At 32.8% G+C, this 72,089-nt stretch overlaps 1 pseudogene; it reads left to right on the forward strand.

Moving 5' to 3' along the window:
• Positions 1-2,597: 2,597 nt before the first annotated feature.
• LOC149531756 (protein TOPLESS-RELATED PROTEIN 2-like) lies at positions 2,598-39,712 on the forward strand (annotated as a pseudogene).
• The last annotated feature ends 32,377 nt before the right edge of the window (positions 39,713-72,089 follow it).

Here is a 72,089-nt window from a genome sequence, read left to right on the forward strand (position 1 = left end):
AAGTGCCATTGGTGAAAACCTGGAAACAAGCATCATGGTAGCAAAAAAAGATAAATTTCTACGAAGAAGGCAAAAACTTGCTAAACAGGCAGCTCTTGTTCCCAATGCTCCATCCTACAACAAACCTTCAGGCTTTCTATATAGTCACATTTCATGCTTTTGCTTTCCTGCTTTTCCTACTTTTCGCTCATGTATCCATGGATTGAGTCTTGTCACATCTTAGAATCTCCTCAGTGTCACTCTTTTCGAGATTCTCCTCATAGAATCTCCTTTGCGATAGTCACCAGTGGTCCTCACTGCATCTGCCTACTGTTGCTAGTGTCACTCTTTTTGAGATTCTCCTCATAGAATCTCCTTCGCAATAGTCACCAGCGGTCCTCACTGCATCTTCCTACTATTGCTGGTGTCACTCTTTTCAAGATTCTCCTCATAGAATCTCCTCTGCGATAGTCACTAGTGGTCCTCACTGTGTCTGCCTACTGTTGCTAGTGTCACTCTTTTTGAGATTCTCCTCATAGAATCTCCTTCGCGATAGTCACCAGTGATCCTCACTGCATCTGCCTACTATCGTTGATGTCACTCTTTTCAAAGATTCTCCTCATAGAATCTCTTTTGCAATAGTCACCAGTTGTTTCAGCTGTGTTTGCCTACTATTGCTAAGGTCATGTCTCCAGATTCCTTTATGGAAAATCTCTCCTGTGTTGGTCACTAGTCATCCTGGCTGTGTTTGTCTATTGTTGCTTAGTCCTTCTTAGGTTCTTGATCGTGAAGATTCCTCTTTGACCTCAGTCACCAGTCGTTCTGACTATGTCTACCTACTGTCGTCACCTTACTGAAGAGATTTCTTTCAAACATGTTTTGGACACTGAAACATGATATCAATCCCGAAAACATTGAACTCAAAAAAAGACATACTTGTTTGGATATACTGAGCATTTTCTTTATTTGCTTTGTTTGCTTTGTTTTTCTTTATCATATCTCCTCGAGCAACTCAATGATGTCATCTTCGACTAGAGAAGTAATGACTGGGGGCATGATCTTTTCTTTGCCTTTTGTCTGTGGTTTAGTTCCAATAGGTTGATCTATTCCTATAAAAGGGGTGTCCACTATAAGATCCTCCATCTCGTATTAAATGGCCATGTGTACCTAGACTCCTTTTATATGAGTACATCAATAATGTTGGTTCTTCTCCATGTTTGTTGGAGTGAAATCTTCATGCTACAGTAAATACTGATACTCATCCTACTAAATGAACATATGGGTCACTGCGAGTATATATAGCACACTTTTGTCTCAGGTTATGAATGCAAGGGTCATTGCGGATAGAATAAATACTGAATACTTAGCATAAGATGGATCTCCCGTGTGTTTGGTGTGTCTGCTATGCAAGCAACATTCAGGTCATCCTAGCATTTATGCTTTGATGCTTATGTTAACTTGCTATATTAAAAGAGACAAATGTTTTGGTCATTCTGGCTTCATGTGCCTCGAATGCTTACATTCAATCTCGACAAACCAATCACATATGTTATATTCATATTTCCATGATTGCAGTGTCAGTGGGAGTTGTATGACCTACGAGCTTTGTTCTATATCTGGTGATGATTAAATATTGAGGCTTGGTAACCAGACCTAGGGTTGCATTTAACATAGTCTTGCATTACGCCCTTCACTTGCATAACCATGCAATTCAATGGTCATTTTATTCATACCCTTTCTGATGAAGGATCAGGGGCATTTCCACATGTTAGGTTTCTGCATGGTTGCACAAGCATTTGGTTTGTCGATTCACGCTCCTTAATAGAATCCCTATCACTGTCAAACAAAAATATGCAACACTATGTGAGATTTCAGCCCATACATATGCATTCTATCCAAGTACAACATACATCTCGTGTACATCAAAGTAAAAATAGATAATGACATGTACACAAGAATACTCAGTTCAAGATCTCATATATATATATATATATATATATATATATATATATATATATATATATATATATATATATATATATATATCAAAAGAATGGATCAGTACAAAAAATGGGCACTACTTGAATGCAATCAATCAAAAAAGTGATACATGTGGTGCTGGCACACCAATTGATACATAGCTAGAGATCAAAATCATAGTCAACCATAGAGTGTCTAACTCTATCTCATACCCTCACCTCCAAGAGGAGCAGGAGCAGTAGGTGGCAGAGGTGGCGGTGGCATATCTGGTCTCACAGGAGGTCGTGCGCCTCTAGACTCTCAATCATACTGAGAAAAGTGTTGAACCTGAAGTGTCTCATCAGGTACTGCACTCATATACGCAACATAATAGTACACTATCCAACCTGATTGGAAGCGGACCTCATCCTGCACTAGCTCTAATCTCTACTCTGTAGTCTCTGCATGCTCTCTCCATCGGTTTGTCTCCCGCTGTCTCTCCACCAACTACGCATCCTGAACTGCCACTAAAATCTATAGGTCCCCCAATTGCTAGGAGGCCTGGCGGATCTACTCTTGGTACCATCCTACCATGTCCTACACCCCAGTTGCCGGCTGATCTGGCATATCCTCATCTAGCATCTCTAGTGCCTGCCGCTATGGAGGTGCTTGCGGCTGTGGTAGCACTTGCTACTATGGAGCCTCCTGCTATGGGGCCTCCTCCTTTGTCCTCTCCCTGTGGTGTCGACTCTGTCCAGTCCCACTACCCCCAGCACCTGGGTCTAATCCCATCTGACGTGGGAGAATCAGCATCTGCTATACCCACTGCCAGACCCATGGATGCTACTATCGTTGACCTACCAGCTATGGTTGTACCTGCTACTGCTGGGGCACCTACCTCTATCCTTACCCTACCATCCCCAATGGATCTGTAAAATGTGAGAATGGATGGCTGATCAAAAATGCCTGATATGCAAGCGTCATCTTGACATCTACTACCTTTGGTAGGTAGTCCCATTGAACTATAGCTAGTCTATGAATGTCTATCATGGATCATCCTGGATCCATCTGTGGCATCCTTCTACAACATGGCATAGGCGCAGTACTCAAAAAAAATGTCTTGGGGTTGGCCATACTGTCGCCACACTCATGAGATCACAAATCTCTCTATCACTGATGTCATCCTGCTCGCGAGAGGTCAAGAACTGAACATCCATGGTAGCTCTCTGCAGGCATCATCCCAATCCTCTGTCTCTCTCTAGGGTCGGCATACAACAGAGACTAGGTCATTAAGTTGTGTTCGCCAATGCTCAGTCTTACCCAGGTGGACCTGGGTAATGTGCCCTCTATATCTACATATATACGGCTCCATGGGCTCTCTGGCATCCTCAAAATTTGGCCTACTTATGGGAAGATGCTCCTAGGCCCAGATCTGCAATACATATACTCCCACTTCCATGGTCTTCTTCTTATGGAAGATGACCTCGTGCATCTCATGAAAAATGTGAGCCAACATGCACTGACCCCACCCAAAGATCTTAGGTGCCTCCAACATCCTGCAAAGCATGGCACCCCACCCACACTCCAAACCATGTTGTCCTCTGTCAAGACATAAGAAGCAACTCAAAAATATAGCCAACATCGATGCTAGCCTGTGCATGGGTCCATAAGTGTGCATCAGCTCATCCCAGCTGATAGCCCTGCCTCTCGGTAGCTCTCTCCCAAACACAATAGATAGTGCCTTTGTCCCTGCTCGGGGCACTATATCATAGATGACCCAGGCACCATGAAAGGGAATCTGCAAGATCCTTCAGATGTCCTCCAGAGTGATAGTCATCTTGCCCATTGAAAAATGAAATGTGTTCATCTTCGAATGGAAATTCTCTACCAAAGTAGTCAATAAGTCATGATTCACCATCACAACTAGAATCTGACACAAAGAAGACAAACCCAATTGAGCAATGTGTGCCTGATCAACGTCATTGAGACTCTACAATAGCTCCCCATATGGTGGGTAATGAGACCTGAATGCGACATCACCAAAAACCTCCTGCATGCACAACAAGAAGCAACACACGAAACAATCAGTATCAAGTCGACACGATGCATCAAAATAAATTAAAATGCAATTTTTGAGTACAAAAATCAAATTTTTAAACATGACGCAAAATTTGTGAAATCTTGCATGAAGTTCTCCCAATTTTGCATGAAAACATTCTTTCTTCGCATGAAGAATCATGTCATCGTGCGAAAAAAGAGTTGTTCATGCAAGAAGAGAGCTGGTCACGCGAAGAATCTCATTCTTCACACAAAACCTAATGCTTCTTGCATGAAGATCCTCTCGCCACGCGCAAAGAAATAGTGCACTCTGTTTCTTTGTGTGAAGAAAGAATATCTTCACGCAAAAAGAGATAGGTCTCATGTGAAGACCGATTGAACAATCCTAAAACATGCTAAAAAGTGCAATAAATGACATCAAAATATGTGAATGTGAAAGTACAAAGGAAGGGACTCGATGACTCATCGATGGTCCATAGTCTGATGGCTGGCTGTGACGTCTAGAGTGCTCAAATCGATGATATCTCACATTCACTGACATGTATCTCTCAGAGCTCAAATCAATAGAAGACAAAAAGCACAAATGAATTGAAAATGACCCCTCCAGCCCTTATATAGCTGTTGACCCAAATTTTTCAAAGTGCTCAAATTTGCAAAAAAATCACACCCCTGGCTAATTTGATGGTTCTGAATTCATTTTCAGGATCGAATTCAAAATTTGACACACCTAAGAGCCTCAAAAATGTGTTTTAAAATTTTGGAGACCAACGCGATTGAATGCTTGTGTAGCCCAAATCTTTCTGATACTTTGTGATTCTTGGAATCCTTTCAACTTTACATTCTCTATATTTTCAAAATCCATTTTGGAAATAGTCAACTCAAGTCAACTACAGCTAAATTTGGTCAACTTTTGGTCAAACTTGGTCTTTGCGACCTTGCAATCATTTCATAACAACTCTAAATTTTCTTTAGATCATTCTGATCTCTTTTCTTTTCTTCAGATCATTTTGATCTCTTTTACATTCTGCTACATCTCAGATTTCTTTTGTATCTATTGTTATATTGCTTCACATCTATTTCTAGTGTGTCATCTTTCAATTTCACTCCTGAGGGGGTAGGATGATTACATCATTGAATACCGATTGCTTGGGGGATCTGGTTCCCATCTTATGTCCTTATCACTTGGGGCATCTCATCACTCGAGGCATCTTATTCCCTTCTATCTGGCATCTTTGTTATTTATCTTATCTTTTCATCAATTGATCAACCTTATAATAGCTCTTATCAGAGTTTGATGGATAGGTATTGGGATAGTCTAAACCCTGACTCTTGAGGATCAAGCCTCATTCTAGGGATGATTCTATGACTCATGATTAGACCTTGTTATCTTTTCTTTCAATCTTAGGTATCTAGGTGTTCTATCTAGATCCTTGAAGGTTATGCTCCATTCTAGAGATAATCTTCTAAATGCTTTCAATCTTGGGTTTCTAGGTGTTCTATTTGGATCCTTGAAGGTTACGCTCCGTTCTAGAGATAATCTTCTAAATGCTTTCAATCTTGGGTATCTAGGTTTTCTATCTAGATCCTTGATGCTATGTTGAATAGGTTCAACATGAAAAATTGTAGATGATTGTGTGTTCCTATTTCTATGGGAACAAAGTTATCAGTAGATGATTGTCCACAATCTCCTAGTGAGGTGGAGGACATGCGTATAGTACCTTATGCTAATGCAGTTGGTAGTCTTATTTATGCTATGATCTATAGTAGATCAAACATTGCCCAAGTAGTGGGAGTTCTAAGCCAGCTTATGGCTAATCCTGGATGGGTACATTGGGATGCAGTTAAGCCATTATTCAAATATTTGAGGGGTACATCAGATTACTCCATTTTTTATCATGGTAACTCTTCTAGAACTCTGCATTCCATTTTTATTTGTGGGTTTTTGGATTCAAATTGGGTAGGTGATATTGACAACATGAGATCCACCAGTGCTTAGGTGTTCACTATGTTTGGCGGTGCCATCAATTGGATGAGTAAGCAACAACTTGTGGTTGCTTTGTCCACTATAGAAGTTGAGTACATGGCTACTACTCATGCTTGTAAGGAAACCATTTGGCTTAGGAGATTGTGTTTTGATGTTGGTGTTGATGTAGGATAGATTACTATTTGGTGTGATAGTCAGAGTGTTATTTTCCTTGCAAAGAATCCAACTTTCCATTCCAGAATGAAGCACATTGACATGTAGATTCACTTTGTGAGAGATATGGTGGAAGATGGAAAGGTAAATTTGGAGAAGGTGGATACTATAAATAATTTTGCATACCAATGGACACAAAGAAATTTAGATGTTGTTTAAAGCCTATGGGCCTTTTGGCCTTTAGCAGTTAGTTCTTGTTATGTTCATGTTGCTCTTACAAGGTGTTCGACAAGTAGAAGAATGCTAGGAATAAGGTGTCTCAACCTTGGATAATTCCTATTCTTTTTTCCTTTTTTCGTAAATGTAGTTTTTGCAAATAATGTAATTAATTGTGACTTTACATGTCTAGTTGACATGTTGATGTGTCACTCCACTTGTATGTTTCGGCATCTTGAATTGTGTGCAAGCAAATCATAGTTGAAATGGTTATGATAGATTCCTATGACATGTAAGAGCTATCTCTAGAAGATTTGATAATGCGTGAAGACATGAATACATGTGGAAAATTGATCATTGAGTATTGTATACTTGAGTCTCCAACTTACCCATGTGGCAATATGGTTGTTCTTTGGAAGTTGCCCTAAAAGGGAAAGCACATGATATAAGAATTTTTAGGGTTGTAGTTTGGAGAGTGAGAAAGTACATTGTTGGTATGGTATGTTTCTAATAGACTGGTCTTCTATGTCATTGTTCTCTTAAAAGAACTTGCATTGGAAGTGTGTTGTAACCTTCTGTGTTGAAGATAATACATTGTGCAAGTTTTGGAGGGGTGGTGTTGTTTTACCGAAAGGTTTTTCCCCACCAGCATATCTTTGTGTTTATGTGTTTTCTTTCTCTATTTGTTTTTTATATCTATGGTTGACTACAGTATTATTGTTTACATAATATCAAATCTAAAATCATAAGGATTTAGTAGGAATTTGCACAATACTTTCTTTAAGGGATTAATGTAGGAAGTTGTTTCTGCACCTAAGTTTCCTTATATAAATCTTCTCCATTTATTTTTTTGGGTATGATGATAGTACTAAAGATTGTAGAATTTACAATCCTCTAACAAAACAAGTGCAACTTGCAAGAGATATTTATATTGTCGATAATGAAGTACATGATTGTTCCAAGGGTCCAAATGATGAATTTAGTGCAACTAAAATTTTGGTAGTGGAGAACAACCTCTTTCTCTAAACCCTACTCCTTCTATAAATCCTACTCCTCAAGTATCTTCTTTTATTCCTCCTATTTCTCCTAATAAGGGTAATGATTATAATGTTGATACTAATGATGCATTAATAGATCATGACTCTTCTTCTAGTGATCACTCTATTACTACTAAGAGAAAACCTTCAAGGTTTACTTAATGAAAATGATGATTATCTTACTAGAATGGGTGTACTTAAACCTAGGAGAATTAATTATTGCAATTATGGTTTGATATCTTCTCTTATGAATTCTAATGATCCTAAAACTTTTGAACAAGCAAAGATTCAACCTCATTAGCAAAAGACTATGCAAGAAGAATATGACACTTTAATTTCTAATCAAACTTGAGGTTTAGTTCCTTTGCCTCATGGTAAGAACTTTTTTTTTAAAGACAAAAGCAGACAAGCCACCATATATATTATTAATAAATTGATTCAAAGGGCTCCCTCATGGAAGAACTAGAAAGAAACCCCAGGATTGTAGCCCTATACATACAATACTATAGAAAATATTTTTACATATCTAGGAGTCTTTGAAAGGTTTTGGATAAAAACCTTGAAAACCCAAAGACCCAGTAGTAAGATAAATACAATCATGCTTCAAGTTCAATGCTAAGCCATCTAAATCTCCCTTAAAAAAGTTAGAAAAGTATTAATTGTCATATTTCCAACCATATCTTCAAAAGACACCCAACCATCATTGTCAAATTACCACTGGTGGGATACTTGACGCAAAACATCTGCAGACTAATTATGGACATTTGTAGATTGGATACACACTAAAGTAGGAAAGTTTAGATCTAGTAATGGTACAAGGGTTACACCATGTGGTGCCTCCAGAGCATTGTGAGAACTTTTTTGAACCCTTGGAAGAGGATTAGGTGTATCATGTGCTTCAAGAAAATTGAATAGGACATTCATTAAGCTCTAGAAGGAAGCTTCAAGCTTACGACCGAGGACTAGTGACACCATTTGCAAAGTATTTTTTAATAATCTCATAATTGTGACGTTCAAGGGCTTTTTTGGTAGAATTGTATATGAGCATGTGTTTTTGGTAAGCCATCAACAGATTACTAGAAAACAAAACACCCACAAAAGCTTCACCATTTCACAAATCATAATTTTGAATGGCCCTCATGAGTTTATCTTCTCCTATAAATTGTGGACAGATTACCCTATTTGCTAGTAATATTAATTCAGTTTCATTCAAATAGTTATATAAAACCAAACTCAATGAAAATAATTAAATTAGTAAGTTTAAAGCTAGAATAATTGCAAGAGGATTTTCTCAAATTAAAGGTTTAGATTATAATGAAACTTTTGCACATATTTCTAAGTTGTCTACTAGAAATATTGTTCTTGTTTTAGCTTCTAAGATGAATTGGCCTATTATCAAATGGATGTTAAAAGTGCATTTTTAAATGGTGTTTTACATAAAGAAATTTATATGGTTCAACCACCTAGTTTTATCAAAGAAGTTAGTGAGCATTTAGTATGTAAACTAAAGATTTATCTATTTATGGTCTAAAGCAGTCTCCTAGAGAGTGGTATTCCAAAATTAATGCTTTCTTTGTTTCTCAAGGTTTTGATAGAAGTAAAAATTAGATAGAAGTAAAAATTATTCTAACTTATACATTGAAAATAATCAAGATAATATTTTTATTATCATTCTATATGTTAATTATTTGATTCTTACTTCAAGTTCTAACACTTTAATTTATGATATTAAGTTTCAACTTAATCAAAAAATTAAAACAACTGATTTAGGGATTTTACATTACTTCTTAGGCATGCAAATATGTCAAACACCTAAGGGTATTTTTCTTTCTCAAAGAAAGTATCTTGAGATCTTTTAGGTAAGTTTCAAATAAATTATTATAACCATGTTTCTATTCCATGTGATTTAGGAAATAAGTTAATGGTTGATACAAACACTCATTTTGTTGATGCTACTTCTTAAAGACAACTTATAGGAAGCATGAATTATCTCACTCTTACTAGACTTGATATTGTATATTGTTGAACTTATGGTTAAATAATTTTTCTATTAGTGACTTAACACTTAGTCAATTGGTTTCATTACTACCAAGCTCTATAGTTACTACCAAGCTTACCATAATTATAGCAGTGTTAACCAAGTCTTTTAGTTGCTACCAAGGTAATCAATCAGACTATAGTTCATGACGAGCTTCATAGTATCCACCAAGCATTTGAGATAGGGTATAGTGTTAATCGAGCTTTGTAGTGTCTACTGAGCTCGCGGTGTTAACAAAGTGAATTCAGTGTTGATCAAGCCATGTAGTGTTAACTAAGTAATTCAATATCTACCAAGTTTCTTAGTGTTCACTGAGTCATATAGTGTTGACCGAGTTCCTACTACTTGAAGTGATCAGTATGGACTGAGCTTCAATGTCAACTGAGTGCCAAAGTATGTCAAGTGTTGTCAGTGTTTATCGAATGTCAAAACATCACCAAGTTGTCTTTAGAACTCGAGTTACAACAATGGGCTAACTTAGTGAATTACAATGAGTTTGGTATTGTAGCTGACTCCATAAGGTAATTAAATGGATTGGTATATATGTAATGTATTATATCATATCCAAAAAAAGTATGTAAACAAGTAAGAAGAAAATGAGTCTAAACCGAATAAGGCTACAAGCAGTATAAGGAAAAGCAGAGACTTATCTATCATAGTTAGGTGATCATTGTTATTCAAAGTAATCTCACTTAGTAACCCAAGTTGCAGATCAAAGATCAATCACTAATTCATCCTAACAAGTACATCAGTCAAATCCTTTAACAAGGTGGACTTAACAGTCTAATTCCAAATCTCCTAATCGAGTGCATACTTCATTGTATGTTGTAAATCCTTTCACAACGTGGACCTAATTGTCCTTATTGCTCCTAATACGACAGATCACTAGAAGTGGTAAATTGTAAGCTTTAATAGGATAACTTTATACTATAATAATAAAGCTTGTGGGTATTGTAATACCCCAAAATTAGCTCATTGCCATGATACCAATTATGGTCTGTTTCTGATCCATCTTAAGTCCTATTTCACTAGGCAAATTCTTATTTTGCTACTCGCTACTTGACTTAATTGTCAGATGCAAAAAACCCTAATCTACATTCATCATGCTTATTATCTAATTCCTATAGTATTTACTCATATTAGTCACATTAAACCTATTGATTAATATTTAATTTAATTGTTAAGTATTTATACTTTAATTAAATTAAATTATATCCTAAGGCTAATTGTACTATGGAATTAAATTTATTTAATTTAATAAATATGCCTATTTTAATTAATTGAATGAAATTATTTAATTAAATGAAAAAGGTAATTATGAGAGCATATCTCATTTTATTAAATTAAATATCTCTCCAAAATCTCTCTTCAGTTTAGAAAGGAAATTCCCAGTTCACTACTGATCAAATTAGAAATGACTCAAATCACTTACTCTGACACTGAAGTCTATCTGAGTTGACTAAATCTTACACTCAGATCTGAGCCAATTATCTCCCTTTGGATTTGGGAATCTTCCTTTATGACTGAACTTCATCTTCAATCCTGACCGTTGATTGAAATCAATTTCAACCGTTGATGGATTTTAGGAAAGTCTATTTAAGAGACCCTCATTTCCTCATTATAGAGGTTGAATTTTCATGCTATCAAATTGTTGTCACATTTTGCACTCACCTTGCTTTAGCATATTCTTACATCTTTTCATTGTTATCTTAATTGTCATTTAGATTTAATCTTGCATACATTTAGATTAATTTACTTTACATATTCCTAGATTAGAATGCATCTTTCATTCTATAATACTTTGCATGATCATCTAGATTAATTGCATTCAAATCCTTCATTCTTAGAAGGTTTGGTTGCCTACACCTCAAATCTAAGGACATTAATTAGGAAAATCCTTCTAGATAGAAGGTGACAAGTCACTCTGTTGGTTCATTTTAGATGAACTATTCCATGTTTATCCCAGGATGATACTACAGGTAATGACCACGTTGAAGTGTCTGTGAGGTTCAGAGGCCCACATTTCACAAGTACAGGTATCATCCCCACCCCAATTTTACTTTCTATTTGGAAGGTTTCTTGGTTACCAAATATTGTGTCAAAGTGTTATGAATGTATTATTTCTTTCAATCTTTAATACATGATATTAGATCATATTACATGGTGAATATTTAATTGGTGACTTAAAGTATAAGTTCTATTGATTCTTGATTCACCACCCCCCCCCCCCCCCCAACTCTCAATCACCTAGTCTATACTACATTTCCCACAACTGATATCAGGGCATTGGTTCTCCCATTAGAAGTTTAGCAACTTGACAAAATATTAGAGATAATGGAAGTCTATAGACTAGAGAAAGTTATTGAAAATGACAAACTGGATCTACAACTGGCCATTGATCAAATCAAAAAAGTGAAGGAGCAGCTCTCTCAATCCCTAAAAAGAAGAAAAGATCTTGCAACACAAATGAATGATAATCTCTACATTGAAGAAAGAATTGTAGACATTTGTCAAGAAAGAAGTTTAGATGAAGTTGATGTAGCAATCACATATCTACTTACTCTTCATGACGAAGTCATAAAGTGGAAAAGAAAACAAGAATTTTAATCAGTTATGTGAAGTCATGGAACAAAAGGACAAATCCAAAGAAGAAATAGAAGAAAAGGACAATGAATTAATCAACTATCTCTTCAAAAAAAAAATCTAATTGATCAAATCAATGATAAAAATCAAAAGCTTGTCAACTTTAGAATATAAAATGAAAGACTAAAGAATGATCTTAGCATAGAGAAGTAGACCTATGAGAGGATAATGAGTTCACAAGGAAGCAAGAATCAACTAGATAAGCAAACTCAATTCAGACACAAAGGTAAAGCTAGATTAGGATATACAAAAGAAGGTGAATCTTCTTAGCAAGGAGATCAAAAGAACAAAAGGCCTACATGTAGTCATCATGGAAAAATAGGTCATACATCAAATAAGTGTCAGAGAAATGGTAAATCAAAGTTCAACAAAAAGTGTTACAGTTTCAACAAACTGGTACATAGAGCAAGTGAATGCATAGAGAAACCCAAGTTTGAAGTAAAGTGTCACAATTGCAAAAAACAAGGACACAAATCTTTAGAGTGCAAGACCAAGAAATGAAACCTAGTAGAACAAATTGTCAAAGCTATATTTTCTTGGGATTACAATACATGGTGTAGATGTCACTATTGTGGTGAGTTTGGGCACATTGGAGAAACCAGCATAAAACATCACACAAGTAAGAGAGACACTACAAAGAGATATTCTGTAAATATAGAATTTGGACATCTTGCCAAGAACTGTATGAATAGAGGAAGAGTTGAAGATGAAAAGAAACATAATGTTGATAATAGCAGAAAAAAAATGATGTAGTAGTGGGCAAGGAAAAATCCTAAGAATGCAAATCAAAGTAATGAAAATATTGACACCCAAGTCAATGAGTTGGGTGACTCAACCATTTCGACCTAGTTTTGTAGGAGATTACTGGAACTGCGATTCTTAGAGGACATCTAACATTAGTTCCAATTAGCAAGAAAAAGGTTCATATCAGCATTCAAGATGCACAAGGATCACTGAGTGAAGATGGAAGCTGAAGACCTTACCGATAAAGGTCAGGTTGCATAATCTTACCAAGTTTTGGATGCAAATACCAAGTTGGTGACTCTATTGAGTACCAAGTCAAGACCGAGTGGTGGTAACTCTATTGAGTTCGATGTTATTTCTTAGTAGTTCCTACTAAGTCAAGAGATATTTTAAAGATGAAGGTATCTTCCAAGTATTAAAATCCAAACCTAAAGAGGAGGAGCCTCCTAAGAAGAAAGGAAAGGTCATTATAACCAAACCTACAAAAACATCCCCTATTGTGTTCACCATAAGAGAAACAAAATCTAGGAAGAAACTAAAACTTGGAGATGATGAAGATGAAGCATAACATATTATATTTAAGAGGTATTCCCCTACCTTCAAAGAAAATTTATCTAGACTACAAAATGGAGTAGTTATGGGAGATCTTAAATTCCTTAAGTATGAGACAAGGAATAAAGAATAGCATAAACAGATTGAGGAAGCACTAGTGGCTAAAATAGAAAAATAGAAATACTTCCTAGAGGAACTATCAAAGAAAATTCCTGATACTCCATTTAAGTCAATATCACATCATTGGGAGAATGCATTAAGTGTTTCCAAGGACATCAGAGAGCAAACTCTTAGATAGCTTATACTAAGTCTCACTAATAAGGAAGTGAAGAAATCATTGAAGGAGAATGAAAAAAATATAACTCCCACATTCAATGCATTTCTAATCCTATCTAAATTTATTGAGTTAGTTGTGAAGTCCAACACTATAGCATGGAAGAATATTTATGGGTTGCACAAGCCTAGTGATCAAGTTGTGCAAATTAATGATGATGGAGGTGATGAAAAAGAGGGTGTAGAAATAAATGATGAGTAAATAGAAGATGTAGAAGAAGATGATGTTGAAGAGGAAGAGGCTCAAGAAACTATAGGAGGAGATCTTCTTGAGATTCAGAGTATTCAAGAATCTAATGTAGAGAAGATAGCAATAGAGGTTATGGACTCTCTTTCTCATTCTCTAAGAAAGCCTTAGTGCAACCTAGCTCAAAGAAAGCTTATATTGAGTTGGTTGAGGTAAAAATTACATCACCAAGCACCCAACCAATCTTTAAAGAAACATTACCGAGTGCCACATAAAATTGAGTGAATTTTCTATCACTTCATCTACCGAGCAAAAGGCTCCAATCATTCCAACATCAAGCTTCACCGAGCTACAACAGGGTATTTGAAGCATTCTTGTTGTTAGTATTGTTACCCCTACATTTTTTTTTGACTATTTCAACTATTATTTCTATACCAAGTGTATCCATAGCAAGTGCAATGACAATTAAGGTTAAGCCTCCACCGAGCATAGAAATTAAGAGCAAAGGAAAAGAAATTGTTCCTTCTACTATTCTAATAGGAAAGGGTAAAGAAGAAGAAATTGATTTGGATGAGGAAGTTCTTATTCCAAATTGGGATACCTCTGACCTCACTCCTCAAGAAATGGATACCCTAGGTGAGCTATGGAAAAAGAGAGCTAAATAGAAAAAGCTCAGAGAAGAAAGGAAAAAGCAAAATCAAGTGCTTGAGGATATAAAAGGAATATTTATTGATGCACTAAGTATTAAGGTTGATGAGAAGCAACCAATTTTGGATCAACTTGTTGAAGTTGTTGACAAGTATAAAGAGGAGCTTAATGGGCAAGATAAACTTTTGTAGAGGGTAGAAAGAAATTTTAAAAACAAATTTTGGGAGAAGGCATCACAGAAGATAACTATTGACCAAGTAGAATTATCTACTATTCTTGCTACATTTGAAACATATGTAAATAATTTTGTTTCTTTGTTTGTAAAGCTAAATGATGTTTATAACTTTTCTAAGGAAATAGAGGATAAACTATCCAAGATAGATGAGGACATGAAGGTAAGTGCATAACAATTGTCAATTGATCCTAGTTGTAGCTTTGTACATTTTGTAAAGATCAGGTATTTGAGAGATCTTTAGGCATAATTATTAAGGGAAGAAGCTAGAATAAGGGCCACACTTGCAAGAATTCAAGGCATGATCCTTCCCAGCATGGATGCAATGCAAAAACAAAGGCATTGGTCCATGATAATAATTTCTCCATTGTTGATCATATGATGGAACTTTTAGTAGAAGTGTAGATAGCTTTGCATGCATCAAAGGTATTACAAGAAAATTGGGACAAGACAATGACAATCATTTTGAAGGTACACAGTGATTTCTTGTCACATTTTGGTATTAACTTGTAAATATTTTGCACCTTTGGCGTTTATGTCAAAAAGGGGGAGAATATTATCATACTCCAAAAATATGTATTAAGGAGATATTTATGTATGGGGGGGGATTGTAATAAGAAAGAAAACACATGTACAGATAGCTGAAAATATGTTTACAAAAGAAATTTTGAAAAATTAAAAAAATATAGTAAGAGGTTACCAAGAAGCAATAGCAGATAGTAGTCAAAACTGAGTTGAAGACCCAGATTGTGGACAATAGTAGACAGTAGTCAAAACCAAGTTGAAGACCCAGATTGTGGATAGAGGTAGTTTTGAACTGTATTTTGAGCATTCAAATTTTTGGTATGATAAGTGTTTTTGTCACTAATGCAAAAGGGGGAGATTGTTGACCTTATGAACAAACCATTTGTCTATTAGTGACTTAACACTTAGTCAATTGATTTCATTACTACTAAGCTCTACACTAAATGAGTTTTATGATGTAAATAAAATCAATGAAATATCAAATGTTAATTTATGAAGCGCTCTACACTATGTAATTTGTATCTCTTGCTTGTATTTAAGGTTACAACCTAATTATATTATTTGGTACTTGTTATTTATCTAAATTCAAATAGACTACACAGTGAAACCAAAATAATTATTATTAATAAGAAGACTAGACTTGCTTCTATCCTACTCTAGCCCTCAATGCCCCTACTTGTGTGTGTATGCTTGATGCCCCAATTTTTATTCTAGATATTAGTAGATCAAATATGAGGTACCTAACCATAGTTCATTCCACATATTTCATATTTATAGTACATAAAACAATGTGCAAAATAGAAGGGTCTATTAATATTAACTGACTGACTTTATGTAGTCTAAGGTTGTAACAATGAGTATTAATTACCTAACAATGTGTAGAATAGGAGGGTCTATTAATAGTTATTTATCTCTTTCTTGTATTTAAGGTTGTAACCTAATTATATTAGTTAGTACTTATTATATATTTAAATTCAAATAGAATACACAATGAAACAATGAAAATTCTCATTTACCAGAAGACTAGCCTTGCTTCTATCCTACTCTAGCCCTCAATGCCCCTACTTGTGTGTATGTTCAAAGCTCTAGTTGATAGAAACAAATTTTAATGTTATAAATATTCACACCATAAATTTTATTAATTAGTCTAATGGTAAGTAAATAGTTATGTTCAGTAAATATAAACTTTTCTATAAGTACAACTTAGAACTTCAAAATTAGCATCTAAATAAGTATAATCAATTATAATTTCTCTAACTATTAATTAAAGTAAAATTAAATTCCACACAATTCTTTGTTGATTTTCTGATGCATTTCAAATATTATGGTTTCTTGGGCTGGTCAAGAGTATTTGTGAGGTATGATGATAGAGGTTCCACATCATCCACTTTTTAGTTTGACTATAATAGTAAAATAACTAGTAAGTTTAATATATAATTAGTGAAAAAGTTAAAATACATGAAATTAAATAGGTTAGAAATATGAATAAATAATTTATACTAGTTAATAGAAAATTAGCATGTACTATTTATGATGCTTCTTGTATTGACTAAGAACGCCATATCACAGATGAACCAACTAAAATATCTTGATGAATAAGGATAATAATATAAGATAGTACACACATATACTCATTATAAATTTCAAATTAATATCAAAATCTCTTTAATCAATTATAAGTTGTGTAAGTTAACAATTAAAGAAAAAATAGTTTAATTACCTTGAGTTTGTGTTGTCATTTCTTGACTATACTTGAAAATTTTAACATCAAAATATAAATGAATATACAATCACTTGCATAATTGAAATGCATGTAATTAAAAAGGTTAGATACATAGAGAAATGCATATCATCAATTCTAGGGAAAATTGAATGGTAGAAAGAATACTATGATGAAATTTTAAAAGATCCTCTTATATATAATTGATTATCATCCCATTTAAATAAATTAGAATTAATCATTGATCATCTTAAATCCAAAAATAATACACAATGAAATAACACAAACTATCCTTGAAAGATAAGTTTTCCTTGTTCTTGCTCTAATCTACCCCCCGGTGTGCTATCTTTTGGCGTATATTTGATGTTTCAACTTTTGCTTTAGATATTACAACCTCAACTACAAAAGATGATATATGGAAGACATCATTTACATTAATGTCAAAGGTGGCTTGCTCTCTCTCCAAGAGGACTTGATCATGGTTCATTGCACATAATGTAATTATGACACATAAAAACATATGCACAAAGGGGTGTCTATTAACAATTTGTTACAACCATAAATATCATATGGTGGTGCTATTTGAGAATTATGTGTAATCACTATTTGAATGAAATAATTTATGAAAATAAGATCTAATATGTCACAACCGTAATAATGGATCAAAGCTAAATTGGAGGTGGACAAAGCATAGGAGGATGGAAAAAATGGACCCTTCACCTATCACACTACCATAAGTGTATTTTGAAGTATTTCTTAAACTACTATAAAAAAATATCTAAAACCAAAATACAACACATTGTGACCTAATATAAATTCTACAATATAAAAAAATCCAACAATGGTCACAAAAATTAATGTAGTATGACCTTTATGCACACATGTCATTTGATTGAAAAGCTAGGCTTAAGTAAATCAATATATAGTCTAATTTTAGAGTTGACGATTTTGTTAAACTATCTTTGGCAATATCTAAATATTTCAAATGGTCATATGATAACACAATAGAACAATATACCCTCTCTATTTCTTACCATTCCCAAAATGTCACATGTTTGTACTAATAATACCAATATTTTTAAAGTTAATTAGAATGATAAAAAAATCATTGAATAAGAACGAAAATTCATTTTAATTTTAAACTTTCTTCTCTATATAAATATATAAATTTAAAATTTAAAAAAAAAATCTTAGATTATATATTATTAAATTTAAATATTTAATACCAATAATAATTCTCATACATCATACACTTTCCATGTTCTAATGGCCAGACTAACCATTTTCCCAAATCATTATGTTGATTGAAAGGTATTTTTATCTCTAATTCTAGAAGTATGAACATAGAAAGATATGTTGGATACAATTGTCTAATTGTGTGTTGTCTTTGATGTTACACAAATGTCATATCAATTGGTAGGCATTGCTTACCAAGTTCAGTTGATCAGCAAGACAATTTTTAATGTCTACTGAGCATTTTTGGACATTACTCTGCGTAGACAGTGTCTACCAAGCTCACTCAGGCATTGAAGGAAAATTTGGCAAAAAGCAGTGTTAACTGAGCTCACATGGTTAATGAAGGAAAGTTAGTGTCTATCGAGTTCACTCAGTCTCCAAAGGATTTTTGTAGGGTTTGCAGTGTTAACCAAGCTTCTGTTGGTTAACACAGGAAATCTTTTTAGGATCAGTGTTTACTGAGCAGGGTCGGTTAATGAAGGATTTTGTTAATTTGAGAAAATAAAGTTTAATTGTTTTAAGTATTAATTCCAACCGACTGAGGTTATGATTATTGATAATTGTAAGTTGTAAATGAGCTGACTTGATAACCTGAATGGTATATATGAGAGGTCAAGTTGAGAATTCTAAAAGCATGAGCAAGTATGCAAGTGTATTGATTGTTTAGAGAAGGAAAGTGTGAGTGAACTTGAAGGATGGTCAGATATCCTTGAGGAGCAGCAAAGTTATATTTGATCAAGAAGGATCTAGTGAAGCAGAATAGAGATCTCTAATCAGTAATTTAGTTGCATCTCATTCAGGTCATTTCATTGTTACTTTCTTACCATTGTAGTAGTGATTCCAAAATTCTTAGCAGAGTTGGTTTAATAGCCATTTGTAAATCCTCTAAGAAGGTGACAGTTCTATTAAATTGTTCTAAAGACCTCTTGCAAAGCCACTCCTAACAAGGTGATTAAATCCTTTAACAAGGTCACACCTAACAGTTTGTTTTTTAACCTTAACCAAGTTGGTTCCTAATAGGGCTCACTTCAGAAGAGTGAAAATCAGTAGCTAGTTACTTGGTGGTTTTTCCCATTTTGGGTTTCCACGTTAAATTTGATGTCTCATGTGTTCATGTTATTTCTTTTATCCTTGCACGTTAATCACTATGAATTTTTAAGATCAATTAAAGTTAACATACATTGCATTTACCGAGTTACAGCAAAATTTTTTATGTTTATCGACTGATAGTAATAAATAGTTTTATTGGAAAACTAAGGGATCTATGGATTTGTTTTTGTGGTAACTGATTCACCCCCCCTCTCAGTTACTCCATCTATATTTCCAACAATTGGTATCAGAACTTTTGGTGCTTGCAGGAAAGGTTTCAAGGACCTAAGCTAAAGATCAGGATGTCTTACAAGAGAGAAATTCCAAGGCTTAACAGAGATAACTTTTTAGCATCGCAGGGACTAATGAGACTTCAACTAGCTTCCATTTGTGATTCAAGATTAAAATACCTTGATGAAGAATATGCAACTCCTTCTAGTACATTATATGTTGATGACATTGCTGAGAAAAAGACTCATAACACCATGATGATAGACATTTTATTTGCTCTAAGCTATGAAGAATTTGATGATGTTAAGGACTACAAAATTGCCTTTGAAATGTGGAACAAGCTAAAGGATATCTACGGTGGTGATGACAATGTGAGGAGAGCCAAAGTAGAAATCCTAAGAGGATAATTTGATCATATGAGAATGAGAGAGGATGAAAACATTGCCAAATATTTTGAAAGGATCAAACCAAGTGTCAATGCTATCAAAATTTCTAGAGGAGATATCAAGGAAGAAACTAGTGTAAGTAAAGTTCTTAGAACATTGCTTCCCATTTATGCAATTAGATTATCTATAATTCAAGAAAGAAGATGTGAAGCAAATCTTAAGATAACTTTGGATGCCATAATAGGAAGATTGACAACCTTTGAGCTAGATAACTATGACAATTATGTTCCATATTCCAAGAATATTGAATTAGCATTTGAGGCCAAGCTTTCACTTAAAGAAAAAGGCAAGAAAATAAAGGACACTTAGTCAAAAAGTGAAGAAGAATCAGAGGAAAGTTCTAACAGTGATCTTGAATTTGTTGAAGCTCTACTTGCAAGGAAATATTCTAGAGGCAGAGGAAAATACAAAGGTAAAGTTACCCTAATCTATTTTTCATGTGAAAAAATTGGTCATATTGTAGCCAAGTGCCCAAACAAAGAAAGCAAGGATGAGAAGTAAGGTCACAAGTGCAATGGCAAGAAAGATTTCAAATCATTCAAGGACAAAGGTAAGAAGACATGTTTTATGGCTAAGGATTCTGATAATAGTGAAGAGGAAATAGTTTACATTGCTGTGAAAGATGAATTTGATAATGATGAAGAAGATAAGATGGAACTTAACTCTCATGTGAGAAAAAATGATACATGGATCATAGACAGTCGATGTTTACATCATATGATTGGTGACAAGACAAAGTTTGAACACTTTGAAGACTATGATGGTGGTAGTGTAAGGTTTGGAAATAATGAACCTTGTTGCATAAAAGGAAGAGGTCAAATCTCTTTAACCAAAGAACTTGTATGTGATAATGCCTGTTGGGTTGAAGGACTAAAACATAATTTGTTGAGTGTAGCATAGTTAATCAACATTGGATTCAAGGTGGAATTCATGCATGGCAAGGCAAGACTACTGGATGACAAAGGAAAACTGATTGGATTAGGCAAACAAACAAAAGGTAAATTGGTTTATCTTGATCTTGGTGAGTGCTCATATTTCATTGCTCAAGTTAAAGAAATTTGGTTATGGCACAGAAGGTTATGTCATGTAAATTTTGATAACATGGTGAAAATAAGAAAATTTAGGAAAGTAACAGGCATTCCTAGTTTGAAGAAACCTGATGTTGGTCTATGCAAGAATTGTCAGATTAGTAAAATGGGAAAGACTAGCTTTAAAAGAAAAATATATCAGTCTAAAGATATTTTAGAAATTGTGCATACTGATTTGTGTGAACCTATTAGAATTGAGAGCTACACTGGAGAAAATTTTTTTATTTTTTTTGTTGATGACTACTCTAGAATGATGATTCTTATGTATCTAAGAGAGAAGTCAAAAGCATTTGAGAAGTTCAAATGATATTTGGCAAGAGTAGAAAAGGAAACATGAAAAAGATTGAAATGCTTGAGATCAGACAAAGGTGGTGAATTCATCTCCCATGAATTCAATAACTTTTGCATTGAAAGAGGAATCAAAAGATAGATGTCAGCTCCTAGAACTCTCGAGCATAATAGAATAACTGAAAGGAGGAATAGATCTATCATGGATTGTGCAAGGACTCTAATGATTGAAAAGAAAATTGCTATCAAATACTAGAAGGAAGTTATCAACACTGCAGTTCATACCTTAAACTAAGTATAGTTGAAGAAAGACTCATTCAAAACCCCCTATGAGTTATGGTATGGCTATAAACCCAATTTAAGTTACCTAAAAGAATTTGGAAGTAAATGTTACATCTTGAAAGAATCTAGAAAAGGAAAATTTGATGTGAAAGGTGATGAAGGTATATTTTTGGGATATTCTTGCAGGAGTAAGGCATATAGATGTTTGAATTTGTCTACTCAAAAAATCATAGAAAGTGCACATGTGAAATTTGATGAGTTTACAGAAAGGACTGAAGAAGAAAGCAAAAAGGAACCAAAAGATTACAAAAGAATTATTTTTATTGAACCTATTACATTGCTAGACACATCTGTTAATCAGGAGACTTCTACTCTCGAGTCTGCCTTAGTCACCGAGTTGCAAGAAGTTCAAACCGAGTCATAGTCTAAAGCTACTGAACCAATGCCTATTGAGTCTAAAGGACCCAAGCTACAGACAGAACAACCAAAGCCAAAAGTTGAAACTCAAAATGAAGATAGTGGAACTCAGTCAAAAGGCAAAGAACTTGTATTGGCCAAGTATGTCAAAAGGCTTCATGCTCCAGATCAGATTATTGGAGATAAATCAGAAGGTACCATGACAAGAAGTAAGCTAAAAGGTACATGTTTACTTACTGATTTTGAACCTAGAAATATCAAAGATGCATTGGAAAATGAAAGTTAGATTGAGGCTATGACTAAAGAGATGGAGAAAATAGAGAAGAACAAAACTTGGACTCTTGTACCTAGGCCTAAAGATAAAGATGTGATTGGAACAAAATGAGTATTCAGGAATAAGTTGAACGAAGATGGTAATGTATCAAGAAACAATGCTTGATTGGTATCTAAAGGCTACTCTCAAGAAGAAGGAATTGATTATGGTGAGACTTTTGCTCCTATTACAAGATTGGTAGGTGTCAGGACCTTACTTGCATATGCAGCACGTAAAGGATTTAAGGTATATCAAATGGATGTTAAATCTACATTTCTCAATGGTATTCTTGATGAAGAAGTCTACATTAAAGAACCTAAAGGTTTTGTTGATCCAGACAAAAGGGACATGGTCTGCAAATTACACAAAGCATTGTATGGTCTAAAACAAGCCCCTAGAGCATGGTTTGAGAGATTGCATTACCTTATTCAGATTGGTTTCCATAGAACTAATGATAATAGTAGCTTATACATTAAGGAAGGACCAGATAACAAGATTGTTTTGGAAAAAATATTTGTGGATGACACTTTATTTATAGGGAATGATGATCAATGCAAGAATTTTCAGAGAAAATGAAAAAAGAATTCGAAATGTCTATGTTTGGTGAGATTGAATTCTTTGTTGGTCTTTAGATACAACAAAGCAAGAATGGTATCTACATCACTCTGTCTAAGTGTACTGGACTAAAGCTTACCTTACATGTGTACTGGACTAAAGCTTACCAAAGACAATGATTCAAAAGAGGTAGATCAGACTTTATATAGATCAATGATTGGAAAATTATAGTATGTAGTTCATACAAGACCTGATATTGCTCTTGTAGTTGGTATAGTGGCAAGATTCTTGGCAAAACCCAAAGAAAATCATATGATGGCAATCAAAAGAATCTTGAGATACTTGAAAGGAACTAAAGATTATGGCTTGTGGTATAAACTTGGAGGAAATTTGGACTTAAAAGTGTTTACTGATGCTAATTGGATAGGAAACATTGATGATAGAAAGAGTAAAAGTGCTGGAGCATTCTTTCTTGGAAAAAGGTTGGTATCTTGGACAAGTAAAAAGAAAAATTGCACATCCCAATCTACAGCAAAAGCAGAGTATGTTGCAGCAACAGTGAACTATTCTAATATTGTTTGGTTTTTTCAATTATTGGAAGGCATGAAGGTTAAGATCAAAGAACCAATTGTTATGTTTTTTGATAATACAAGTGCAATTAACATATCAAAAAATCCAATAATGCATTCCAAAACCAAGCATATTTCTATAAAATACCACTTTGTCAGAGAATTGGTGCAAAACAAGAAAATCAAATTGAAATATGTCCATACAAAAAAATAGATTGCAAACATATTTACCAAGCCATTACCTAAGGATTCATTCTTGTATCTAAGAGGTAATTTAGGGGTCATTCTTGTATTTGAAGCTCACTAAAGTAAATTTTTAGTGATGCATCAATGGGAACCAAGTTGAAGATCTATCAGTTGATGCAACATAGTCAAGGGAACATTGCATATGAATCAATACTCAAGGTACATTAATACTCATTTGGTATGTGTTGTCTTTGGCATGTGTTTTCAAAGAGGGAGAGTTTAATGTCATATCTTTCTTAAAAAAAAATTGAAGTTTACTGTTTCAAGAAGAAGCTATGGAATTCCTTCATAAAGGGAGATTACTACATTAGAGAAGTTTGAGGCATAAAATCTAAGAGGGAGAAAATTTTCTGTAGAGAAAGACTTGTTTTCAAATTTCATTGTGCTATGACGTGTTGTGTTTCCATCAATGTCAAAGAGGGAGATTGTTGGATACAATTGTCTAATTGTGTGTGGTCTTTGATGTTACACAAATGTCATATTAGTTGAAAAATAGTGCTTACCAAGCTCAGTTGGTCAATAAGGCAATTTTTAGTGTCTACCAAGCATTCCTAGACATTACTTTGCGTAGACAGTGTCTACTGAGCTCACTCTAGCATTGAAGGAAAATATGGTAGAAAGTAGTGTTAACCAAGGTCACATGGTTAACAAAGGAAAGTTAGTGTCTATCAAGTTCACTTGATCTCCAAAGGATTTCTACAGGGTTTGCAGTGTTAACTGAGCTTTTCTTGGTTAACATAGGAAATCTTTTCACTATTAGTGTATACCGAGTAGGGTCGACTAGTGAAAGATTTTGTTTATTTGAGAAATAAAGTTTAATTATTTTAAGTATTAATTCCATCTAACTGAGGTTATGATTATTGATGATTGTAAGTTGTAAATGAGCCAACTTGATAACCTAAATGGTATATATGAAAGATCAAGTTGAGAATTCTAAAAGCATGAGTGAATATGCAAGTGTATTGATTGTTTGGAGAAGGAAAGTGTGAGAAAACTTGAAGGATGGTAAGATATCCTTCAGGAGCAGTAAAGTTATATTTGATTAGGAAGGATCTAGTGAAGCAAAATAGAGATTTGTAATCAGAAATTTAGTTGCATCTCATTCAAGTCATTTCATTCTTACTTTCTTACCATTGTAGTAGTGATTCCAAAATCTCTTAGCAGAGTTGGTTTAATAGCCATTTGTAAATCCTCTAACAAGGTGAAAATTATATTGAATTGTTCTAAAGACCTCTTGCAAGGCCACTCTTAACAGGGTGATTAAATCCTCTAACAAGGTCACACCTAATAGTGTGTTTTGTAACCTTTAACCAGGTTGGCTCCTAATAGGGCTCACTTCAGAAGAGTGAAAATTAGTAGCTAGTTACTTGGTGGTTTTTCCTATATTGAGTTTCCACATTAAATCTAGTGTCTCATGTGTTCATATTATTTCTTTTATGCTTGTATGTTAATCACTGTGAATGTTTAAGATTAGTTAAAGTTAACATACACTACATTTACTGAGTTATAGCAAATTTCTATATGTTTATCGAGTGACAACAGTAAATAGTTTTATCAGGCATCTAAGGGATCTGTGGATTTGTTTTTGTGGTAATTGATTCCGTGCCCCCCCCCCCCCCCATCAATTACTCCATCTATATTTCCAACAAGGTATTTATATTTTATATAGCTAAAAACCTAATGATCTTGATTGAAAAGTAATTTTATCTCTAATTCGTGTATCTAAAAATTTGCATTCAATTTTGAAGGTACCTGAAATTTGAAAATTTTGAAAATTTTCCAAACAAGAAAAATGGATAGTTGTTTCGAGAAAAATGCCTAAATTTCTACAATATGAATGTTGGGGTGAGAAACTTCCTATTTAATAGGAATTCCAAGAAAATTAAATGACCCTGGAAGAGCTATGGTCAGACTTTTCTTTGCTTTCTTCTTTTATTTCTCTTTAGATTTTTGTTTTTTTGTTAGGGTTTTGTACAATGTGCATGCTAGATTATCTATGATTTCTTAATTTTTTTCTTTGATTTCTCTTATGGTCTTTTCATCAATGATTTCTTCTTTTTGTAGTTTGTTCTTTCATTTTGGTTAATTTGTCTATGATTTTCTCGTTCTTGGTTTTTGTTCTTGTTTTTTTTGTGATTTCTTTTTTTTGGTCTACGATTTGGCTGAGCAAAAGTAGAGGTAGAGAAGATGGAGAGCAGATGAAGTGGAAATTGATGGAATGTTCTTTTTGTAGGTAATTTTTCTTTCAAGCATCTATTACATAAATTAACAGGTTGTGTACTTTGTTGAAATGTTAAAATATTAGTGATTATTAGGTTAATTACACTAAGAAAGATAACAAGCTAAAAAAGAGTGTTGTAAACCCTGGTTTATCTTTTTTCTTTCAGTTGTATATTTTTGATGTACAATGATGTCATCGTATCTATTGATGTAAGATGATTTTATTAGATGTACTCATGTTATTTGTTGTAAGATGATACACCTGGAAGTAATATTAGGCCTCTTTCATCATGATCATTCATGGTATTGAAAATTTTAAGCCCTTACTAATTCTCAATTTGGGAATTTATTTTGAGGAATATTTTAATTTATGTTTCTTGTGTTGTGGGAGTCCTTGCTTTGTGTGTTCCCATTTTAGCAGTCAGTTTAGTGTGATTATTCTATTTTATCTATTTGCAGATTATGCTACTATATTTATTAGCCAATGTGTTCAGTAGATGATGCATATTCCAACTTCCAACAACTCATGTTGGACTTACGAGTGTCAATGATGTGCTCAAATTTATGCAATGTAATTGTTACCAATCTTTTGATTTTTTTTCTTGAGGGGAATTTTTATTTTCCTAGGAACATTTACCTATCATTTTTTAGCCAAAATTGACCTAGAAGTTGCATATGCTACTATTGGGTCTATCTCCATTAACAACAGGGACTATACCTATGCATTTATTTTCCTCTATCACAAGTGGATCATGGCTCAGGTTTTATCTAGCAAATCTAGTTGTTTGTTTGTTGTATTTGCCCATGCTAGATCTCAATTCTACCCTTTTTATGAAGGAAGGGAAAGTGGTCTCATAATTGTGTGTGATTGTTTACCCATCTTTTATTTTGAAGGGCAATCTACTTGATAGTATGTGGTTGTTTACCCATCTTTTGGATTTTTCTCAAGGGGTGTCTATTTTATCATTAGAAGCTCTAATGGTTTTTTATTTAACCAAAATTGACCTAGGATTTTCATGGGTTGTTGTTGTGATCTAGCCTCCATCAGCAACAAAAATTAAACCTATCTATTTATCATTATAGAGCTCTATTTCATAATTAGAACATCTAATGCATTTTTATGTAGCCAAAATTGACCTAGAATTTTCATGTGTTGCTATTGGGGTCTAGCCTCCGTTGGCAATATAAATTATACCTATCCATTTATATTATAGAGCTCTATTCCATCATTAGAACATTAGATGCCTTTTTACTTGGCCAAAATTGACCTAGGATTTTCATGGGCTATTTCTCTAAAAATTCAGGTCTTTCTATGCACATCCATGCATCATTTAACATACTTCTAGTTAGAATACCTGATACCCCTTTTTTTGTCCCAAATCCTCAACTAACCAAGAAATGTCATACACTTTTGATTGCCTTAAAGATTGATTGATTCAATCCAATACATTTTCTTGTTCTTGGCTCCATCTTATCCTTAGATCTTGCCTTAATGTGGTATTATGCTTAATTTTTTTATTATTGATTTTTCTTAAGAGGTGGGAATGGGGCATATAGGTATTATTTCTTTGACAAGTATTACCTTAATAATCTTCTAAGAATGCAAGTTGTAGACAATCTGTTCACTATTGTCCATTGTTATATATTTCCTTCATCTATTCATTGTGAACCTTATATTTGATATGAAAACCATACAACGGTCTTAAACTATGAAAGAGGTAAGCAATAAATTCCAAATTACTCTCTATGTGATTTGATTTGGATCATGGAAATTATCATAATTCAATTGATTTAAGCTTTATCTATTGTATTTCTTAGTTTATGAGACTAAATAAAAGTTTATGACACAACCAAATAAAGACTAATAGGTGAAAGTAGAGATGCACATTAGATTCTAGAACAAGGCAGAAGCTAACAAAACTAAAACGATGAGTAGAAATGTAGAACACTCTTACATTCTAAGTGGAGGAATGCAGAGATTTGTTCAAAGTGGTACATTATTTTTTGTCAAACTGATGCACAGATCATCATAACTTATGTTGTTGAGAAAATTAGATCATGAAAACTAATACATGACATCCTCTATCATCTAAAAATTCCATATTCCAATTGCATGGTGGAAAATATCAATGTGTCACATTGTGGATCAAAGAGAAAAACTTAGTCTGATTAACCGTTCATTGGAGCAGTCACACTTGGAAGCTTTTTTGTGCAAATAAATGAAATCATCTCCAAAGTCTTAACATTGTATTATGCTAAACATATTTGGCATAGTAACTTTTTTGGGCTTCATTTAGAGTATAAGGATGGAAGCATAAATTTTCAATGTAGGGAGATATCTTGAAGAAAAGAATCAAAGTGTAGAGTGGGAGAGAGTGATTAGGAAGTTGTTGCATCTTTCGTTGAGTGGAGTCAATTTGAAGAGAGTCATGGATTGTGGGGATAATAAGATTGACCAGAGTACATACCAGTTTGGGAATTTATTGGAGAGAGAGAGAGAGAGAGGATAAGTAGGATTTAATGATTTAGCCAAATGATTAATGATTTAGTCATATGATTAATTTTTTGTATGTGGGCATCTCTTGGTCTGAAACTGTCATACACATTCTTTTAGAGAAGAAGACAGGGTAGGTATGTTCTCTGTCACTATCTTCTGCTTCACCATCTCCAAAGTTGTCATATGCCTTGCCCTTACAATCATATCAGGAATTTGAAGTGTCCACCATTACCTTGTAAGCTATTTCATCACTAGGTAGATATTATGTACCCTTCTTGTTATGTACTCTTAATTCGTAGCATTACGAAGTAAAGACCAGTTGAAGTAAGGCATCTCCTACTCATGGCACACAGCCTACAAATGGCACTATTTCCTATAGCCAATCCAAACCATACGTGCCACTTATTGGAAGACCAACGATGTTTCAAATGGTGAAAAACTCTTCTGCATGGATTGTAGAGTACAAGTTCTACAATCATTAGAGGAATTCTTGTAATGGGTATCAATAATGTGGGCATTATACTCAGATTGTATGGAGGAAAATAATGTGGGCATTATAATCAGATTTTCAGCCAACCAAAAACCATAAATCATGGGATGACTTGGTAAAATATGTTCAAAACATTTTCTCTTAGTATAAAATGAGGAAATCATTAAAGAACATTACAAATGTGTAGTCTTATGATTTTATGTCCAATGTCCCTGATTGCCCACTTTGTGCATTTACGCATGGAGCATGGTAGCTTAGTACCATGGTATACAATGTTGAGATTAGGTGGTGAAGAATTTAGAAATGAGACAATTTTATAGTGTTCATAAACTTTTCCTCTAAAATTGATGAAATGTTGGAGATGTTTGATACCTGGTGAGTCTTGCAAAAAGCCTCTGAGTTGTCTTTCACTACTTAGAATTTAGATTGGGTGTATATAGTTGAGATCAACTTGCTAACATTTTGAAAAGTAAAAGTATGGTGTCCCCATGATGTAGGAGCATCCAGAGGTATAAGGGCAATCCTGTGTCACCAAAAAAAAAAAAATGTACTTAGACTTAGTTTTGGTTTCATGTGTTTTCATTTTTGGATACCCATTTGGGTCAAATAAAGGTTCCAACTCTCACAGTTGAACTATCAGTGTGCTAGAAAATCTCGAAAAAATAGGAGCATGTAATTTGGCCATCATTTTGGTGACCTAGAAGGTGTGAATTGCCTAGATGAATGTAATTGTGATTTAGAGAATTCTAGAAAAAGAATCAGGTAAAAAGGCCCCACGGTTTGAAAGTTATTGCAATTTTTCGGGTTTTGGAGACCTCCTAAGAATGCTTCAAAGTCTATTTGGTCGGTGGATGCCTACTAGCACTTTCTAGAATGTACTCCTAGTCCTTAACCCTCCAGGGTCTATTTAAGGAGATTTCTAGCATTGTAAAAGGCAGTTAGGAGTGGAGTTTGGTAGGAGGTACTGAAAGGAGAAATTATCTCCAGATTTATGCTATTGTAAGCCCTTAGGGCATGTTTTGAAGTTTATTTTCATGTACTGTTGTACTAGCTTATTTTCTCAGTTAATATAATTTTTCCTTTTTTGTTGTGTCCATTTTGGCTCTTGGGTTGTGTCCCCATCACCCCAACATTTAGTTTTGTGTATATGATTGGATCTTATTATGGATTTTTTCTACTAAATTTGGTTGAATAACGTAGATGTGCAATTGCTCCTATATCTATTTTGTAGAACATAGATGTTAATGTTTTTCATGAAGTGATATTTCCCTTACTGTTTATTTTTCATAAAAATGTCTTTCTTATTTTCGAAAAAATAGAAGTCTGGATCTCCACATATTTTTGCATCTTGATAGCTTAGGAGTGAGAAATGTGTAGAGGATTTTCTTCTATGGCAAGATGAAAGATGCATCATGATTGTAGACATAATGTGAGAATTGGCAATCAGTAGTTCTATTGAATTTAGTCAAAAGATGCAATAGATAACTTGCACGAGGATGGAAATAATTGTTAAATGTTTTCCTTCACTGCCCCTATGATTGACAAATTTTCTTGATGTATCAAAAATGCATATAACCTTGCCCAGATCATTATCTAAGGTTAGAATAGTGTAACTTTAATTTATGCTTTTGAATTTGTTTCTCAATCGTGATCAAAAAAATTTAGAAATGAGAATACGGAAGGTTTTAGCAAAGAGCAATTTGTTGACTTAATTCTGAGTATTTTGATTATTCTATTAACATGACATTTTCAATTTATCTTGGAAATAAGATTGGCTGTCAAGATAGTGATTAGCTTGATGGTCTAGTAATGCTTGAGTTTTTTTTACCATTTTCTTCAAATCTTTCCTAGTGAATCTCATCAGAGTATTTAGGAATCTATTTTTTGATGATAATTAGGGGTTAAATATGTTTGGTAAGATTCTCTTGTTGCTAAGTTGTCGACTTATGATTGCCTCTTGTGACAGTTCATCCTTAAGAGGTAAAAGTCAAATATAGACACTTTTTTCTATAGTCCAAAATTTTTAATTTTTTATAAGTATAATGTTAAACACCATGATTAGAAAGACCATCCAATTTATGAACTACTCAACAATATAGTTGTTGTCTCCTCCAAACTATACTACTTCCAAACTAGCTTTCCCGTATTGTTTGTTGTTGTTGCTCACATATTTCTAATCATCATGATATGCTTCTTACAGTGTGTGATAGTGTTATCTTTATATTCATTTGTCATTTTAACTTGATTTTACATTTCTCAAGAATGTATGTTTTCATTTTTTATATTGACTCATGTTTGATTTTATTTTCTTGCAAAGACTTTGAAAAGAATGGGAGAACGAGAGAGTCTAGGTTTTTAATTACCTTTTTTTTCTTTTAACTCTCTATTTTTTAACTCTGAAAATTATTGACATGTTCAATATGTTCCAACATATTCCCTTTTTTTAGAATTTGAATGTTGGACAGATAATCAAGAGAATTTGTAGCTATCAGGAATGCATGTGGGTTGTCATAATATGGGGAAGCTGAAATCATTGAAGTTGATGTGCTTGGTAAGGTTTTGGCAAGAATAATTAAAAAAAAGTAGACTGGGTATGTACAAAATGTCTAATGTTATAGATTATTTTGGTAACAACCATTTTTGTTAATGTTATTTATTTTTGGTCTATTTTTTATATTGGCTTTGTGGTTTATTTTTATTCTCTTACAGAAAAGACTAAAAAATATGTTTGAATGAGGGGGGAGTCTAGGTTTGTGATTCCCTTTTTTTAAACTCTATTTCTTTTAATCCTCTATATCTTAGTTCTAAAAATTATTGACTTGTTTAGGTCATTATGTTCCAATATATTCCCTTTTTCTAGAATTTGAATGCCATGACTGATAATCAAGAGAATTTTCAACTACCAAGATTGCACATGGGTTATCATTATATGGGAGAAGCTAAAATCATTGAAGTTGACGTGCTTGGTAAGGTTTTGACAAGAAGAAGAAAAAGAATAAAAAGACTTCGTATAAATCCTGATGTTACATAATGCTTTGGTGACTATTTTCTTTAATGTTATCTATTGTCTCTCCTTTTTTAAATGAAAGGCTTTGTAGGACAGTGACCCATACAAGACTAGAATTGTGTCCAAAGCTAAATATTAAATGGCAAAGAGACACAAAAATATACTACTTCCTTGTACAAGTAGTGGAAACCAAATACAATGTGCTTTTTTTATAAAAATATTGAGAGACTTTATCTTCAAACTCATTTTTTTCTAAATGCAATTAATTAATCTACTTCATATTGCATTAAGGGTCATAATGTTTTCAAATCCAATACTGATATGATATTCTATGGTTTCTAATTCATTTCTAAATTGATAATGACTTGGTTGTGACTGGGTTACAAACAATTCAAGTAGAAAATGCAGCTTACAAAAATTCTTCAATGCAAAAGATTGAAGCTTGTTGAGAATTATCAGCATTGGTTAAGTAGTTTGTTAGCAAGGATCACAGGGAGCTAAGCATCTTTTTTAGTTGGCATTGTGAATTTAGAGTAGTAAAGGAGATGGGGTTAGTCTCTTGTTATTTTTTAGTATTGTTCTGGTCAATTATATTGACCTACTGACCTTGTAACATGTAAAAATACAATGTTTAAATAAAAAGAAGTGTTAATGGAAGGGGATAAAACCCCCTTCCAAAGACTGAAAGGAATGGTTATTGGTCATGGTCATTCCTTAAGGTCTTTTTTTGACAACTTAAAGAATGCTCAATAGGCCAAGACCATTCTTTAAGGTATGTCTCTTGTGTCCTCTAGCATTTATTTTTATTTTTTATGAGTGATAAATTTATTTAAAAATAAATAAGATTTAGAAATAAAAGTAAAAAAATAAACACACCATTGCACTCAAAAAATGACAGCCATTTAAGAAGAAAGTTGTGAAAGAAATTTATACACATAATTCACATATGACATAAAACCTACCACTATAATGAAAAATTGAATAACAATGGACCAAATTTTTCCCTTATAAAGCAACTTAAAAAATATATTATAAACTCCTATTATGAATGCAATTCACATGACACGTGTGTTCACCTTCTTATGAAAGCAATTTATAGACATAAATATGATATAAAACATGCCACGATAATAAAAAATTGAATATTTTGACCTCTCAACATTTTGCACAATGGATTGTAAATAAAATTTTTTAAAAATTATAAACTCCTATCATGAATGCAATTCACACAATAATTATCTTTTCATGCAATTCATGACTATTTTGACATATTTTATATTTTCTATTGACATGTATAGTTTTTTAATTTATTTTAGAAGTATGTTACAATATTTTATATTCTATTTCAGTTACATGTTTTGAAGTATGTTATTATATTATTTTTAATAAATAAAGTAAATGTACATGTGATGTTTTGTATTATGTTTTTTTGTGTTGTTTTGTGCAATGTCATGTTGTGTGTGCAATGGTGTGTTGTGTCATGGTTGTCTTAGGTCCAATTAAGAACCATGGTTGTCTTAGGTCCATTAGGTGAGACCATTTTAGCTTCTAACTTCACGTGGTTGGCCTCGTTAGCAGATGATATTTAAATTTAAAAATATTCTTGAAGCTAAGAGAAGCTTTAGTATATTTTTGACCTCTCAACATTGTGCACCATATTAGGATAAGATTTTTTTATTTTTTTAAAAATCCTTTTATGAATACAATTCACGTGACAATTGTGTTAACCTCTCTAATGAAAGCAATTTATAGACATAATTCATATAATGTAAAACATGCCACCATAATGAAAAATTAAATATTTTGACCTATCAACATTGTGCCCAATGTCATAAATTATCTTTAAAATCACATTTAAAAACAATTATTAACTCCTATTATGAATGTAGTTCACATAACAATTGTGTTTACATCCTTACCGAAAGAATTCATATGACTTAAAACATGTTACCATAATAAAAATTGAATATTTTGATCTCTCAACATTATGCACAATGGATTAAAAATTGCCCATATAAAATAACATTTCATTATAAACTCCCATTATGAATGTAATTCATGTGACAATTGTCCTTAGAAGTATGTAAACATGTTTTTAAGTCATCAATACATATTTAGAAGTATGTAGATATGTTCTTTTAAATAAAAAAAATAAAATATACATGTGTTGTTGGTAGCTGGTGTTTTGTGTTATGTTTTGTCATGTTAGGTCCATCTTAAGTGAGACCATTTTAGCTTCCATTTCATGTGTGTAGCCTCATTTTATTTTATTTTTAAACAACCAAAACAAGGGGGCTAACCCATTAGTACATGCATGAGGTAGAGCCTCTAACAAGAAAATAATTGCAAAAGATCAACAACACATAATAAAACATGTCCCTTTTTTCAATATCGAAAACCCATCTCAACTAACCATGAACAACAAATTCAACCAACTGTTCACAATAAAGCTATATTTTAAACAAATTGTCAAAAATTGTCATCACACTACTATAAAGATTATCAACATAATACTACACTATGCACATGGTTGGCCTCGTTAGTAGAGAACACTATTTTAAAATTTTAAGTTAGTTCACATGACATGCATGATGAGTTTATAAAAATAAAGAAAAACTTGAGTTCAAAGGTGAAATTTTTTTTTTTTTTAATTAATAAATTGAGCTACATGTTCTTAGTAATTATAAATAAATTAATTTTTTTTCAAATAACCAAAATAAAATGTACATGTGGTGTTGTGGTGTTTTATGTTATGTTTTGTTGTGTTGTTTAGTGTAATGCCATTTTGTTAATTCAAACTAATTCGGAAGAAATTAATTCCATGTATTTATATTAAGAAAAATCAACAAAATACTTGTAGAATCAGAATACTAACAAATCTAATTATAATATTCTATTCTCTATTTTAACTCAATCTTAAAGACATCTCTAGATCAGGCTTCCTAACCCTGATTTATTTCATTGTCTTCTCTAGAGTGGACCCCTTAATATTCTTCTTTGACAAGACATCCTTTATCCAAGGCCAATTACATACACATGTGTTGATATCATCATAATATTCTGGTCATTATATGATTCTGATATCATTGTCACCATATCAAAATGCAAAAACTATGGTTGGTGTCGTGGACTATAAAAGCCCCCTTTCTTTCATTTTTCATCTAGCCATTTATACAAGGTTTTACTAGTCTCTTACAATGGCATGATGGTCATTTATGTGAGGATCACATTAAGCTCTTGCACTAGTAATATGAGATTCCATTTATTACTCATCTAACCATTTATGTGGGGTTGTATTAATTTCTTGCACTGACACAATAATCATTCATAGAAGGATTGTAGTAACCTCTCACATTAACACAATAGCCATTCAAATGAGGACTGTAGTAACCTCTCGCACTAGCGCTATGAGATTCCATTTATCACTCATCTAGCCATATATATGAGGTTGTACTAATCTCTCACATTGATGCGATAGTCATTCATACAAGAATTGTACTATCCATCCACACTGGCACTATAAGATTACATTTATCCTATCTTATCCATTCATATAGGGAAAACTCCAAACCCTATACTAACACATAGTCTTTCATATAGAGATGAGAACGAGAGTGACAATATAGGAATTGGATAATTTATTCTTCCATAAAAAATTTTTGATGGTCTCCCTTTAGCAGAGATAGGGGCCCTACTAGAATTATGATGAATATCTTATAACATATGAATTAATGTTTTCTACTATCTAATTTTTTAATATTACTTTTTAAATTGAAATAACTTTCTAGAATACACAATATCAACTTAAGATCTTATATATACATACATATGTTATACACTTTATATGTCTTCAATGGTTTTATTATGTCCACCTTGTATGATTTTTTCTTTTACGTATGTTCCTTTCCTTTTCCTTATAGAACCCTCTACTTTTTAAGCTTCCCAAGGAAAATTATCTTGACACTAGTACATTTAACCCCAAATTTCTACCTTAAATTTTGACCATCAAATATTAATTTCTTGGTTGGTCGCATTATAAAGGAAATTTTTGTTTGTTTTTTAATCCATGCTTGTGTTGGTCTCAATTGCGACCAATGCTTTATATTTTGTGTTGGTCTCAATTGCGACCAACACGGCAAAATAAAGATTTAAAAAAAGCCACAAATCAGTTGAGCATTTCACTTGAGCACCATATCAATTGAGCATTTTAATTGAGATGAGCATTTTGAGCATCATTCATGGATAATTTGAGGATTTCCAGCATTTTGCATCCTTCGAGCATTTAACATTGGAGAATTTGGAAACCTTGTGAGCAACGTAACCCTAGAATTCCTTTAGGTGCCATTTCTGGGAATATTTCCATGAAAATAAGAAAATCAGGTAAGCATTCAAAATAGAAAAGAAAGGATTTTGTTTTGAATGAAGATACATTCTGTGAAGTACTTTAATCTTGATATTCTTCATTCATATTTTCGATTTTCTTATCAACTTACGACCGACGTCCTTGGAGAAAAATAAAATAAATTTCTTCGAATTATTTGTGCAAAGTTTCCTATTCTGACCAATACTGCAGCCCTAAACTTGAATTATCGGCCGTTATTCGAGCATACATGAAATCGCCTATCTTTGCATCACAATCGATGAATAGGTGAATAGGTGAGTTGAAAAATAGCAAAACTTTTTCTATTTTGCAAGGATGAGAATGGGTAGTTTTCTAAGCAACAAAATTTGAAAAATAATTTAATTATTTACATTGTTCTTTCATCTTTGATTGGGGGAATTGACAATCTAGTAGGTCTATAGCAACTTTAAAACTCAAATAAATTTACCTTTTCCCAAAACACTTGGTAAATTAAAAGCATTTTCAAATACCCTTTTCCAAGTACCTTAACATACCCAGACCTTACTATAAACTTCTTTGGACTAGGTCTGACTGTCTGCACAATGTGACCCTTAAGTAGCATAAAATCCCATCAATTAACGGAGCATCCTCACTCTTCTCTCATCCTTATCACTCCAAACCCTTAGAAAATTCATATAATGGCTAAATATGACTAAATCCCAAAGGGTTAAGACTCAATCCATCAAAAAACCCCAAAACCCCAATTTATGACTTCCAAACCCTCAATCCAAGGGTTTCTCAAATCCACTATCTCTGATCAATACCAAGAACAATTGATAGTTTTTTCTCATTTAGATGATCATACTAAGATGGTAAAACCATAAAATAGGTTCCTCCTTTAGACCAAAACTCTACTGCTTCTCTGTACCCATGAATTCCTTCTAGGAAACCTGCACAGTTTCATGAACTTCTAGAGCTTAGTTTCTCCATGTGGACTTTGTGTGAGTAGACATGCAAAATTTGAAGAAGGATTTAGATGAGTTGTACTCTAAACCAATGCCAATATGAAGTAGATATTTTGCTATGATATTGTGACAACCAAAACTCCTTGGTGCAGGCATTGTTGTCACTGTACCACTCCAGAATAGGTACAAATACTGCTGACACACCTTTTGGACCATAGTTGACATCAATGACAAGTTTGACATTAATGGCAACCCAAAATAAATATTTGCATCAATACCTCGCTTAATCATTTATGACAACACTTGTGGACTCTTCACAACATCATATATTCCCCCCCCTTAACATCAAGGACAAAGGGTGTCCTCTAAAACACTATATGGACTTTGTGTTACCATACATTACTCCCTGTAATACAAAAAGTAATATCTATAACTAGACCCACATATCCTTCTTTGCAATTCATGACTTCAATATTTACATTAGCTTCCCCTATCCTTATTAATTCCCCCTTAGGGAATGCACCAAAAATGAATGCAATAGAAATCAAAATTGTATTCCTCATTTGCCAGTGTATATACAAATCCAAAAATGTCTTACCACCAAAGTTGGGTCTTATACGTCAAGTAATATGCCATTATATTGTATCTTCAACAATCCAAAAGTAGATTCCCATGAGGAAGCACCTATTGTTTTGTACAGGTTACAAGACTGATATATACCAATTTTGGTGTTGCTCTTTTAGCATTGGCATCAAATGCACTCCACAAACTATGGAAATGGCCACAGAATGAGTGGAATCCATCTGGAAAGGTGATGCTCTTAATTTGGAAAGAATTCTGGTGTGCTTCTTAAAAAATTATCTTTTAAGTGACTAAGACAATGATCTTCTCTACAGTCTACTGCCAATCTTCAACCGTAAATGTGGTAGCTAGCTAGTGGGATTGTGATGACTAATGATATCAGTGCTACAAATCTAGAAGAAGTTGATGCTTGCATAGCTTTGTCTGAGAATGATTCCTATATAATGTTTGCCTCTAGTGGAAAGGTCTCCTTGTTCAATATGATGACATTTAAGGTGCATCTTTTGAAAATATGTTCCTCTTCAAAATGACTACTGAGCTACTCAATTTAGAGGTTATATTCTTACTTGGGTTCCTTATCAAGTTTTTTGTTTCCTTTTTCAACCAAAGTTATGAGGAAATATTTTGTGGCATGCTTGCTAATGAGTGTTTATAGCAGGTTATGACTACCTTCATGGCACCTCCTCCTACAACTACTTTTCTGGCTTTTCACCCTCAAGATAATAACATCATTGCAATTGGGATGGAAGATTCAATGATCCAGATATACAATGTTTGAGTAGATGAGGTGTGATTAATGAGTCTCTTTCTTGCTCACTCAATTAGTGCATCATTAAAAATGGTGACTTCTAACTTGTGTCTTTTCAAAACTTGTTTAAACTAACCAGGTAAAAATGAAGCTTAAAGGCCACTAAAATAAAATTACAGGCTTGGAATTTTCATACACTTTGAATGTATTGGTATCTTCTAGGGCCGATGCCCAGGTTTTTCTTCTTTTTGTATATTCATTGCCATCTCATTTTGTACATTCACATGTTTATAGATTCAAATTAGTAAATCTTTGGCCAATGTTCTAGCAGCTCTATTTTTGGAGCATTGATAGATGGGAGAAGCAAAATTCAAAAATTTTACAATTGCAGACAGGAAGATCGTCACCACTAGTTGGGGATACAAGAGTACAGTTCCATAATGATCAAGTTCACTAGTTGGTTGTTTGCGAGAGCTAGCTTGCTATTTATGATGCTTCTAAATTTGACCGTTTGCATTATGTAAGTCTTTGTTAGCAATTTAGAATTAAAATTTAGTAAGTGATAATTATATAAGCTACCTTCTCTATATGAGTGTAAACTAATATCACATTTGTTTGTACTACAGTGGACACCTCATGATTCTCTATCTGCTACTATTTCAAGTGCAGTATATTCATGCGACAGCCTTCTCGTAGTTGCAGGCTACTATGATAGTGTTGTTGGAGTATTTGATGTAGAGAGCTTGAGGCCACACTGTCGTATTGCACCTTCTACCTATTTAGCTTCAGGCATGAATAGGTAAGTTGGCCCAGGGAAGCAAAATTTATGTATGGATAAATGGATCCCCAAGTATTTTATGATTTAACTCAAAATGTATCATTTGATTATTCATGTAGTGTCTATCCTCTAGTAATTTCATCACATCCATCTAACTCAAATCAATTTGCTCTTGAAATGACTGACAGAGGAGTTTATGTCATTGAGCCTTTAAAATCAAAAGGAAAGTGGGGTGTGGGACCTCCTTCAGATAATGGTACCCTTGGATCAAATCCAACATTAGGCAATCAAGGTTCAAATCCAGCTCTAAGGTAGTTCATCATATTAAAACATGGCAAATGGTGCCTTGTACTACCTTTTTATGTTTATCACTTACCTATCTACCACTCCACAATCGATATTGACAATCTCTTGCCCTCACCATGCTCCTTTGATATATCAGTCTTGTAACCTATATATATATCTTCAAGAGCATGGTGATTCTTTGTGCATAAGTTTGAACTTTTAGAGAAAATCATTCACTTATGAACATTCCATCAAAGATGATGTATACTGAGGATATGGCTTTTCTAGCGATTAAGTGGAAGTTTCACATTTTTTGAACATTCAAATAACTTTACTTTTATTGATGTAGCTGAACTACGAGTGCCTTTTGTGTTCTTGACAAATGGTAAGCTTTCAACTTTTGTGAAGCCATTACAGATGCAAATGAACTACAACTAGTGAGGTGTCAATTTTAAGGTAATTTTTGTTTCTATAGTATAGTTCAAATGCTAAAAATATTTCATCTAGAGGTGTCAATTGATAGATTGTTAACTTTTCATGTCATTTTCTACTTTGGTTGGGTAGTTCTCCTTGCATTTGTAAATCTTGTTGCAGTCTTTAGCCTAATGATATTTTGGTATTACATCTAGGGCAATAACATAGTTGAGTTAAAACTTTGCATTAAAGAAAACATCAAGGGATAATATTTGGATTGTAGATATTTGTAAATTATGTTGGTTTTAGACATAGTTAGATCCTAAGTAGCTTCCCTCTATAATTTGAAGAACTATCATACTATTTTGTTTTGTTTTGTTATGAAAGTTGCAAATCAAAACACTATCAATTTTTGGCAAGTTTTTTGGAGACAAGACATAAGAAATTTTGATTCCAAGCAAAACATCTTATCACATTTGAGTTTTGAACTATGATATTATGGACTATGCATAACACTTCTGGTACAGAAGTCTTTAATGCCCTGAAACATTTTCATTCATGAATGAGGCCAAGGTTGAAAAAATTGAGACTAGGCTAGCCAAGATCTTCCATGAATCGGCCTTGAGCTAATCCTTTAAAAATGCCACTTGAGCTTCTAGCTCCTTACCAGTCTTTGTTATCCATATGTATGGCATTATTTTTCTTTAATTCTATCCCCAAAGCTATGTTCCAAACTTGGTGGTAGGAAAGAGCTAATAGGCTTAGTGATTGATTGCATTTTAATATTATGTCCTAGATGCTCTTGCCAAGGAATTGATCAACAAGAAACCAAATAAGTGGTTATAGTTATATATGCACTCTTATGATGATGTGATTGGGATTATAAGTTTTTTTGTCACATTTATCTATTTGAAAAATAGAGATTAGTTAGTGTTATTGGCTTTCATTCTTGATAAATAATTATTTCCTAATTTTATTTTTCCGTGTAGTCTTCACAAGGAATGGTGTCTCAAGAACCAAAATTTAGATGAGTTGTTCCAATTATTGCAAAGGCTTTGCTCTCATAAGAGCCTTCTAAACTGCACAAAATTTGATTCTAAAGCATAATTGCTCAATGGAGACTTAGGATATCATGCACATTCCTTCCTCCTTCCCATTGTTTTGTATGAAATAAATCATGCGATGAATGAAACAATGGTGTGGAGGTAGAAATGTGCACAATACCCTGAGTCTCATGCACCAAGAAATTATGCTTTAGAATCAAATTTTGTGCAGTTTAGAAGGCTCCTATGAGAGAAAAGCTTTTGCAATAGTTGGCACAACCCGTCTAAATTTCTACCAAGTGTTGGTCTCAATTTAGATGAGCATGTCTTCCCTTTGTCGTCGAATGTATGGTATGACCATAGAAAATTAAGGGGTCTTGGTCATAATTTCAATGACAATTGGTCGATTCTACCATCCATGGTATGGCACCACCTTAAAAGATTGAAAGGATCTTGGTCACAATTTTGACAACAGTTGGTTGTTTTTGCCATTGAAGGTTTGACCATCGATGGACACAAATGAGGATATAAGAGTTCAAGCTAGACTAAGGAAAGTCAACCATTTTAGAGTCAAAATTTTGACGCATAATGACTATGATGAAAAATTGACTAAAAATGATAGATGACAGGTTTAGTCATCTATTCGACCAACTCTTGTCAAAATTTTGAACTTTTCTCATCGAAATTTAGGGCTAAATTTACTAGTGTGATTCATTCTTTGTTGCCACATATAATTTATTATTATTGGATGGTGGCATGTAAACATAATCTTTGGTCTTCTTGTCGAAAATGATGTTATTAAACTTATAAACTTGTTTTTTAATTGATCCTCTTTTTAGTGGGTTGACACACTATCCACATTGGTTGCCAATCCTACATGTCCTTCTCATTCCAATTGTGTTTTTTCCTATAAATCCTCCCCTTTTTCTATATGTTATGTTCCTCTCTTTAATATGTGGTTCATGACACACTAACAAGTGCATGATTTTTCTATTGACCAACCCCTTAATAATATTAAATAATGTACGTGGTTATCTTTTTTACTTTATAATTAATGTTATTTAATTCATAAATATTTTTAATATTTATATTGATATATATTAATTATATCATTATTTGGATGATATACTCCATTTTATTTATTAGGTAATAGTATTTATTCAAAACATTGACAAAAAAGGGTAATGATTTGAATACATATATTTAAATTACCCATATGTCAATATGAGGTTATGGCATGCACCCCTTTATAGTGCTCCTTTTAAAAAGTGCATTCTAATTATACACTATGAAGGTGCATTTTTGTTGCCCCATAGATGCTCACCTCCACCCTCAGAAACATCTTTTATGGTTTTTTTTCATGAATATCAATTTTATAACTTGTAAACATATTATTACACATGAAATCACATTCCTAGATTCTACATGTGGCCAACATTTTAATCATAGAGCATAAAAGTCATAAGTGGTAGTAATTAGCATGTTCCTTTATATTTAAATTTTATTTTCATTTTATTTTTAATGAATACATAACATTTATATTCTAAGTTACAAAGTTAATATTTTTAAAATGTAGATGGTTAAATTCATATTTCATAGTATATGTAAGTTCAAGTTTTACATAAAATATCTAAAGAGAATCCAAAAAGAATAGTAGTGAAATTGTATCAATGAGTTATGGGACTTAATAGTAGGATGAGGAAGTAGGTCATACTAATCCAATTTGATTTGGTCATTTGACATCTAGATTTCTAACTTATATGAGCACCTTCATTATGACCTTAGTAATTCTAACAACAAAATGAGAAGAATTAACACTCTTAGTCATTCTAAAATTCCTCTAAAATTACAAGGGATGGGACAAGAACAACAAGAAGAGGGGAAGACACCACTACTACACAAGCTTAAACAACTAACTTACATATAATTTCAACATCTTATATTTCTTAATTAAACCCATAAGCATCATGTGGTCTTTATCAATATTTTAGAGGAGAAGAAATCATTTTTTATCCCCCAACTGAATCGGCCCCCAAAAAATCATGTTAGTATGCCTTGTAACTTCTAACTTGGCTTCAAATAAGCCTCTAATAGGATTCTTAACAGCATATGATCCTCCTCTTCATTATAATACATAATTGGATTAAATTGTCTTTCTCGTAATTGGATACAACACAATCACCTTACTCCTTACATCTTAAGACAAATCAACCAAATAAATAATCATAATCTCAACATCTTCACTAGAAGAAGCAAAACTAGAAAGTTCTCCATCACCAAAATTAGTCATCACCTAATATGGTGTGTTCAAACACAAAACTTTAGATGCATGCATTTGAATTATTGAGAACTAGATCAAAGAGATTTCAAACAGGTAGATTTGTGTTAATGAATATATCAAAGTAGTAAAAGTATGTTCTACAAACATCAATCCAAATAGGAAATAGTTGACATGTTCAAGATAAGGAGGATGATGCATCCAAATTAATGTAATTTTATCTAGTTGTAGTAAGGAGATCAACATTTGGTGGAGGGAATTGTAAAATGTGAGATTCCAAATCAGAACATATCATAGTACAATTTTGTTTAACATTGTGTCAATGGATGGGTTTTGTTTATTGTTAGAGAGATTATGGTGGTTTTATATGTATAATGGAAAAGAAAACACATATACCACATTCAATGAGAATGAGAAACATAAGATATATTGTATAGAATAAGAACTAGAAATATAAGTTGATGTCATTGAGGACAAGTAACAGATAATTATATGGGATCAAGGGGGTATACATCAAGGAGGATCAATATACATCAATTCAAAACATATACAACATTGTTAGAACATGTGGTAACATAAAAAATATAAAATAAGAAGAGCCAAAATTTGGTAATGAGAAATGAGTGTACGAAAATGGAGCAATCTAATGAGTTTGATAGAATAAGAAGAGAGTAAGAGGTTGTACTAAGGAATTTGTGCCTGTTAAATGTCAAATTTGAGGAATGAGGAAACCAAGAAAGATCCTGACAGATGTGGGAGACTACTCGATAGAAAAGGGAAATGGTTCACTGGTTGAATATTAGCCAAGGGTGGATAGTGTAGAGGACAAATAGAGAAACAAATAATGTATGAAAGGGGAAATATTGTTTAGGGTGGATCACTGGAAGTATATTTGAAGAGCTGAGAAGAATGAGTTGAAGAGAAAATAATAAATTAGAAACTCTTTCAAGCTAGTGTAAGATTCCTTGAAAACTTATAGATTATTTTTTTAATATGCCCTAGTTGATTTTTTTGAGAACATCTTCAGATTGTGATATAGAATCTACACTATATTTGGAAAAATACAAATTTAAGGTAAACTGTGTGCTTAAGAAATATTTGATAATTTATGATGAATTAAAAAAAAAATTTAAATACTTACAAAACTCTTCTTCCATATCACTCTTTTAAGAATCAAATAATTAACATAGAAATTCTAGCCAAAGGACCTTTGATCTACTGGTGAAGTTGAAAGGCTCATAGAGAGCCCACTAGGGATCAACTTTTTTTGAGTGCAAGACCCCCCAACATCTAAAAGAGATGAGGCCAGGATTGTGCAACACATGAATTTGGTTGAATGGATACCCCTTAGTATTTGATTCTTAACCAAAGAAATTAGACAAAAAATGCTAAACCTCCATAAAAAATTACCAATTCTACACTCTTATCTTTCATGATAATAAATAACTACTAAAAAAATCATCATTCAAGAAATCAAAAGCATCCAAATAAGTTCTTAGATTATTATAGTCCCATCATAGAATGTTCTAATTAAAAGTAGATAACGCGTGAATTTTTCAACCCAATCTAATAGATTTCAAATAAACTTTGTCTAGAACATCACCAAGTCATGCAATATCCTTCATAGTCTTCTCTCACACAATTTCCCAATTAAGAAATTTATTTTTAGAAATATGTTAATGCCTTATAAATCAATCAACCAATTAATCTGATATGTTTCACTTGTGCTTGTTGTAGAGGAAGCATACAATCAAAGACACTCTCTTTCATTTCTTTATGTAGATTTGCAATTACAACAATATGGGATTAGATATTGCACTCTTGAATTTTCCATTAGTGGTGAAAAGACTATCAAAGACACAACTTTATGAACTCCATACCGTTTATGAGGAAAATGAGGAGAATGTTAGAGATACAAAAATTTTATCATGCAACAATTCACAAGCTACAAGGCAATATAAATCCCAATTGGAGAGGTCATCATATATGGTAATATTATCTTTTCTTCTCTTTATGGGTTGTCCTCTTGCCAAAGTAGCCACGCTCATTTTGAATTAGAATGTTCATGTGATCCTTTGTTAAAAGATAAAGATAAGATAAATATATTAATGTCCAACAAAAGACCACAAATGGGTCTATGGGACTGAGAGCTTACAACCAGTAAGACAACCTAAAATAGGAATGCCAAACTATATTCACAAAAGAACAAGAAAAAAGCCAAAAAATAGACAAAGAAGAGAGAGAGAGTGAGGGAGCAAGGGAGGAAGAAAGTGAGGATATGTGTGTGGGAAAGCTATACAGACTGTGCACATCATTTGGCCTTAGCGATTAACCTTGACTCCCAACCTGCAAGAAAAGTGTCTCAAATCACCACCTTGAGGTTTTTGATCTCTGCCCACTTACCCTCCTATCAAGTGGCCATAACAAGAACCTGAGCCTACTTAAGTTCTATCACTTTTTATCTAATAAGATTCTCATCAAGAAATTAAAATAACTTTGTTAAAATTGATTTCAAGGGCTTAGGAAAGTTTCATGTGATGAATCCTTTTTTTCATCAATGGTGTAGAGGACCTCTCAAAATCTCTTAAAAGAAAAAATTGTAAAGGTACTCAAGATAAAGGGGATTTTACATTTGTAAGTTGTTTTAGATTTCATTGTTTAGATTATGTTTAAATTTCTAATTTTCCTTCTATTTTTTATTGGATTATTATTCTTTTATCTATTCTAGAAAAATTCACATTGTGAGGTGATGAAGAAGATACATTACCAAGCACAAAGAATATGTATTGGCAAGTACAGTCATAACTTTTTCATGACAAATCTTGCCCTTCTTCTTTGACTTTAGTTTTGTATTATTGTTAGATTTCTTTTCTTCAAACATCGCCATTTTCTATTGTCTTTAGTTGATTCAAGATTATTTAGATGTGTGTGTGTGTGGGGGGGGGGGGGGGGGGGGGGTGTAAACATTTCTACATATGTTTTTTCCTAAATTCTATGAGGAAAAAGCTTCAAATTTTCTTGTACTCACTCTTTAATGTTTTTTTTTTTTTTTTTTTTTTTTTTTTTTAATAATATTAAAGACTTATCACATCTATATTGTTGTGGTGTTTGAATTATTTCATTTTATATATAAATTAGTTCATGCTTTGTGTCATGCCCAAAATATCAAGGCAAAAACATGCCAATAATTTTTTTTTTTTTAAAGGCTAAATTCAACTAGGTTGACATATGAAGAATGTAAGCCATCACTAAGTACAATAAAGAAGGGTGATAATATGGTATATTTAATTTTAGAGTTACAAGATCTAGGGACTTGGTTCAATTTCATTTTTATTGCATGAGGATGTAGAGTTGGTATCCAATCATAGTTGGTATCCAATCATACTACACAGACTCAAAACCCATAAATCAAGTGCTACAGGAGCCCCTAGTCCAGGTTACATAATCTAGTTTGTCTAAACCATAGTTAAGAAGTGACATTATATTTGAGAATCATTTAGGGTTTCCAATATCTCAAGTTGAAATCGAGTTTGATAGGTTTAGTTTTCAGTAGAGTTGAAATCACAAGTTTCACCTTCTGTCATGAGGGTGGGAACATACCTCAACATTGTCACATTTGAGGTTTCAACCCTATTTCATAGTTTCATAAACCTTACTTAATTGTAATGCATTCTACATCATATTATTTGACCTATAACATAAGTTATATAAATTTAATCCAATACTAAACACTTATTACATTTTACTAGGTCAAATCCCTAGTCCTAACTCTGCACTTAAAGATTAATCTAGTATCATATTAATACTTGATTTTAGTTGCCAATAGTGGCATGTCGTGATGGTTAAGTTGTTGAGTTGTTATCCTTGCCATCAAGGTTCAAATCTAATGGGGATGAGGTCCCCCATTTGTGGCCTCACTGGTTCATAGCTCCAGGTCAAAGCATTTACCCCTCTTTAAAAATAAAAATTAAAAAATTTGATTTTAGCTATTCACATAACCCATTGGAAGCTAATCCAAACATTAAGCATTCACCCTAAAATTAGTTATGACATATGATTTAACCTCTAACATGCTCCCATACGACTATCAAGTCATCAAGCAATCTAACCTATAACACCTTCGCACAAGAACATGAACACTTACTAACCCTAAGATGCCTTTTTTACAAATACAATAATATTATAATCAAATAAATTTTAATGGAAGAAGTATAATTTTTATCAAAAATAGTTCCCTATATATATGCATATATTCCTATAATAATAAAAACATAAATTACTAGCATTCCCTATCATAATTTAGTTCTAACATTACTCCTAAAGACATTATAACCAATTAACCCTTGAAGAACACTTTGTTTCAAAAGTAAATTATATATTCTCTTTTTAACATGAAATTAATTTCCCTATATTACCCCAATCATGAAGATTAAATATCTCAACAATAACTATTAACCCTCTTTTGCCATCTTTACAACCTACTAATCCTATTACTACATTACTAACTTATTTCAAGTTTTCTATCTATAAATGGCTAAATAGTAATTTTAAAAATTCAAATATCTAGATCCCATTCATGATTAAATACATATTAAACTTATTTAGCAAATAATGAATATCTTTTACTAAGTACATAAATACAAAATGAACTTCCTACCCATAATTACTAACAATAGAAAATAATATAACTTACCTAGATTCATATCTAAGTCTACCCACTTTTCAATTTCTAATAAATAAATTTATTCACTAACTACAACTCTAATCCCCACTAAAAGATACTAATAACTACTAACTACAATGTAATAATAATAAATATTTCACTATAAAAAGTTGTGCATACCCACCATAGTCTCTACCCATCTTCCCTCCCACTTGCCCACTTTCCAATGGCCCAAGATGGTAGGTCCTTTGCTGAACATGGCAGCATGCTTATCCCTCATGGTACGCTTGGAAAGAGTGTGGAGGGTTGATTAAAGTAGGGTGGAGTTATGAGCATAAAGGAAAGTATGAATAAGTCAACAACACATAAACTAATGTGTTTCTATTTAAAATTAATTTGAATGCCCATCCATAATGTAAAATCAATGTGAGCTTGGGAAAGAAATGTGGATAGTGGGGGTGTGGACCCATCCTCCCACTTGTCCATTAATATCTTTTTTTCATTTGCATTAAAATTTTCTTGACTTTGCAACCCCCTTTGAAAGTGTTGATGGGCAATTAATTCTTCCCCTTTTTGGTAAAACATGTTTATATATGTATAGCTTATATAATCATTTTATTTTAAATTTGTAAGGCAATAATTCAAGGAATATTCTGTGATTTTACTTTTTGGCATCAATATTTTCCCATACATTTTCCAAAGAGCAATTGTGCTCTCCCAGGAAATGTATGGATAACATGCATTTTGAGGGGATTTCTTATTTCCTTCCCTAGGAAGCATTACATGGATTTTTATTTTTATTTTATTAGGTGAGTATTGAGAAAACATAAGGATAGCATAATTTTAATATGCAACATTAAATTTCAAAGGGGCTTAGAAAATCAATTTAACAACTTTGGAAATTCATGGAATAAATGTATTAGTTCTTCTAGGTCTTCATTCTCTTACAAACTTATTAAGTGGTTCTATTCAACCAAATTTAAAATGAACAATGAATAAGATGTATTAAATTAAATATTTAAGTGATCATGAACCTTAGGATCATATCATTTGGTTTTAATACCCTAATGCACAAACCATGAGCTTACTAATGTCAATCTTCCATTTTCATTGTAGTAATTCAAAATTACAAGGGGATGGAATTTCAATATAATACAAATCAATAATTAACAACTACATACGTTAATTCCATTTACTAAAAATAATCACAATGAGAGAAATATTGAAACATTATAAGAATTCAATGAAACTTTTCTCCTATAAGGAACTATCATTTTATTAAAAACCTAATTCAAAGACTCAATTGGGAAAGAATTAGGGAAGAAAATCCAATATTGTTGTCATTACAAATATAAAGTTAGCAATGAATTATACATCCGGATCATATTTCTTGAAGATAAGTCTCCATAACCATGGATTCAAGAAAACCAAAAACTCTAAATCTTGTTTTGCTCCATACCAAGGTATCAACTAAGTAATCTACAAATTTACATAAAGATAACCATGGAGAACCAAAACTGACCAAGTGACAATTAGATTCAAACACATAAACACATTCAACCAGCTAATCTTGTCCCAGGTTTGCACAACAGGTTCCTTATCGAACCAAGACTAGGGAGAAGGTGGATTTTTCCAAGGTAGGAGATGTCAATCAAAACACCAAAACATATGCCTCTTCTAAGGCTAATAATCACAAAGAACTTTCATTCTTTCACTCCTTATCTCCCCAAACACAAAATAGATTCTATTGACAAGTAGGGGCCCATAACACCCTAATTTCTCCCTCTCCTCATCATGAGGAGGGACTCTATACTAACTTGGAGTCTAACTAAAGCCCTTCTCTCGTACATGGCCACTTTTTCCCTATCCGAGGGTGAGTAATGCCAACACACCCTTAACAATTTTCCCCCATAAAACAAAATGGAAAACATGAAAGGAAAATAAGAAGAAACCCACAATGACCCATACCTCACATGTTTCATCAGAAACACGAAATACACACACATGCAATATATCTACTTAAGAAAATAAAAACAAATCATGAAGAACAAGGCCATGAAGGATCCTACCTTCACAAAGGGTTATGGAAATGGAGTTTTTAAGAAGATTTAATCCTTCTTTCTCTGACTCTGTCTAAATATAGAGAATGGGTGAGCACCATTCAACCCTCAAATTGGCAACTAAATAGGCTTCTAAACTCACCCACCTAAAATGGCAATAACTCCATACTTGACTCAAGCCTTCTAGGATCTTCCAACTTGGTCCTACCATTAAGAAAACCTTTTTGGTGAAGTGTAACTTGGTAAACTCATGGAGATGTTCAATTTTCGCACTAAATAGAAAATGAGATATTTAGATTATCATAAAAGTCAATAGAAAGATCTAGAAGGGTGGAAAATGTCCCCAACCCACACACATAACCCCTAAGCACTTGGATTGCATTAATTTTGGCCTCTAAGATCATTTTAGGACCTATATGATTGGCTTGAAATTTTTGATCATTTAAAACCTTAAGAATGACATCTTTCCACTAAACCCTAATTAGGGTAATTAATCTAGGTTACCAACTAATTAGTCTTAGGTTACTAACTTAATCAATCTTCGAGTAACAGGTTACTTTGCTAACCCTAATTAACATGTTGATACACATATGTGTATTACGAGTGTCAAGTGTCACTATAAGATTCACTGTTGCATAACATTCAACACCTTACAAAATACATAATGATACACACATTTAGATTACAAAACAATTAAAATAGGAAACAACAAGGTTTACATCTTTTCATTTGACTCAATATTAGTTTCACATATTGAACATAGGGTCAATTATTGATTCTCTAATAAATTCTTTGGTTAATAATCTTACACACTCATTTCATACATCAATAGTGTGATAACATCAAACTTTCATTTAAATAATCCTTTCTTAGTTATGCACACATTTAATCATTAGTAATTGCATAATCAATATAACATAACCTATTCATCAATTAGAGTTAAAATATTAGAATAATCATCATTAGGCATGCATATACCTAAACATCATAAACATCATCAATATGGAATGTTGAACTATCTGAATGCATATAACCTAATCACCAAGGTACCATAATCAACATCATCATCATAAGGTGAAAATACCTTGCATAATCATTAGTGTAAATTAATGTTTAAATAGTCAAGATAATGTAGTAAGTCTCAAATCACAAAGTATTAAACATCAACGTATCAACTGGTCTCAATTCCCATTAGGATACCTAAACCATAAAATGTTAATTCAATTTTAAATAAGTACATACGAGGAGGGGTCTTACACTTTGAATTAAATTACTTCAGTGTCTTATATAAGGAAGACAGTCTAATAGTAGAGCACCTTACTTTTGTGTCTCCTAAATATCATATGAACACATTCATTTTCTCTTTGTTTTGTATATTAATTTACTTGTCATATCCCCTACTTTAAAAAATTGATTTTGGATCTACATGCTCAAATATGAAGTTATATTAGTTTTTTTGGTGATGTTTCTAAATGGTCCCTATAAAATATCAAAAGAAAAAAATGAATAGGTACTTGACATAAAGGTAAGTTTACATTTGTAAGTTGTTATAGGTTTCATTGTTTATATTACGTTTTAATTGTCCAATTGATAGTGGTCTTCTTATCTTATCTATGCAGTTGCCAATGTATTTTTTTTTCTTTTTTAATGGACAATTATTCTTTTATCTATTCTAAAAATATTCATATTGTAAGGTGATGAAGAAGATGCATTGTCAAGAACATTCATAGTTCATAATTTTGACATGATGAATCTTACCCTTCTTCATTGGCTTAATTTTTGTATTAATGTCATATTTCTCTTCCTTCAACATCTTGCAGACTAAAATCTATGATTGATTAAAAATTATGTATATATGTGTAAACATTTCAATATATGTTTTTAAAGAAAAGACTTTAGGTTTTCTTGTACCCACTCTTTAATGTTCATTTATATTTTTGTCTTCTAATATTAAAGACTTAAAATAGTTATATAGTCGTGGTGTTCAAATTAATTTATTTAATATATAAATTAATCCATACTCTAAATATTATAATTTAAGTTTCTATTATATAAGGAAGATTGTCTAATAGTAGAGCACCTTGCCTTTGAGCCTCATAAAATATCATATCGATGGTTCAAAATTATTTCTATATTGTACATCAATTCACTTGAAATAAACCCTACTTATAAAATTAAGTTTTGGATTCACATGTTCAAATATGATGCCATTTTAGTATTCTTTTTGGTTGACATGTCCAAAATGGTCCCTAATAAATGCATGGCCAATAGTTGTGCACTAGGCCATGTTTAATTGGTGAGATCATGTAGCATCACACAATTGATCTTTATTTTAGATTTAAGAAGATCATTTTGGAGATAAGTATTGCATGACTAAATATTGCTCCACTAAGGAGCACATTTCATACAACTACTATATCCACTATATGAGCTTGTTTCACTATAGATCTTTCTTCCTCACAACTTTATTTAAGATTGGCATGTACTTTAAGATTACTTTCTATTTTAATAGGCTACACATGACATGATCTACACTATAGAATTTAGTGCATGATAGTCTAGCTAACATATTCAAATTTAATGTTCCTTTATATCTAAAGGTAACCCTTTACAAATATAGTTACAATTCTATTATCCTAGCCATAAAAGTTTCTTCATTTCAAGGATTAAGTAGTGTATTTGTATGCTTGCTAATGTTATTCCTAATAATTTGGGAATTTTGAAATAGAGCTAAAAAGGGACTATGCTACATTTAATTTGTGATAATTGCAAATTTATATTTTTTACATTTTAGAAAATGTTATCCTCACTTATTACGTCTATATCATTTGTATGACATCTTCAAAAAATTATATATTAACCTTTTACAAATATGGAACTATATTATTAGTCCCTACCTATCTATCAGAAGGGAACTAATATTTTCACTGGTGGTCACAATTAATTTTTACAATAGTTCTTGGTGAGTTTCTATAGTTTAAAAATCATTTTATTTTTTAATTAATTTTCAAACAACAATTTCTAATTTTTTATTGGTCTGTTAGTTTATGGTGACTGATCAGAGAAGTATTGTACATCATAAATTCTTTGGTGTTCAGGGCATTGTCCCAAAAAAAAAATTGATAATATTCGCCAATTGGCTATTATTTATTCACCAATTTATGGCTAACATGTTGTAACTAATTTTAACCCTAAAATTACAAAAATACTTGTATAAAAAGGCTTCGGGTTAGGGATTTTCATATTCTGTGTGATGCAAAAATTGGTTCTTGTGGTGGTATTGAACTATAAGGGATTATGGATTGTAATCAGATTGTAATCACTAGATAATAATAATATACGACTTGTTGTTGGTGGATGTAGCTCAGGGATTGGTTGAACCACGTTTAATCTTGGTGTCTTGTGTTCTCTTATGTGCAATTTATTATTTTCTTATATTGGTTATATTTGTATGTAACTGTTATTTTTGTTTGAGGTTAATCCTAACATGGTCAATTATAATTATTCCAAGGGTAAATTTAATTTTTTGACAAAAAAATAAGAGAAAATATCAATCTCTAGAACATTTTTTAGGATTGTCTCAAAAAAATATAAAAATATAAACTTCTCAAATTTTCGATAATCTTCCATGATTGTTATGAAAGTTTTTGCAATGTCTTCCACACATATCAGATATTAACAACCAAATGATTAGCAAAGGGTAGAAAAATCTAAACCATTGACTTGAGATTAACTAAAGTCAACATTGATCTAAGGTCAACAACCCTATCTACCTTGCCAATCTCCATCTGACGCTATCAGGCCATATGTACCACTTGAAACCACAAAAAAAATCTAGGTAAAAACACCATCAATAATACCTTATGAACATTGTATCCCTTGTTACATTTAAGCAAAAGATTTTCATAGTAGCAAATGAGTATAAATTACACAATTAGGGTTTGAACTGATGGAGCTACATTATCCAACTATAAGCCCCAATGCATTCAGAGCCCTTCTCTAGTTGGTCCCCATAATCTTCTCAAAAATCCTTTGTTTTTTCTTTCCCAAGATGGCTTGCTTTTAGCCATAGACACGTAGATAAATTTGACCTCTCATGTCAAGAGATTTAAATAGCTTTGGTATGTTGGGGTAGTAGTCGATTATATGCAAAAGCCTCATTGTGAATTTCCTCAAGTATCGGTAGCTTTTCTCTTTACCTAATGTAAGCACCCTTTGGTTTGTCTAGTATGATATAAGTCTTGGAAGGCCATGAGTGCTCTTCTATTCTTAGAAGGCGTGTCTACTAAATCTCATGTATTCCAAAATATAAACTATTCAACAACATATTTACTCCATATTATAGAATAGAATATGATATTTCACTTGATATCCAAAAAATTTCACATTTTCTTTTGCCTGCAAACAAATTATAAAGACACTTCACACACTTGGGAGTTAAAAGGAATTCAATGCCACAATTTTTTAATTAAAAGTAATTATTTATAAACTCTGTAATCTAAGTGGTAGGTAGATCACAAATTTACACCTATGTTTCCTCCTCCATCCAACTAACCTACCTCTACATACTATTATTGAAATATGAGGCGACAAATTACAAAACTTATGTAAGGAAACTTAAGGAATATGTTTCAATATTTTTTTGATCGGTCATGTTGAATCTTTATTCTTCCATTCCATGTTCAAGTCATCAATTTCAATTATTATTACTAACAACTATATTATCTAGCACTTGCCAAATACTAGTCCAGAAAAATTCCAATAAAAGGTGATAATAATTCCTCTTTTTTACGTAAAGAATAACATTTGGAAGGACTTGATTTGATTTTTTCTAACAAGTTTTTCATTTCTAATTTTAAAATTTGACATTATATATGATTCTTTCCACCAGTTAGACATATCTTTAAACCTATTTTTTTAATATAATAGCATTAATTAAAAAATCATCATTTAAATACATTTTTAATTACTAAATGTATTTTGATTTATGAATTTTTTTAATAGTTGTGAATGTAAAATTAAAACATAGAGATTAATTATTTAAAATTTGAGGACATTTTTTTTACTTCAGATTATTTCTAGTTACGTCGACAAATTTTTGTGTTTCTACTTAAAGATATTACAAATGATAAAATTGTAAACAAATTAATGTTTACGACTTTTTGTAAATCATTTAAATAACAATTTAAGAAATTAAAAATTGAAAGCAACTATTAAATCTGATTTCTAGAATTCAATCATCTCAACAAATATAATTCACATGCCTACCATACCTTTAGCCCTTGCACAAGGTAGGGACTCCAACTCTAGAGAGCTCTTGTTTCTATCAGTTGTTGAAAAAATATATACAAGCACTTGCACCTTTGAAGGGTGCAAGGGTTACGTCGATAGTGTTAGATATATTACATGATATTTTTCTATTATTTTTGTATAAGGTTTTCTTATAGTTTTTTTATTTTATACAAAATTAGTTTATGTGATAATTTCATATTTATTGTTATACATGCAAAATACAAAGAACTATTTTGCATTTTGGAGTATCTATAAAAGGTAAACGTGGGTTGGATACAAAGAATGTCTAGAGATTTCAGTCCAAACATACTTGTAAATGTCATTCCTTGTCTTTCTATTTGATCAATGGTTGTCATTTTCTGTAGTGTGAGCCTTTACAATTTATATATAGAAATATCCCATGACGTGATGTGTGGGAGTTATCCATAACTTTCTATGTTATAGGCATAATCAATACACTCGTTTGATATTTTTGATTTGATGATTACCTACTATAATTATCAAAATATATGACAACATACACAAGGATAGTTGGTGGCTTACAATATGATTGTAAACAATGTTAACTACCTCACCAATATCTCCCTTAACAAGTCCCATCCCTGTCCATATATTCATTGTAGTCAGGATGAACTATCCTTCATAAAGGAGTGCAAGTTTTTCTAGTTGTTGATCATTCATTCTATTATTATTTTGGCTGGCATAATTTATTAATGTACTTATTGCAACCAAATGACTTAATAACTTCAAAATCTTTCTATTTTTCAACTTTACTGATTATTAAGTGAGCATGTGTGTATGTATGTACATACCATTAGAAGCTTTTAATCATTAGTTTGCATCTCATATATTCTACAATAGTCCATAAAAGCTTACTTGTGTGCCAACCTGCCCCTTTAACTATCATTTCCTATGTAACTGCCAATTAGCTCTACCTCATCCTCACCATCTTACTATATATATTTTTATCTCTTACTCCAAATATCTCCTTTTTATCTTTATATCTCTCTATCTTTACCTATTTCTCTCCCTCTATTTATCTATTCCCCCCTCCTCTCCCTTCATCTTCCTAGACCAAAGTCAATCTCTCTCTCTCTCTCTCTCTCTCTCTCTCTCTCTCTCTCTCTCTCTCTCTCTCTCTCTCTCTCTCACACACACACACACACACACACACACGCACGCATGCACACATGCCCGTGCACATTTAAAGTGGATCAAGGGTTGACCTATTTGAAAGAAGTACCTCATTATATGTAAGATGATTTTTCACCTTGTCTTCTATCCTCCTCTATATTGGATGAAACCCAAAGAGTATAGTACAATAAAAAATGTAATAAATTAGCTAGTTCTTCTCTCTTTTCTTATATCCACACCAAGAGAGCTCTATAATAAAAAAAACCAAGAAAATGATTGAATCCCCCTAATTTTATTTGCAAAGAGAACATTATTACATGCACACTAAATTGAATGAAGTCAATCATTATGCTTACTTCCACAACCAATTCATATGATAACAATCAATATTTAACCTTGATAAAACATTATTTCATTATATTAGAATGTAATATCTACAGTCAAGAAATGGTTGACACGCACATATAAAGTAATGGACTAAAAAATAATAATAACGAGTTCTAGAAATAAATGTAAAAAAGAGAAAATACAATTATAATAAGTGTATGTAAATAAATACAACTTAAATATTAATAAATATATATTTAATTCAATAAATACTCTTATTATTATTGACATATTCTTACCTAAAGACCCACATTGAGAAATTTTATCAAATTACCACGAAAATATACATAAACCAACTTTTTTTTGTCTCCATGGAAAGAAGGGTCACATATTATGGCATGATTCTACAAAAAACCTAGTAAGCTTCCATGTAGCATATTAAATATATTTCAAATTTCAAATTTACTTTAAAAAATGCCACATAATTCACAAGTAAAAGTTGGCACAATTCTCCCATCATCTTGGATAATTTTTTATTAATGGTAGGCCCACTTTCACTCTACGTATAATGGTTGTAGAATAAATGCCAAAACAAAAGATTGAACTTGACAATCACAGATACACTAGCAAAATGACTGATTCAATACCCCAAACATAATCTTTTATATTGCATAGGAAGTCTACAAACACAAAAAATTCTGCTACTTTTCTATGGTTATTTAAGATTTAACATTACAAATGCATAGTCCAAGAAACTCGTTTCCCCAAAAACTCATTTGCCCTAAAATGAATGTTCTGGAAACATTATAGTGTAGTGGCTAATATATTTGGTAAATTAACCAGATTTTATCATGTTATAGACTAAATAAATATTCATGAAACAATAAAGGATTAATTAGCTCGCAAAAATCTAATACATTGGCACAATGAAAGCTCTTTGATAACTATCCATATGAAAGAAATCATGTAAAAAATATGGCATTTAATGTAACAAATAGTCATACCCATTAATGAAAACTACTTTACATCTTGAATTAAAGAGGATAAGATAAAAACATACAATTTTATTTACTTTGTTCTTCTCTTTTCTACTTAGCTAGGATGTATTGATCTTTATGTGATTCATGTTCATTTAATTTGTTTCTCTCCTTTCCTCTTAGACTAATACTTTGTTTTGAATTTTTTCATTTCACATTGAAGCTAACAAACCCCATCTAGCATCATTTAATTTATATTACTATCTATTTTTGTCGCTTCCCAATGTTTGAGTGTTTATTATTTCAAATTCATTTGGTCTTTTAATTGGAATTAAACCATGATTCGCTCAAACTACCCATTATCTCGAGAACTGAAGGTGTTGGTTTTCACTTCCATGGGGAATAAGAATGTTAGACAACACAAACAAGAAATATTATGATGACTATTTAATGCCTATTCTAGAAAGGGAAAAGTATAGATGTGGTAATTGTAGATGTGTGGTGCTTGAACATCTACATTCTACCTAGGAATCACAAGCGAACTAATATTAGTGTTGACCTTATGGTCAAATCATTTGTCTATTAATGACTTAACACTTAGTTAGTTAGTTTCATTGCCACCAAGTTCTATAATGTCTACCAAGCTTTAGAGGCAATGTACAGTGTTATTTGAGCGTAGCAGAGTCTGCTAAGCTTTCCAGTGTAAGTGATGAAGATTTTAGTGTTAATTGAGTTCTGTAGTGTTAACCAAGTATATCAGTTTCTACCAAGCTCATAGTATTAATGAAGTGAATTCAATGTTGACCGAACCATGCAGTGTCAACCAAGTAATTTAGCATCTACCAAGTTTCTTAGTGTTCATTGAGTCATATAGTGATGACCAAGTTCCTGCTACTTGAAGTGATTAGTATGGACCTTGCTTCAATGTCAACCAAGTGCCAGAGTCTTCCAAGTGTTGACAGTGTTTTTCGAGTGTTAGAACATCACCTATTTGTCTTAACAACTCAAGTTGTAGCAGTGGGGGAACTTAGTGAATTATGATGATTTTGGTATTGTAGTCAATTCTAGAAAGTAATTTATTAGATTGGTATATATATGAAATATATATTTTTATATCTAATGTAATCAATGATCAGATCAAGAAAATTAAGTAGGTGAGTGAAAATTAAAGAAGGCTACAAGCAGTATAAGGAATAGCAGAGACTTATCTATCATACCCAAGTGATCATTGTTATTCGAATGAGTCTCATTTAGCAAACTGAGTTGCAGATCAAAAATCGGTCACTAATTCATCCTAATAGGTGCATCATTCAAATCCTTTAACAAGGTGGACTTAATAGTCTCATTCCAATTCTCCTAACAAAGTGCATATTTTATTGTATATTGTAAATTATTTCACAAGGTGGACCTAACAGTCCTTATTGCTCCTAACAGGGAAGATCATCAGAAGTGATGAATTATAAGCTTTAATAGGCTAACTTTATACTACACTAATAAAGCTTATGGGCATCATCCCTACCCTAGTTTTACTTTCTATTTGGAAGGATTTCAGGTTACCAAATATTGTGTCAAAGTGTTGTGAATGTTTTATTGCTTTCAGTCTTTCATACATACAATTAGATCAGATTACATGGTGAATTAAACTATAAGTTTTATTGGTTCCTAATTCAACCCCCCCCCCCCACTCTTAGTCACCTAGTCTATACTACATTTACAACAATTGGTATCAAAGTATTGGTTCTCACATCAGAAGTTTAGCATCTTGAGAAAAGATCAGAGATAGTGGAAGTCTATAAACTGAAGAAAGCTATTGAAAATGAAAAGTTGGATCTACAATTTTCCATGGATCAATTTAAGAAAGTGAAGAAGCAGCTCTTTCAATCATTAAAAAGAAGAAAAGATCTTACAACACATATGAATGACAATCTCTACATTGAAGAAAGAATTGAAGACATTTGTCAAGAAAGAAGTTCAAATGAAGTTGATGCAGCAATCACAGATCTACTTGAAAAGAATCTTACTCTTCATGAAGAAGTTTGAAAGTTGAAAAGAGAAAAATAAATTCAGTTAGTCAGATTATATGAAGTCATGGAACAAAAGGACAAAGCTAAAGAAGAAATAGAAGAAAAGGACAATGAAATTAATCAACTATCTCTTCAACAAATAGATCTGATTGATCAACTCAATGATGCAAATCAAGAGCTTATCAACTTGAGGACAGAGAATGAAAGATTAAAAAATGACCTTAACATATAGAAGCAAACCAACAGGAGGATGATGAAATCCCATGAAAGCATGAATCAATTGAATGAGAAAACTCAATATTGATGACACTAAAGACATTATTGAGGCTCTCTTAAATGAGCCAGTAGATCCCAAGGCTCCATATTCTAGAACCTATGAGGAAGCAAAGGCTAGAATTGAATTGGAAATCAAGTTTCCCTAAGCAATGAAGAGATGAAGAAAGGAAGTGGAGAAGATACTAAAGAACACCAAATCATCTAGTTATCCTCTCATACTAACTGAAGGAAAAGGTGATGACCTAGTGGAAGAAGGAGAAGAAGAAGAAAATGTAGAGGAAGAAGAACATGAAGAGGAGGAGCCTCCCAAGAAGAAACAAAAGGTCATTATAACCAAACTTGCAAAGTCTTCACTTGTTGTGTTCATAAGAAGATCATCAAAATCCAGAAAGAATTTGAAATTGGGTGATGATGATGATGATGAAGATGAGAAGATCACATTCAAAAGATATGCCCCCCCCTTTGAGCAAATATTGAAAATACTTGAAGAAGTTGGAGGTACAAGTGATCTCAGATGTCTAAATTATGAAACCAAAACCAAGGAAGAGCATAAATAGATTGAGGATTCCCTAGTGGCAAAGATGGCTAAGTGGAAGTATTCCCTTGATGACCTAAAATCAAAGGTTCATGATGACTTACTGAAGGCAGTTGTACCACAATGGGACAATGCATTGAAAGTTTTCCAAGACATCAGAGAATAAACTCTTAGACAACTTATGTCGAGGATAAAGGCACAAACTTGTGTCACCTTTTATAAAGAAATGAGATATAAGAATGTGACAGTTCAACATTAATGACAAAAAAAAATGGTATTTGTGTTTAAAATATGAAGATGATGTAAATTGATGAAATGTGTAGAATTCGATGATTTTTATTTATTTTTTTGGAGTAAGAATTTATTCATTTTATTTTATTTTGAAGTCCCTTTTTTAACTATAAAAAATATAGGGTGTAGTTCATGTCAAACAAGTATATGCAAATCATCTTTTTCTGATTTGGAAATATCTTATAGATGACATGTATAGCTAGTGAGAAAAAAAAGAAATAATTATTTTTGATGTATATTTTCTTTGTTATAAGTACTCAAGTTCGACCTTATTAAAATCCAATAGATTTTCCTCCCCTCAAAACTTCCCTATTAAATCTATACCTTCTTGAAAATAAATGACATATTTGTGAAGAGGATTCTCTCCTCTAGAAATAAATATAATTTTTTTATTTTTTTTATATGATTTACTATTTTTTCTTTTTTTGAGGGAGCATCTTCTAAAATGTTGAAGTATTGACTTATAATATTTTGAAATTATAACATATTATAACTAATCAAGACACTCAAAAATTTATATAATGATGATATTGAATCTAAGATCTATAAAAGGGTATTTTTAGTTTTTGAAAAAAATTGAGTTTTGATAGATAAATGAGATTTGACCAAAATAGGTTTTGGTATCATAAATGGTGACACAAATCTATGTTTTTACCCTCGAGTCTTTTTGATAAGGAAGTGAAGGAATCATTAAAGGCTAATTAACACAAGATTATCCCTGGATTCAATACATCCCTGATCCTATCAAAAGACATAGAATCTATTATGAAATCAAATACTATTGCATGGAAGAACATCTATGGATTGCACAAACCCAATGATCAAGTTGTGTAGATTGATGACAAAGATGATGAAGAGGAGGATGCAAAAGAGGATGTAGAAATAAATGATAAGGAAATAGAAAATGCAGAAGGGGATGATGTTGAAGAGGAAGATGATCAAGAAGCTATAGGAGGAGTTCTTTTTTAGATTCAGAGTATTCAAGAATCTGATGCAAAGAAGATAACAATAGAGGTTATGGCCTCTCTTCCTCATTCTCTAAGCAAAGCCTTAGTGCAAACCAGCTCAAAGAAGGCTTCTACCTAGTTGGTTGAGGTAAAAACTACATCACTAAGCACTCAACCAATCTCTGGAGAAACATTACCAAGTGCTAAGATGAGTGAATTTTCCATCACAAGCACCAAGCTCCAATCATTCCAACATTAGGCATTACCGAGATACAATAAGGTATTTCAAACATTCCTATTGTTAGTGTTATTACTCCTACAATTTTTTTTTGGTTCTATGATTTCAACTATTGTTTCTATACTAAGTGTATCCACAACAAGTACAATGACAGTTGAGGTTAAGCCTCAACCGAGCACAAAAGTTAAGAGCAAAGGAAAATAAATTTTTCCTTTTGTTGTTCGAATAGAAAGGGGTAAAGAAGAAGAAATTGATTTGGATGAGGAAACTATTATTCCAAATTGGGATACCATTGACCTCACTACTAAAGAAATGGATAGCCTAGGTGAACTATGGAAAAAGAGGGATAAACAAAAAAAGCTCAGAGAAGAAAGGAAAAATAAAAATTGAGTGCTTGAGGATATAAAAGGAATATTCTTTGATGTACTAAGTATTGAGGTTGATGAGAAGCAACCAATTTTAGATCAACTTGTTGAATTTTTTCATAAGTATAATGAGGAGCTTAATAGGAAAGATAAACTTCTATAGAGGGTAGAAAGAAATTTTGAAAAAAAAGTTTTCGAGAAGGTAGCACAGAAGATAGTTATTGACCAAGTAGAATTATCTACTATTCTTACTACACTTGAAGTATATGTAAATAATTTTGTTTCTTTATTTGTCAAGTTAAGTGACACATCTATCTTCACTATGTAAATAAAGGATAAACTATCGAAGATAAATGAGGACATGAAGGCAAGTGCACAACAATTTTCACTTGATCCTACTTGCAGCTCTACACGTTTTGTGAAGATCAAGAACTTGATAGATCTTCAGGCAGAATTATTAAGGGAAAAGGCTAGGATAAGGGCCACACTTGCATATATTCAAAGCATGATCCTTTCCAAAATGGATCAATGCAAAAACATATTGCACATGCAAAGACATTGTTCCATGATAATAATTTCTTTATAGTTGATCATATGATGGAACTTTCAGCAGAAGTCTAGATAGCCTTGCATGCATCAAAGGTATTGTAAGAGAATTGGGACAAGACAATGACAATCATTTTGAAGGTACATAGTGATTTCTTGTCACATTTTGGTATTAACTTGTAAATATTTTGCATCTTTGGAATTTATGTCAAAAAGTGAGGTAATATTATTGATAAAGGGGAAGAATATTATCATACTCCAAATATATGTATGGGGGAGAGATTTAGGTATAGGGGAGTTGTAATAAGAAAGGAAACACATGTGCAGATAGCAAAAAATATGTTTACAAAGGCAATTTTGAAAAATCAAAAATAGAGCAATAGATTATTGAGCTAAAGTAGTAGACATCAACCAAAACTAAGTTGAAGATGCATATTGTAGACAGAGGGAGTTTTGACTTGTATTTTGAGCATTCATATTTTTGATATGATAATATTTTTTATCACTAATACCAAAGGGGAAGAGTGTTGACCTTATGGTCAAATCATTTGTATATTAGTGACTTAACACTTAGTCAGTTAGTTTCATTGTTACTGAGTTCTACAATTCTACCGAGCTTCAGAGGCAATGTATAGTGTTACCCAAGCATAGCAGAGTCTGTCAAGATTTCTAGTGTAAGTGATGAAGATCTTAGTGTTAACCAAGCTCTTTAGTGTTAACCAAGTATATCAGTGTCTACCAAGATTGCAGTGTTAACAAAGTGGATTTAATGTTGACCGAACCATGTAGTACCAACCAAGTAATTTGGCATTTGTTGAGTTTCTCAGTGTTCACTAAGTCATAAAGTGTTGAGCAAGTTCCTACTACTCAAACTGATCAATATGGGTTGTGCTTCAACATCAACCAATTTCCAAAGTCTGTTGAGTATTGACAATGTTTTTTGAGTGTCAGAACATCACCGAGTTGTCTTAGAACCCAAGTTACAGCAGTGGGTTGACTTAGTGAATTATGATGACTTTGATATTTTAGCTAACTCCAGAAGGTAATTTATTGGATTAGTATATATATGAAATATATCTTTTCATATCTAATTTAATCAATGATCAGATCAAGAAGATTAAGCAAATGAGTGTGAATTAAAGAAGGCTATAAGTAGTATAAGGAATAGCAGAGACTTATTTATCACAACCAAATGATCATTTTTATTCAAAGGAATCTCATTCATCAAACCAAGTTGTAGATCAAATATCAGCCACTGATTCATCCTAATAGGTGCATCAGTCAAATCCTTTAATAAAGTGGACTTAACAATCTTATTCCAAATCTCCTTACAGAGTGCATACTTCATTGTGTGTTGAAAATCCTTTCACAAGGTGGACCTAATAGTCTTTTTTTCTCCTAATAGGGCAGATCATTAGGAGTGATTAATTATAAGATTTAACGGGCTAACTTTATACTATAATAATAAAGCTTGTGGGTATCATCCCCACCCCAGTTTTACTTTCTATTTGGAAATTTTCTGGGTTACCAAATATTTTGTCAAAGTGTTATGAATGTTTTATTGCTTTCATTCTTTCATACATAGAGTTAGATCATATTACATGGTGAATGTTTAATTGGTGAATTAAACTACTATAAGTTTTTTCCTTATTCATCCCCTCCACCCCCTCTCAATCACCTAGTCTATACTGTTAGGATTAAACCATGGACAGAAATAAAAATTACATGCAAATATAACCAATAATAGAAAATAATAGATCACATAGAAAAGAACACAAGGCACCAAGATTTAACATGGTTCACCCAATCCCTGGGCTATGTCCACCAAATAGCAAGTCCAATATTATTATGATCCAATGATTACAACCTGGTTACAATTCATAATCCCTTACAACTCAATACTGTCGCAAGAACCAATTTTTGCATCACAACACTAAAATAATCCCCTTTATAAAATTATTTTTACCGCTTTAAGTTTATAATTAATAATTACATGTCAGCCAAAAATCTCAATAAAATAGGGCCCAAAAAAAATTTTCCAAATAATTTATGAATTATGTACAGTACTTTCCTAATCAATCACCACAAACTAAAAATCTCCCACTTGGGGACTAATTAGGCTCCACACTAAACAAGAATCTCCCACTTGGAGACTGATCTTATAGCCATGTTGCTACTCCATGAGGCTCCCACTGGATCAAACCACCCTAGACTCTATTGTTCTTTTATTCATGTTCAGTCTAGAAGAGCAACCGAAGCTAAAGAGGAGTTCAGCTTCTCCCTTGTTACCACCTTTGTAAAAATATCTATTGGATTGTTATTTGTATGTATCTTATCTATCTTTAATTTTCCATCCTCCAAAATTGATCGAATGAAAAGGTACTACAATTTATGTGTTTGGTCTTGGAATGCAGAGCTAAATTCTTCGCAAGATGAATGGCACTTTGACTATTTGTAAACAAATAATTATCCCTCTGAGGGTGTCCCAATTCTTCCAAGAAGAACTGAAGCCATATCATCTCCTTGGTTGCCTCTGTAGTAGCTACATACTCTACCTCTATAGTGGATAAAGCATTAACCTTCTATAACCTAGAAACCCAACTCATGGCTACCTCGCCAACAATAAAGACATAACCTATAGTACTCTGCCTGGTATGAATATTCCCTACCAAATATGAGTCAACATAGCCCTGTAAATCAGTAGTAGTGCGCCCAAAGTGTAAACACTTATTGGATGTTTCTCTCAAATATTTGAGAATCCATTTGACCACATTCCAATGCTCAATTGCTAGATGACTCATATACCTGCTAATAAATCCCACTACATGTGCAATATCTGGCCTGGTACATACCATAACATACATCAAACTTCCTATAGCTAAAGCATAGGGTACCTTGGACATCTTATCCTCCTCTTCTTGTGTCTTGGGACACATCTCCTTAGTCAACTTCAAATGACCAGGTAAAGGTGTGCTGACAGCTTTAGCATTCTCCATAGAGAAACATTGCAACACCTTCTCAACATAATTAGCCTGAGATAGTGTCAATTTCTTATTCTTCCTATCTTTGCAAATATTCATACCAAGAATTTTTTTTTTCTACCCCCAAATCCTTCATAGTGAATGCATGTGCTAACTGGCATTTCAGCCCCTTAATATGATCCATGTCAAACCCAGCTACAAGCATATCATCAACATATAAACATAAAATAATGTAGCTATCATCATCCAACCTCTAAAAGTTTTCACAATGATCTAAATGACACCTACTATAACCATGCTCATGCATAAAACTGTCAAATTTTAGATACCATTGCTGAGGTGCTTGCTTCAAGCCATATAAACTTTTCTTTAATTTGCACACTAAGTTCTCCTTACCTTTGACCTCAAATCCCTGTGGTTGAGCCATATATATCTCTTCATCCAAATCACCATGAAGGAAGGCTATTTTAACATCAAGCGACTCTAAATGCAAATCTTCAATAGCCACAAGACTTAAAACAGTATGGATAGAAGTCATCTTAACAAGAGGAGAAAATATCTCATCAAAATCAATTCCATTTTTCTGTGCAAATCCTTTTACAACTAACTTGGCTTTAAATCTTTTCTTACCTCATTCCTCTTCTTTCAACCTGTAAACCCACTTATTCTATAAGGCCTTTTTACCTATAGGCAATTTGCATAAATCCCAAGTCTAATTTTTTAGCAGAGAGTCCATTTTTTCTTTCATTGCAAACTCCCACTGAATCTTAGTATCCACCTGCACAACTTCATCATAACATCCAGGTTCACCAGCATCTATTAATAAAATAGAATATAAAGAGGGAGAAAATCTTTCTGGAGGTCTAATTTGCCTTGTTGACCATCTAACATTCACTGGTGTGTGTGGTATTTTTTGTTGCAGTTGTTTCACATCATGAGGAATGGTTAAAACATCATCTTTTGAAGTATCATCCAGCACTACATAATCATCTTCTTTCTTCTCATTTTGCTACAACATATCTTTTTACAACACTTTCTCATTGAATATGACATCCTTGCTTCTTAAAATTTTATGGTTTTCAAAATCCCAAAGCCTATAAACAAATTAATTAATGCCATATCCAAAAAATACACATTTTTTTGACTTAGCTTCCAACTTGGTTCATTTTTAGAATCTATGTGAGCAAAAGCTTCACAACCGAAGGTTTTGAGAAAAGAATAACTCACCTTCTTACCATTTCATGCTTCCCCTAGAATACCACAACCCAAAGGAGCAAAGGGACCTCTATTAATCAAATATATATTAGTATTGATAGCCTCCACCCATGTGTAAGGGAAACCTAGCATGCAACCGCATGCTCCTTGTACACTCCATTATAGTCTTGTTCATGCGTTCAGCCACTCCATTTTCCTGTGGAATCCTTGGAACAATTTTTTGTCTACGAATACCATTAGTGGAGCAATAATCTTCAAATTCATGACTACAATACTCACCACCATTATCAGATCTGAGACATTTTAATTTCTTACCAGTCTCATTTTCAACCAAGCATTTCCATTTCTTAAATGTTTGAAATACATCAAATTTTTGTCTAAGGAAATAAACCCATATCTTTCTAGTTGCATCATCAATAAATGTAACATAATAATGAAAACCTCCAAGGGAAGATACCTAAGCCGGTCCCCATACATCGGTATGCACAAGCTCTAATTTCTCCTTTTTGTTTTCCTTTCTAGTCTTCACAAAATTCACTCTCTTTTGTTTTGCATACACACAACTTTCACAAAAATCCATATTAACACATTTCAAACCTGGTAGATGTTAGATTGTGGTGACTGATTAAGAAAGTATTGTACATAATTCATAAATTCTTTAGGCCCTATTTTATCAGGATTTTGGGCTGACATGTAATTATTTATTATAACCCTAAAGTGGTAAAAATACTTGTATAAAAGGGCTTAGGATTAAGGATTGTTTCATAGCTGTGATGCGAAATTGGTTCTTGCGGCAGTATTGAGTTGTAAGAGATTATGGATTGTAATCAGGTTCTAATCACTAGATCATAATAATATTAGACTTTTTGTTTGGTAGGCGTAGCCTAGGGATTGGGTGAACCACGTTAAATCTTGGTGTCTTGTGTTCTTTTATGTGTGATTTATTATTTTTTGTTATTGGTTATATTTGTATGTAATTTCTATTTCTATCTATGGTTTAATCCTAAAAAGTGGTATCAGAGCGAGGTTGTTTTTCAGTTATCTTCTATAAGAAAGTCTCATGGTTGAGTGGGAGTCTCACGGTTGAGTGGGAGCGATGGCAGACGAGGGTAAGTTGAGGGTTGACAAGTTTAATGGGCAAAACTTCCTATTATGGAAGATGCAAATGGAAGACTATCTTTATCAGAAGGATTTATGGAAGTCGTTAGAAGGCAAAGCCAAGAATCAGGGATCTATGTCAAATGATGAATGGGATCTTTTGGATAGAAAGGCACTTGGAAGCATTCGATTATGCTTGGCACCATCAGTGGCATTTAATATTACAAAAGCGAAGACAATAGAAGAGTTGATGAAAACCCTAGCGACACTGTATGAAAAGCCCTCTGCTTCAAACAAGGTATTTCTCATGAAGCATTTATTTAATATGAAAATGGTAGAAGGTGGATTTGTTGTAGATCATTTAAATGAGTTTAATACTATTACTAGTTAGTTATCTTTTGTGGGTATCAATTTTGAAGAAGAAATTAGAGCTCTCTTGATTTTGTGTTCTTTTCCTGAAAGTTGGAATGGCTTGGTAATGGCTATGAGTAATTTTGTTCCTGAATCTAGTACCCTAAATTATGATGATGTGACCAGTGTTATTTTAATTGAGGAAACTCGTAGAAAATCCTCAAGTGGATCTACATCAGGAAGTGCTTTGTATGCACAAAGCAGGGACAGAATGACTAAGAGAGGAAGTAATTCTAGAAATTATGAGAAATCAAGAGGAAAGTCAAAGGGGAGGAGGTCTCAATTGAGAGGACTGAATGACTGCTGGTACTATGAGAAACTAGGTCATAAAAAGATAGATTGTTGCAATCAAAAGAAAAATGAAGGAGATAAACTAGATGGAGACAAGGAGGCAAATGTTGTAAGTAAAAAATCTGAAGAGGATGCTTTGCTTCTATCTTTAGAAAGTGTTGATGATTCATGGCTTTTAGATTTTGGTGCTTCATTTCATACTACACCTCATAGAGGTTATTTCATTGATTATGTCTAAGGGTATTTTGGGCTTGTTTATTTGGGAGATAATGAACCCTGTCATATTGTTGGAAAGGGAAAAATTAAGATTAAGCTGCAGAATGGGAATCATTGGCTACTACATGAGGTAAGACATGTTCCAAGGCTGAGTAGGATTTTAAATTCAGTAGGGCAACTCGGAGATGAGGATTGTGTAGTTACTTTTAATGATAAAAATTGGAAGGTTTCAAAAGGTTCCCTTGTAGTAGCCAAAGGTGTGAAAGTAGGCACCTTATATCTTTGTACAAGTCATATTGTTCCTTCTATTTTAATTGTTTCAGAGAAAAATGAATGTTTAGGGATAGTTGTTGTAGTTGAGCAGGGAGAACAAGTAGTTGATGTAGATTCTAATACAGCATTGTGGCATAATAGACTTGGGCACATGAGTGAAAAAGGTATGAAAGTACTTCATTCAATGAAATTTTTACTAGTTCTGAGATGTGTTAATATGGATTTTTGTGAAAGTTGTGTGTATGAAAAATAAAAGAGAGTGAGTTTTGTAAAGATCGGGAAGGAAAACAAAAAGGAGAAATTAGAGCTTGTGCATACCGTTGTATGGGGACCAGCTCAGGTATCTTCCCTTGGTGGCTCTCATTATTATGTTACATTTATTGATGACACAACTAGAAAATTTTGAGTTTATTTCCTTAGACAGAAATCTGATGTATTTCAAACTTTTAAGAAATGGAAATGCTTGGTTGAAAATGAGACTAGTAAGAAATTAAAATGTCTTAGATCTGATAGTGGTGGTGAGTATTGCAGTCATGAATTTTAAGATTATTGCTCCACTAATGGTATTCATAGACAAAAAACTATTTCAAGGACTCCACAGGAAAATGGAGTGGCTGAATGCATGAACAAGACTATAATGGAGTGTGTAAGGAGCATGAGGTTGCATGTTGGGTTGCCCTTACACATGTGGGTGAAGGATATCAATACTATTATATATTTGATTAATAAAGGTCCCTCTACTCCTTTGGGTTGTGGTATTCTAGAGGAAGCATGGACTGGTAAGAAGGTGAGTTATTATTTTCTCAAAACCTTCAGCTATGAAGCATTTGCTCACATAGATTCTAAAAATAGAACCAAGATGGAAGCCAAGTCAAATAAATGTCTATTTGTTGGATATGACATTAATGAATTTGGTTATAGGCTTTGAGATTTTGAAAATCAATAAATTGTAAGAAGTAGGGATGTCATATTCAATGAGAAAGTGTTGTACAAAGATTTGTTGCAACAACATGAGAAGAAAGAAGATGGTTATGTAGTGTTGGATGATACTCCAAAAGCTAATGTTCCAACCATTCCTCATGATGTGCAACAACCGCAACAAAAAATACCACACACACTAGTGAATTTTAGACAGTCAACTAGGAAAATTAGACCTCTAGAAAGATTTTCTCCCTCTTTGTATTCTATTTTACTTATTGATGTTGGTGAACCTAAATGTTATGATGAAGTTGTGTAGGTGGATACTAAGATTTAGTGGGAGCCTGCAATGAAAGAAGAAATGGACTCTTTGCTATAAAAAAAAGACTTGGGATTTATGTAAATTGCCTACAGGTAAAAAAGCTTTACAGAATAAGTGGGTTTACAGGTTGAAAGAAGAGAAAGGACGTAAGAAAATATTTAAAGCTAAGTTAGCTGTAAAAGGATTTGCACAGAAATAGAGAATTGATTTTGATGAGATATTTCTATTGTTGTTAAGATGACTTCTATCAATAGTGTTTTAAGTATTGTAGTTATTGAAGATTTCCATTTAGAGTAGCTTGATGTTAAAATAGCCTTTCTTCATGGAGATTTGGATGAAGAGATATATATGGCTCAGCCACAAGGATTTTTAGTCAAATGTAAGGAGAACTTAGTCTACAAATTGAAGAAAAGTTTATATTGCTTGAAGCAAGCACCTCAGCAATGGTATCTAAAATTTAACAGTTTTATGCATGAGCATGAATACAATAGGTGTCATTCAGATCATTGTGTCTACTTTAAGAGGTTGGATGATGATAGCTACATTAATTTATGTTTATATGTTGTTGATATGCTTATAGTTGGGTCTAACATGGATCACATTAAGGGGTTGAAATGCCAATTAGCACATGCATTTTCTATAAAAGATTTGGGGGCAGAAAAAAAATCCTCGGTATGAATATTTGTAGAGATAGGAAGAACAAGAAATTGATGCTATCTTAGGCTGATTATGTTGAGAAGGTGTTGCAATGTTTCTCTATGGAGAATGCTAAAGCTGTCAGCACACCTTTACCTAGTCATTTGAAGTTGATTAAGGATATGCGTCCCAAGACACAAGAAGAAGAGGATGAGATGTCCAAGGTACCCTATGTTTTAGCTGTAGGAAGTTTGATGTATAGTACGGTATGTACTAGGCTAGATATTACACATGCAGTGGGAGTTGTTAGTAGGTATATGAGTCATCCAGGAATTGAGCATTGGAATGTAGTCAAATGGATTCTCAGATATTTAAGAGGACCATCCAATAAGTGTTTACACTTTGGGGGCTCTACTACTAATTTATAGGGCTATGTTGACTTAGATTTGGCAAGGGATATTGATACCAGGTGGAGTACTATAGATTATGTCTTTACTATTGGTGGGTCAACCGTGAGCTGGGTTTCTAGGTTACAAAAGGTTAATATTTTATCAACTATAGAGGTAGAGTATATAGCTACTATAGAGGTGGCCAAGGAGATTATATGACTTCAATTCTTCTTGGAAGAATTGGGAC

The sequence above is a fragment of the Cupressus sempervirens genome, chromosome 11, assembly GCF_028749045.1.
Source record: "Cupressus sempervirens isolate cs-2001-9-10 chromosome 11, ASM2874904v1, whole genome shotgun sequence".
Lineage (NCBI taxonomy): Eukaryota > Viridiplantae > Streptophyta > Pinopsida > Cupressales > Cupressaceae > Cupressus > Cupressus sempervirens.